Below are 72,089 nucleotides of genomic sequence, written 5' to 3' on the forward strand. Positions count from 1 at the left end.
CAGTGGCCTGGTTCCCTTCGTTCTTTGCCTTCTTCCAAACCTGGTTCTCTAGCCTTCCAGGCATTCACTGCGCCCACACCCCCAGCTGTCCCCCCACTGGGGACAGTGGCTTTCTGACACATTCCTTTTCTGCCCAGCTTGCTGAAGTTGGTTTTCACTCTTTGCAACCAAGATGTTTGACTAGTATAGTCACAAAGATTTTGAGTGATTGACCTGGTTTTCTGGCTTACATACTCTTCATCTGGATTTTTTTTCTTTTTTTACTCACCTATGCTTCATCGCTTTCCCATCAGAAGCAGAGTGATGAGGTTTTCTCTGTTTCTCGTCCTATTATATCCAAGCAGAATGTGGGGCTGTGGGCTGCTCTGGTCCTCACAGGCCACCTGAGAGCAATACATTCTTCATTCCAGCCAGGATATGGGGAGGTGTGCTTAGATGCCAAGTGCACATCCTAATCTTCAGCCCTAAATCAGGTATCCCATGTCGTGCCTTATAGCAATGGGTTATAGCAAAATGAACAGACAAACAGCAGTTTAGGCAAGCATCTCCAGAGCACAGCATGGCAGAGGGCTAAGGTATGGTGGTGTCTCAGACCAGGGTTAGAGCAATGGTGATGGTGAGCTATATTTCAGATGCACAGCCAACAAGATTTGCTGCTGAACTGTATGTGTATTTCAGCTTAGTTAGGATTAGGGTCTTCTGTATCCAAAATAATAGGACAGAAGTTTATTTTTCTCTGAAATCAAAGTCTGCATAGGAAATCCAGGGCCAGTGCACCACACACTGTGCCTGTTACCAAGGAAAGGAAGCCTTCCTTCTCTCCAATCTCTCCCTTTTAGAATGGAAATGTACATCCTGTGCCTGTCCCACCACTGTATTTTGGAAACACATAACTTCCCTGGTTTTACAGGTTTGTAATGGAGAGGAATTTTGTCTCAGAACAGATCATACCTTGGGTCTCACTTATGCCTGATTTAGATGCCGTTTAGAACAGACTGTGGATTTGGAGTCGGTGCTGAAATGCATTAAGACTTTTGGGGCTGTTAGGATGGGAATAATGTATTCTGATTGAGAGAAAGACATAAATTTGGGGGCCCAAAGGGTGGAGTCATTTGGACTGAACTGTGTTCTTCCCAGATTCACATGTCAAAGCTCTATTTGGAGGCTGTATGACTGTATTTGGAGACAAGACTTCTAAAGAGGTAATTATGGTTAAATGGGGTCATAAGTGTGGAGCTCTAATACAATAAGACTGGTGCATTCAGAAAAGAGGAGACACCAGGGAATACATGTGCACATGCAGAGAAAAAGGGCCGCATGAAGACATGCAGCAAGAAGGGGACCGTCTGCAAGCCACAGAGAAGCCTCAGGAGAAACCAATCTGCTAATTCCTTGATCTTGGAATTCTAGCCTTCAGTGTTGTGAGAGAATTAATGTTGTTTAAGCCTCCTGGTCTGTGTTATGGCAGCCTATCAAACTAATACAGGCTTTGCTTCTTAACTCCAAATCCATTCTTCATTGTGTTGTTTTGGCACTGGAGCTGGAATCTGTAAACATTTTTCCTTTGCTGGTTGTCATGATGTTAGCTTTGTCAGTAGATGGTACTATATGGATATGGCAGGAAGAAGGAGATTCTCTTCTTGGTTATGGTTCTCTTTCTCTTCCACTTGCTCCCATGAGGTTACTTCCAATGGCATGCATATGGGGCATCCCATGGCCATCACCGTCCAGCTTTGGCCCATTTTCCCACCCACCACCTTTAGTCCACTGACTGTGAATTTCCTCTAAGGTAACTGGCCTAAGGGAACCCAGCAAACTTCTCCACCTCTGGTGGGCTGCAGCCATACCCTTTTCAACAAGTTTTGAGCCTTTTCCCCCTTCAAATTTGTTTCTTCTTTGCCTACTCTTTCTCAGCCATCAGTCCTTTAGAGTTTTCTTTTAGTACCCAGTCCCCTATAAATAGTAATTCTTTATATTAAACTTTGCCTGTTTAAGTTCTACTTCCAGACTAGACCCTGAATGATAGACATACTAACAGCTCACTATTAGGGCATCTTGGGGTGTGACCCTCATCCTCATGGTTCAAGGCAGCCTCTGCATTCAAGATGTCAAGATAGAGAAAGTGATAAGGGAGACAAAAAGTGGTCCTTTGGTACTTCCATTAACATCCAATTGGCCAGAACCAAGTCATAGGGCCACAACTAGGTACAAGGAAACCTGAGAAATGCCATCTTTATTCTGGGGGCACATGTGCCTGGTAAAAGTTCTCTTACTATGGAAGAACAGAAAACACTGGAACCACAGAGCAGTCCCTACTACATGAATTAGAAGTAAAATCAAGAAATCAAGGATAACTGCCAGATTTCTGACTGAACAAAATATAGATGATAGTGTCACTTATTAGGATGGGTAAAGCTGGAAGTTGAGAAGGCTTGGGGCCAGGGGTGGGATAGAAAAAGAATCAAAGATGTTGTTTTGTCACACCAAAATTGATGTTCTCATTAGAAATTTAAGTTAAACCATTGACTACAGAAAACTGGAACTCAGGGGAGTCATAAACATATAGATGACATTCAAAGGTCTATGGTTGGATGAGATTGTCTAGGGAAGTGGAATAAAAGAGATTGTGGGGATTGAGATTGGATGAGGGAAGTGGAATAAAAAGAGAAGAGAACAGGGACACAGCCTGAGACTCAAACATTTAGAGGTCAGGTAGAGAAGGGAAGCCAGTAAAGGAAGCTAAAAGGAAGGAGCCATTGATATTTGATGATATCAAGGATAGTTAATTTTTTTAGGTGTGACAATGATGGAGTGGTTATGTTTTTTATAAAAAGAGTCCTTATTTAGAAAAACATACAGAAATATTTACAGATGAAATAATATGTCTGGGCCTTGCAAATAATTTGGGAGCAGGAAGTACATAGGAGATAAATGAAACCAGACTGGTCATGAATTGACACTGAGTGATAAGAGCATGGGAATTCATTATATTATCCTGTTGACTTTTGGACATATTTAAAACTTTCCATATTAGGAAAGAAAAAAAAAAAAAAAAGGAATGGCCACTCAAGTAGGACAACAACCAAGATATCATGGTGTCAAGAAACCTAGGAAAAAACATCCTTCATGAAAATAGTGGGCAATGGCCAGTGCTTCTGAGGACGGAGAAGATGTGGACAGAGAGCTGACCCCTCGAGCTGACAAAATAGCTGTTGTGGGAGTCTCATTAAGAATCATTCAGTGGGTGGGGCTTCTCGGTGGCTCAGTCAGTTAAACATCCAACTCTTTTTTTTTTAATTTTTAAAAATCTTTTCATTTATTTTTGAGAGAGAGAGAGAGACAGAGTGCAATTGGGGGAGGAATAGAGAGAGAGGGAGACACAGAATCTGAAGCTGTCAGCACAGAGCCTGATGCGGGGCTCAAACCCATGAACCACAAGATCATGACCTGAGGCAAAGTTGGATTTTCCACCGACTGAGCCACCCACGTGCCCCAAACGTCCAACTCTTGATTTCAACTCAGGTCATGATCTCATGATACATGAGTTCGAGCCCCACCCTGGCAGCGTGAAGCCTGCTTGGGATTCTCTCTCTCTCTCTGCCCCTCCCCCACTCACTCTCACTCTCTTTTTAAAATAAATAAACTTAAAAACAAAGAGTCATTCAGTGGGTTGATGAAGACGAGAGCCTGGCTGGGAGGAGAAGTTGTGTAGAGAATGGAGGATGAGGGAATAGAATGAAAAAGACAATTTCTTTGCTCTAAAGGAAAACAAAGAAATGGAAAAACAGCTAGAGGGGCATGGAACTGAGGAATCTATTTAAATGGGTCATATTGAGGCAAATCAATATGTTGATTGGAATGATCCAGCGAGGAAGAAATTTATGCCATAGGAGGCAAGAGCTTGAGTAGGGACAGATGATTGGCTGGAGAGCACAAGAGAGGGTCTGGCTTTGGAGAAGAGCAGGTTGAGAAGGCAAACTATCAGCTGTGGGTTTTCACACAGGTTCTGAATTCAGTGGTGGGAAGATGAGGTAGTTCTCATCTAATTGTATGTATTTTCTCAGTGAAGTATAAAATGAGGTCGCAAGCTGAAAGTGAAGAAAAAAGTTTCCTGTAGGTTTGAGGAGGGAGGAGAAGTTGCCACAAAGTCTCCTTGAGAAGAGGGGACTTGATTTACCAGGGAAATGTGACCATTTAAAAGCTATTGTTATGCCCAGAATTCGTGATCCCCAAAGACCACCAGGGAGCCGAGTCCGATGCAAAAGCAAAAGAGCCTTTATTCGAGCTAGCTCGAACTCAATCCCCTACCTGCACGGTGCACGCAGCGGTGAGATACTGGGGAGAGAGAGCGAGTTTCAAAAGCACAAAAGTTTTATAGGGGTCTAGGGGCAGTTGGTGAGGTAATGGCTGTGGCCTCAGCTGATTGGCTGGGGAAGGGTCGGAGTCCTGTTACGCAGGTCGCTGGGCATGTTTTCATCAGGAAGTTTGAACGGGTGAGCGGGAGGTTACTCAAGGGGAGGAGGCCTGGTCTAGGTGAAGGACACAGAACAAGATGGAGTCACCTGGCGTAGGCCTGCCTTTTCACTATCTTATACATTTTTTAAGAAAAAGAAAAACATGCAGCAGGATTGTTTGATTTTCTTCTCCCAGTTTCTGCTGCTGGAATGCAGCCATGTAGCAAGCAGACAGTTGGGTTTAATGAGGGTTGGTGTTTTGCCGGGTTAATTAAATGGCAGGAGAGATAGGAGGCCCAGGGTGTTTGTAGCAGTGAGGCTGATGTGCTGGACCATGGGCTCTGAGTCCAGGGAAGTGTATGGTGCATGTATGCATGCATGCGTGAGTGCATGCACACGTGTCCTGGGGATTTAGAGGGCCACGTGGTTTTGAAGCGTAGCTGGAGTGGGGAAACTCAAATGAGTGAATCAGGAGGTGAAGAGGTGGTGGCCAAGAATGGGCAGGGTGTCGAAATAGAGAATTTGGAGATGGTGTGCTTAACGGTGAAGACGGAGTCAAGGTATGCCAGAGGGGGCAGATGGTGGAGGTGGGGTGGAGAAAGTGGCCACTGGAGTTAGAGGCCAAGAAACCAGAGGCTAGAGTTCTCCTCTCCTTTCCCATCAGACATCAAGCACAGGCTTTGTGTCTCATTGGTCCATGGTAATTGTTGACTAAATGTTGGGCATGAGGCCAGGTACAAGTGAACAAGGAGCAGGATGGAGGGAGGGGAAGTAAGAGCGGTAAGAGTAGTCTCTACATGATCACCTATCCCCTTGGTTCTGCCTAGAATGCTGCCATTTATAGGTGTTTAATATATTCTAATGGAGTAATCTGAGGTCCATGGGAAGACATATTTGACTCAGTTCAATATGAGCAATGTTTATCGAGAACCTTATATCTTTAGAATGGCAGACTCTGTGCTGAGAGTACCTAGGAAAGGCTATAATCAAGTTGGAGAGAGGGCATAAACCATTCGTTAAACTGCCAGGCAGCTTCTGCTAAGTGCCAAACGGTGAATGAATACATTGCTTTGCCTCCTCTTTTCAGAGAAAGGAATTTCTTAAGATGTCTGTTTGAAATTGTAGGGTCTCAGGAAAGCCTGCTGTAATACATTGTGGAGCTGAGACTGAAAGGGCCCCAAAACAGACAACTTGCAAATAGATACATGCTTTGTTTGGTAGTTTTCACCTTTCCTCAAATGCCATGAATCTTTATTCCCGAAACAGAACTCTTACGAATGAAGTCTTTCCCCTTGTGTATAATCCTACTGATTCCTCATAAAATTGTCCTATTTCCCTCTATAGTAGGGTTTTCCAGAGAAACAGAACCAATAGGATACACAAACGCATGCACGTACACAAATTTATTTTAAGCAATTGGCTCCTGCAAATGAACCCCATGGGACGGACTGGTAGGCTAGAAATCCTGTTAAGAAGTGATGATGTCTGGAGTCCAAATTCCACAGGGCAGCAGGCCAGAAGTTCAGGCAGGGTTTCTATTTTGCAGTTTTGACAATTTCTTCTGCTTTGGGAAACCTTAGTTTTTCTCTTAAGGCCTTCATCTGACTGGATGAGGCCAACCTACATGACAGAGAACGCTGTGCTTTACTGAAAGTCTACTGATTTAGGTGTAAATCTCATCTAAAAAATACTTTACAGCAATCTCTAGATTGGTGTTTGACCAAACCACCATAGCGTAGTCAAGGCGACACATAAAATTGACCATCGCACTGGCCTAGAAGATAATCAATACTAAAGGAATTTAATTCATCTGGTTTTTTCTTTGGAATGTTTATAGTCTATCAAATATATAATTTTTGTGAAAGTCTTATCCGAGCTATTATTCTTTCAGCTTCTTGCTAATAGGTACTATTTTCCATTCCTCTTTCCATCATTTCCCCAAACTTAGCCACTATTGTATGTTGATGTATTATCAAGTCCTGTGCTGAGTGCTTTGCATGCATTAACTTAGTTATTCTGCAGAACAATCCCCATTGGACTGCTACATCATTGTTATCATTTCACAGGGAGCAAAGAGGCTCAGAGAGGGTAAGTTACATGCACACACACACACACACACAGCTGGAAGTAGTGAGGCAGAGTGGAGCTAAGGCTGGCTATTGTTCCCTGCAGAGTACCTGGTGTTTCTCCAAAATTCCCTCTGCCATGAAGGCCCTGCTTTCCATCTGGGGCAGCCACTTCTCTCCAGAGTCAGCTCCTGCCCCACAGCCTCTGAGAGGCCATTTCTGCCGTGCTCTTCCTTAGGAAGAAGAGCTGATGGGAGCCAGCTGATGGGAGCCAGATGAGAGGGTCTCTACTTCACCAGGACATCAGGGGGAACACCAGGGAGTTCTCACAGCAGGGAACTGATGAAGCTACACCTTATCCTAATCTTCAAAGCCAGAATGGCTGTCATTCACACAGAACTACCTATAGCAGAGGGGCACCTGGGTGGCTCAGTCGGTTAAGTGTCTGACCTTGGTTCAGGTTGTGATCTCACAGTTTGTGAGTTCAAACCCCGCTTCGGGCTCTGTGCTGACAGCTCAGAGCCTGGTTTGGATTTTGTGTCTCCCTCTGCAACCACACCCCATCTTGTGCTCTCTCTTTTTCTGTTTCAAAAATAAATAAATAAACTTATTTTTTAAAAAAGAGGTACCTGTAGTGTTCGCTGAGCCCTAGGACTGGCCCCCACTGGCACAAGTACTCAGAAATGTTCGTTTTCTGGCAGTGACCCTCTTGAGGGCAGGACCCACATCTTAGGTGTTATTGTATATCTTCATCCTATGTGGACTGACACAGCTCTGCTTAATGTTTTTGTTTGTTTTTTAGCAACAATGTATTTTTTTAATTTTATTTTTTATTTTTAAAATTTACATCCAAATTAGTTAGCATAGAGTGCAACAATGATTTCAGGAGTAGATTCCTTAATGCCCCTTACCCATTCAGCCCATCCCTCCTCCCACAACCCCTCCAGTAACCCACTGTTCGTTTTCCATATTTAAGTCTCTTATGTTTTGTCCCTCTCCCTGTGTTTATATTGTTTTTGCTTCCCTTCCCTTATGTTCATCTGTTTTGTCTCTTGAAGTCCTCATATGAATGAAGTCATATGATTTTTGTCTTTCTCTGACTGACAAATTTCACTTAGCATAATACCCTCCAATTCCATCCACGTAGTTGCAAATGACAAGATTTCATTCTTTTTGATTGCCGAGTAATACTCCAGTGTGTGTGTGTGTGTGTGTGTGTGTGTGTGTGTGTGTGTGTGTATATATATATATATATATATATATATATATATATATATCACATCTTCTTTATCCATTCATCCCTCAATGGACATTTGGTCTCTTTCCATACTTTGGCTATTGCTGATAGTGCTGCTATAAACATGGGGGTGCATGTGTCTCTTCGAAACAGCACACCTGTAGCCCCTGGATAAATGCTTAGTAGTGCAATTGCTGGGTCGTAGAGTAGTTCTATTTTAGTTTTTTGAGGAACCTCCATACTGTTTTCCAGAGTGGCTGCACTAGCTTGCATTCCCAACTCTGCTTAATGTTTGTTGGACAAATGGATTTAAAAAAAAAAAAGAATAAATGAAGATGTATTTTTTGAAGTTGGCAAGATTATTTCATTTCTTTCTTCATCCACACACATATATTTACTAAGTATCTACTATGTGTCAGTGGCCGTATAGACAGTGGTGCTACAAAGACATGTGAGATTTTTCTAATTCTGGCCCATAGGAGAAATTCATTTATTCTTTTCTACTCTTCTATACAGAGAGGAAAAACAACAGCCATACAGCAAGCTGGTTCCTTAATGTATCCTACTAGGTTTCCTGGGGTTTCATCCTTCCAGGCTCCTAATTACCTAACATGTTCAAAACAGAAGAGTCTTTTTATGTACGCCAGGGGAAGGAATTTATAAACACTGACATTCCTGGAGTGTGGAAAATTCAGATGTCAGAATGCCTTCTTCACTGCATGTTTCCCATCTGTTTGTTTTTCTACAGCATCTACTCCTTTGCCAAACCCACCTCTCTCTACTCCACCAGGACAGAGCCCAGGTTAGACTGCCAGCCAAAGCTCCTTTCCTCCCGGGGCATCTTTCCCTCCCCACTGGAGCAGAAAGTAGTGCTAATTGGGCCCTGGGAAGTCATCAACAGGAGTCTCATGGCCCATCTGTGAAACGCAAAGTGAATTGGTTCTTCTGGACAGTTCCTAAGTGGCTTGGTGCATGTGACCTCCCTAATGACTCAGATGTCCTGGGCTATGTGGAATTCTGAGGTCTCCCGCTATTAAAGCAATTGTAAAGTACTCTTTAGATACTTGGATGCATGATGCATTTTGTGTTACTGTTTTCTTGGGCCATCAGCTTGTGCTCATTCTACTGAGCATGCCCAATTGAAGAAGAACATTCTGCCCCCATTTTCAGGGCTGTTGAAATGGAGAGAAGCCTGAGAAACTAAGAAAACTACAGTGCCAAATAAATGGGAGTGCCGTGGAAAAGCTCAGTAATATTAAGAAGAGTCCATCATTTCTGTTGGTAAGTAGAAATCACTTAATATGGATAGATGGGTTTATCATGTCAAAGGGATCTATGGTTTGTATCCCAGACATTGCTAATGGTCGGAGGATGCATAATTACTCAGCATCTCTGAAATGTGCCCACCTCATTATTTAGGCTATGTGTCATCTGACAATATCTCAAAGGGTCATTGCAATGTACATGATACATGTGTGTGTGTGGCAGTGCCTGCATGTGCTGGGCCCACGGAGGATGCCTAGTGACTGATTGTGGGAGCATCTGAGTGTGATCAACACATGCCCCTCATAGAGTAAAGAGCTCATCAGAGAAGCCCATCCATCAGCTCACATGGGCTGGGGTGGTGTAGTTGCCAGAGTCCAATCGGGAACACAGAGCCCACTCTGAGTATTTACAACAGGGAAGGTTTATGCTGTGATGGAGGAGCTGACTGAGAGAGGCATGAGGTAACACAGAGATGACCCACAATGGGAGGTGATTACCATGGTGGCTGCAGGGACAAAGGGAGGACATGGCCTTCCCCAAGCCCAGGGGTCTCCTTGCAGGATCTGGGGCCATGGTGGGCCAGGAAGGCAGGAACTGGAGCCACAGAGGAGACATAGCCGCCATCAGAAGGAAGGGAGAATGAGAAGAAATACCCTGGCTCCTCACTGCCTTCTTCCACACTCCAAATCCAGCCAGAAGCTGGGCTGACCTGGGGGTCTGAGATATGCATCCTTTAGGGATGAACCTGCCACCCCACCCCAGAGAGAGCAGAGGAGAAGGTGGGGTGGTGGTGAGGAGTAGAACTGAGGGTAAGCAAGCCCAAGCCCCAGGCTTCCAGGTGGGCCTCAGATCCTGCCTCACTGGCAAAGGAACCAGATGAATGGTCTTGCTCGGAGGTCTTCATCTGGGGTGACAGTCCATTTCCAACTATCTCCCCCTGTCTTGTCCTTGTCCCCAGCCTCCCCATCTCTATTTCCCAAATGTCTCTGAGGTTTTCTGCTCAAGATGGGTCATCCTTCTGTGTACAGATGTGAAAGGAGGAGGCACAGGCCTTCAGCCTGTTGCCATTGTGATTGCTGTTTAAATGCCTGGGCACAAGCAGTGCCTGGGCTGACCAAGCGCAGAGGGAAATCAGGGTAACACCACCACTTCTGCCGCTCTGCCTGGAACTAGGTGGAAATTGCTCACAGGGTCTCTCGGGGAGCCCCAGGTGCTCTGGCACAGAGCCTGGCCATGAGCTGGGAGATCAGGAGAGTCCCCTGCCCCTTACCCCCTACGTTAATTCTTAAAGCTCCAGCTTCATACTCAGACTTGACCCAGGGAAAGCTGAGAACAGGACATTCCTTAGGGTTTTCTGGTAGCTCATTTGCTATTTTTCTCAAGAGTCCTTTTCCATCATCTGCCATGTTAAACTTCATGTTTATAAATTCTCCCCTTACCACCAAGTGATGGCTCAGCAGGAAGGAGGTCCTAGAGGGTGTAGGTGGATTTACCCCTTGCTAGCTGGCTGTGGCAGGATCCCCTCACCACACTTCCACTCCCAGTAAACCAGGCTGGCTTTGCCTTGTGTATAAACTGCTGTGTATCCACTATAAGTAAGGAATAAACATTAAAACTGCTTAACTGTGTTTATCAAGGATTATGATTTGTAAGGAATTGAGCCACAGTGAACACAATTTACTCTGATTCAGAATAAATTCATAACACCTTAAAAAATTCACAGACTCTGGGATTAGGACGTGGACATACATTTGATGCTACCATTCAGCCCACTACACTGGGTAATTCTTTTATCTGTTTGTCTTATCACAGAATGAGCCCTCCCATGCATAAACTTTGCTGCTTTCTAAATTCAAGGTTTCAAGTTTTGTTTCCACTCCTTCCCTTTGTTAATGACCTAAATAGAAACATGATTCATACTGACTTCTTCCTTGGTGTTTAATCTTGCATTATGAAAATAAACACTTTCCCTGATGCCCTTAACACTAGTTCTGACTTTTTAAGAATCCCAGGTTTGTGTTTACAAGAATATATCTGCTAGATTCAAATCAATGTCTCTAAAAGTCTGAGTAAAACTTCTGTGACTGGTGTATCAATAAAATCAGCAAGAAATTGGCCCTGATTTTCCTTAATTCACTTTGTTATCCAGGACCAACTGAGATCTCCTTCAAAATCAGAGCTGATTCTCATCTTTCCAGGAATTCTGCAGGCCTTTAAGAGTTTTAGAGAAGTCCTTGGGCCACCTGGGTGGCTCAGTCAGTTGAGCATTTGAGTCCTGATTTTGGCTCAGGTCATGCCTCACCCTCTCATGGTTCGTGGGATTGAGCCTCATGTGGGGCTCTGCGCTGACAGCATGGAGCCTACTTGGGCTTCTCTCTCTCTCCCTCTCTCTCACCCTCCCCCACTCACGCTCCCCCCACCTTCAAAATAAATCAATAAACTTAAAAAGAAAATCTATGAGTTCCAGAGAAGATTTCTGTGGCCTGAAACATGCTACACATAAAACAGGCTGACATTATTCCTGTTTTTTTCTCGAGGTTGTCAGGAAAAACAAATTAGAAAAATGTGTTGATTTATTTCTCTGCTCTTTTAGGGTTATATTTTTGTTTAAAGTCATGGATCTTTTCTGTTTCTACACTAAACAAATGCCTTCATTTGCCATCCTGGAAAGTTGGATTATAGTAAGATTTCATCTCTTTGTGTTATCAGGCCAAATTGTACCAAAAAAAGACTTTTTAGTGGATCCTTCTCAGTGAATGACTGCCTGCCTCTGGAATGCTTAGAAATTCCAGACTGTTCTAAAAATAAAAGAAAGTCTTAAGAGATTTCTCCTCTCCCTCCCTGAGGTTTACAGATTCAGAGGTAGAGGGGAAAAAGGGGAATTTTCCCTCCTCACTCATCTTTCTAACCATCAAAAGGAGTCTTATTCTGCTCCTTGAAAACCTGATAGGCAAGACTTAGTTCTGGGTGTGCAGGGTGAAATTTTTTCCACTGCTTTTATTTTAATGAGTTGGACATTAGCCAGTTTGCTGAACTTTTCGGGGAGGAGAAGGAACACCTATAATGATTGCCTGTAGACTTTGTTTCTCAAGCGTTTTTTTTTTCTTTTCTGAAGGTGAGAATAGTAATGTTGTGATATTTGTCCACTGTTAATTTCCACTTGGGTCAATCCAATATTAGAAACAGAGTTCCAGGCCCAGCAAGAACCTCGTTCTCTGAGCAGCAGCTTCGGCTCCAGCCCCTTCTCCACAGCCCCATGAAGAGCCAGTACAGCTAACCACCCGCCGTACCCCCGGTTCTGTGGTGTGAAGGTCACGTCACCACACTGTCCTGGCCACAGTCATTGTGGGAGAGCTGTGGGACATTTGTACAGTAGTTCCAGGAGCCCCTTTCCTCTTCATCTTCATAGCGGCAGCAGCCCAGAACTTTTGAGGAAGACATACTTTTTTATTTTTCTCCAAGTTTCAAGACTTTTGTCACTTGTGGAAACTACAGATGGGATAAGGAAGGATTTGTGGTTCTGGCTCCTATCATCCGGCCAGAGTCAAGGCTGGGAAGGGCTGGGGCAGGGGCAGAATCAGTGGTTTCCAGGGTTGTAGGAGACCTAGACCTGTCCAGACCCAGCATGTCTTTCCTGTGGTATTTGGGCTGGCAGAGGACCCTAGTGGAGTGGGGTCAGGTGCACAGGCCCTGGGGACTGTTAGCAGCTTTTCAGACCCCTGTCCCAGGTTCTAGGCCTGGTGTGGCACCAGCCGCGTAGCCGCCTGCCAGGACTGAGACCCTTTGCACGTCTGAGCCTGCACTTCTTCGGAAGAATCACGATGATTTTTAAGGTCTGTTCCAGGTCCAGTGAACAAATTCTAAACAAGCAAAACAAACAAAGCCTTCCTTGTTTATCTTCAAAGAAGCAACTGATGTTTTCTATCCAACACAACTTACCGTTTTGTGCTACTGTTAGGCCCTAAAATAGTGCCTTTTATTTTGGGAGATGAACAAACAGTTCAGTTTGACTGGAGCCTGGGAAAGGAGAAAGAGAGCCACCAACAGGAAACGTGACCTGAAAGGGAGGCTGAAATGGATCCATGAAGGCAGACTGCTCACGGATGTGGGCATGAGGAACCACTGGCCTTGGCACCATGCTTTGGAGGATCCCTCTCTGGTCCTCCTCCAGTACTTCCTGTCCCAAGCGCACAGGGAGGCTGTGGAACTAACCTCCTCCAACTTCACTGTCTATAGTGTGTTTAGGATACTTGAGAATTCAGCACCCAGATGTCCCCGGGGACTCCTTTGTGGCCGCCTCCTCAGATGTGTAAGAGCATACAATTTGTGGAGCTGTTCTGCCTAGCGGTGGTCAAGGGCAGCTGTTCTCAGGGGCAGGGAATGGACAAGAAAGCTGGAATATCCACAGGCCTAAGTGTGGGGCTCCTGATAACGTGTGAGGGAGCCAGGGGTGGGACAAGAACACCGGCAGCTGCCGATGTCTGTGGTGACCAGAACCCCAATGAGTTAGAGATGTCTACACAACATACTACAGGAGTCCAATGATTCACAAACAAATATATGATGTTATAAGAAATAGTGATGGTGATGAACACTGTAAAGCAAAATAAAGCAGGTTAAGGGGGTAGAGTGTGTGTGTGTGGGAGGGGCCTTTTAGAAAGGGAGGTCAAGAAAATCATGGTGGCATTTAAGCAGAGACCCAAATGAAGTGAGGAAGTAAGGGGACAGGGACATTATGGCAGGTGCCTGGAACAGCAGTAGGAAAGTCCTCAGGGATAGAGATGAAGTTGCACAGATACATAAGACGGACTGATAGGTCAGACCGTTGTGGACTATAAGGACTTTTTTGTTTGTTTTGTTTTGTTTTGCTTTGTTTTTGACTATAAGGATGTTTATTCTGAGAATATTGGGAAACCATTGCAGAGTTCTGGGCAGGAGACGATGTGATTTGATTTACTCTTGAAAAACAAGGGTAGAATAACAAGGGTGGAAACAGGAAGACAACTAGGTAGGATGTTATACAGCATTCTTTTTTTTTTTTTTGGACTTTTTCTAATTTATTTTAAAAATTACTTATTTTTAAAAATTGTGGTAAAATCTATGTAACATAAAATTGACCATTTTTAAGTTACAGTTCAGTGACATCAAGTACATTCACACTGTTATGCAATCACTATCCACCTCCAAAACTTTTCTCATCTTATAAGACCAAAAATCTATATGCATTAAACAATAACTCCTCATTTCCCCCTTCCTTCAGCCTCTGGCAACCACCCTTGTACTTTCTGTCTTTATGAATTTGACTTATTTTATTTTATTTAAGAATATGGAAGTATTTTTGTTTTTTCATTTAATGATGCAAAACACAAATGCTGATTTGACATACACTCACATATAACTTTTTCTCTCATATTTACAACTCAACAGATTGGTGAATCCAAAGAAACTGGTATAATCACTATATAGAGCATACTGTGTTAGTATTTCAGAAGTTTATTCCAGCCCATTTCTTCTCTGATACTCTAAAACACCTTCATTATGTTGTTTGATGAGATAGATTCACAAGAAGATGGAGGTGCCCAAGGTCAGTCCAACTTGCAGCCAGTCAGGTCTGTTATGTGGTGGCTCCCAAATGTACAACTTTGATTGCACTGCAGAGCTGCTTGGGAGACTTGGCTAGAGCCAGCAGCTTGGAGAAGGGGCACAAATATGTAGCTGGTGCCATCTTGCTGGGCCAGGCTCCTGAATTTGATTACTTTAGATACCTCATAAAAGTGCAATCACACAGTATTAGTCTTTTTGTGACTAGCTTAGTTCACTTAACATAGTATCCTCAAGGTTCATCCATGTTGTAGCATGTGTCAGAACTCCCCCCTCCCCTTTTTTAGGCTGAATAATATTTCATTGTATGTACATATTATATTTTGCATATCCATTCATCCATCAATGGATACTTTAGTTGCTTCCACATTTTGGTTATTGTGAATAATACTACTATGAACATGAGTGTACAAATGGCTCTTAAAATGTACCTCATTGTGCAATAGCTGCTTTCAACACTTTGGGGCATATACTCAGAAGTAGAATTGCCATATCATATGGAGGGTAATTCTATTTTTAATTTTTTGGGAGAAACCACACACATCCTACCAACAATGCACTAGAGTCTGTTTTCTTCACTTCCTTTTCACACTTGTTATTTTCTTTTTTATTTTTTGGGTAACGGTCATCTTAATGGGTGTGAAGTAGCACCTCATTGTGGTTTTGAGTTGCATTTCTATAATGGTTAGTAATGTTGAGTATCTTTTCATGTGCTCGTTGGCCATTTGTATATTTTCTATTTCTATATTCTTTTTTTTTAAATTTTTTTTAACGTTTATTTATTTTTGAGACAGAGAGAGACAGAGCATGAACGGGGGAGGGGCAGAGAGAGAGGGAGACACAGAATCTGAAACAGGCTCCAGGCTCTGAGCCATCAGCCCAGAGCCTGACATGGGGCTCGAACTCATGGACCGCGAGATCGTGACCTGAGCTGAAGTCAGAGGCTTAACTGACTGAGCCACCCAGGCGCCCCTCTATATTCTTTATATTCAAGTCCTTTGCCCATTTTTAAATTGGGTTGTTAGTTTTTGTTGCTGTTGAGTTATAGTTCCATTTTTATTCTGGATATTAATCCTTTATCAGATATGTGATTTGCAAATATTTTCTCCCATTTTGTGGATTGACTTATTACCCTTTGATGTGCCCTTTGATGCACAAAAGTTTTTAATTTTGATAAAGTCGAATTTGTCTATTTTTTCTTTTAAAATCTGTATTATATTCAAGAAATCATTGCAAAATCCATGAAGCTTTTCTCTATGTTTTCTTCTAAGAGTTTTACAGTTTTAGCTCCTTTGCTTAGATCTTTGAACCATTTTGAGTTAATTTTTTGTATATGGTGTTAGGTAAGGGTCCAACTTCATTCTTTCACACGTGAATATCCAATTTTCTCAGAACTACTTGTTGAAAACACTGTCTTTTCCTATAAATGGTCTTGGCACCCTTATTAAAAGTTACTAGACCCTATATGTGAGTTTGTTTCTGAGATCTCTATTCTACTTCATTAGGCTATTATCTATCTTTATGCCAAGACTATACTGTTTTTCACTACTGTAGTGCTGTAGTCAGTTTTGAAATCAGGAAGTATCGGTCTTCCAACTTTGTTCTTTTTCAAGATTGTTTTGGTTATTTGGGAGTCCTTTAGATTCCATATGAATTTTAGAATAGATTTTTCTACATCTGAGAAAAATATCATTGGGATTTTATTAGGGATTGTACTGAATCTGTAGATTGATTTGGATGTTATTGATGTCTTAATAATATTAAGTCTTTTAACCCATGAACATGGGATGTCTTTCCATTTATTTATGTCTTCTTTAATTTCTTTCAGCACTGTTTTGTAGTGTTCAGTGTATAAGTCTCCTTAATTAATACCTAAATACCTTATTTATTTATTCTTTTTTTAAAAAAGTTTATTTTTTTAAAGTTTATACACTTCCAGTGCAGAGCCTGATGTGGGGTTCGAACCCATGAGCCAAGGATGCTTAAGTCAGACTCTTAACCAACTGAGCCACCCAGGCACCCGTATTTATTCTTTTCAATGTTACTGTAATTGGAATTGTTCTTTAATTTCCTTTTGGGTTATTCATTTTTAACATATAGAAATGCAAGCTGATTTTTGTGTGTTAACTTTGTATCCTGCAACTTTGCTGAATTTGTTTATTCTAACAGATTTTATTTTGTATGTAGCATCTTTAGGGTTTTTTACATATAATTTTATATTATCTGCAAACAGACATAGTTTTACTTATTTCTTTCCAATTTGGGTGTCTGTTATTTCTTGTCTAATGTTACTGCAACATTCTATACAAAAAACTATGAGAATTTTAATGGGGGCTGGGAAAGTGAGAAATGGTTGGATTGAGGACACATTTTGCTGCTAGAACAAATAGAATTGTTTGGCTTGGATATGGTTGTGGGAGAAAGAGAGGAGTTAAGAATGACTTCTAGGTTTACAGACGTAATAACTGGTTGAACCATTGTGGTGCCATTTATTAGATGGGGTAGTTGGGGGAGTATATGCTTGGGAGAAGCCATATTAAATGTGGCCATGGATGTGGACAACATACATAAAAGCAAGAGAATATGGTAGGAAGAGGTCAGAAGACAGACTTTTGGGGCAAGCTCACATTTAGAAAAGGAGAAGAAAAGGAATCAGAAAGGAAGGCAATGAAGAAGCAACTGAAGGGGTAGAAAAAGAACAAGGAGAGTCAGAGAAACAAAAAGGAGAAAGTTGCAAGAAAATGGCTTTGGTTAACTGTGCAACAAATTGGGGAAGGAAGATGAGGACTGAGCAAGGACCTTTTACATGAGTGTCATTGGTGACCTCCAACACAGTATTTGCAGTAGAATGGGGAAGGCCTCCACCCATGTGCAAATAAATCGGAAAAGCAAGTGGGTAATGGGAAATGCTCTAAACAACTCTAAAGTGCTATACCTATAAGGCATATGAGGTGACATTGATGTTAGTGTTGTCATGGGAACAAAAACCATTTAGGAGAACCAATAGCTGCCTAATACGGGTGACTCTAACTCATCACATTCCCCGGATCTGTTGGGAAAGATGCTGATAAAAACAGTGTTAGAGAGACAGGGCTAATCCCTAAAAGGTTTCTTCCTTTTAGAGGTAGTCCCTAGCTGAAATATCTCCCCCTTCTTCCTGAGAAGGAAGCCAGACCAACACCCACACCAAGTCCTATAAGCACAGAAACACCAGCTGACCAAAGTTCCTTATCTTCTTGCTGTGAGCTGAAACTGTTTATAAACTAAATTTGCTCTTTCACTTTTCTTCTGAAAAAGCTGGATTACTTGGAGGAGGAAGGTGGGAGGAATAGAGAAGACCGAAGCAAAGCCAGCTGAAACACAGAAACCTTTGGGTGAGCATTTTCATCTTTGCTCTGTTAATTCATTACTGAGAATTAGACCTTGCTTATCACTTCATAGCCGGAAGAATGACTTTTGAAAAGTATGTTAATTTTGTTCTAGTGTAAACTTTTTTCCTACCATATACATGGCAGTTTAAAAGATGTTGGGAAAGTACGGAAAAGTAGAAGGAAGTAAAAACCACTACTGAGCTAGTCTCTATTGACATTTTGGGGGGTATTTCTTTTCATTCTTTTTTTGCATGTCTGCATATAGTTTTAGTTTGATCTCCACTGTTGTGTCCATACAGTGTGGATTACTTAATGATAATTTTTTTCCCGTTAGAGCATAAATTGTTTCTACATTGCTGTAAATTCTTCATAATGGTAATTTCAAATTGCTGGATATTGTTGCATTGAGGAGATTTGCTACATCTCACTCAAGCATTCCCTTGCTTTTGGTCATAGAGCATCTTTCTTATTTTTTATATACTGGGACATTTAATGTTTATTTTTTGAGAGAGCAAGAGGCAGAGAGAGAGGGAGACAGAGGACCCGAAGTGGGCTCTGCGCTGACAGCAGAGAGCCCACATGGGGCTTAAACTCACAAACCATGAAATCGTGACCTGAGCTGAAGTCAGACGCTTAACCAGCTGAGCCACCTAGGCACCCTGCAACTGGGTCATTTTATTATGTAAAATGTATCTTTTTCCCATTCAGGGGAGAGGCAATATATTGGGGGAGAGGAAGTTAAATTTGAGAATGTAGGTGTCAGTGGTTTTACGTGGAGGTAGAAAGAGAGAGAGTGTGTGTGTGTGTTTGAGAGCATATGTGTATAATCTGTTTATTGCCTCTTTGGGACCTGATTCAGTGGTTTAGCTGCACATTCAGCCAAAATCACCTGATTCTGAGGAAATTAAAAAGTATCCCTAAAATAACTAAAACCTAGATTTTAGAGGTAAGCCAGTCATGTGTAGTAGTCTTTTGTTTTGTTTTGGTTTGGTTTTCAAAAATTTCCCAGATTGTTCTAATGGGTGGCCAGCAAAATAATAGCTGACATAGGTCATTTGAAACATTTTCCTGTCTCTGACCCATGCCTGAGATCAATATGTATTAAGGGAAGGAGAGGTACAATTTCAGGCAAGCCACCCAGATCTTTCTTTTAATACTATATTAATAATGCAGAAGTAATTTGTGGGAAACATAAAATGAACAAAACCTCTAGAAATTTCTATCATCCACCTCACCCACATAAACTCTTGAGATGAGAATCTATTTATGAGTTTCAACTTACTAATGCTTTAAAGACATGGATTTGTTTCCAGTGCATTGGTTAAAAGTTAGGGAGGTTGGGGCTCCAGAATGTTCCAAATGAATCAAAATTAAGCCCAGCATCTGTTAGCATTCTGCCTTCCTACCCACCTGGGGTTATCAGGGTACAAGACAACATAAATAACACCTGTTCTGGAAGAAAAATAACATATTTTTGCAATGTTCTCATTGCTCTGTGTCAGGATCACCTTGGGCGTTTTTGGTATCTCATGTGTATTCCAGACTCAGAGACTCCCATTTTTCAAGTTTGTCTTACACACCAGACTTGGGAGGCACACTCGTCCTCCAAGGCTAAGCCTGGAAGATAAAAGCCTAACGAGAGCTTGTACAGTTACCCAGTGGGCTCTCCTTAACATAGCAGCCAAAGAGAGAAAGACAAACATTTGTCTGGATTGCTCAGCTTTGCCATTGCACCTTATCAAATTTATGTCAGAACCTCCAGCACCATATCTGTGATTTTCTGGGGGGCACTGACCACTGCCTTCTTTGTATTGGAGTTAGTTATGTGCAGGTCTCAACCCTTCTACTGACCAAGAATGCCCGAAGATGGAGTCCTTGCAGAAAACCTAGTACGTGAGCTCTGTTAAGAATAGATGAGAAGGTAGGGGAGCCTGGGTGGCTCAGTCAGTTGAGCATTTGACTTCGGCTCGGGTCATGATCTCACAGTTGGTGAGTTCCAGTCCCACATCGGGCTTTGCTCTAACAGTGCCAGGCCTGCTTCTGATTCTGTCTCCCTCTCTCTATCCCTCCCCACTCAAGCTCTCTGTCTCTCTCAAAAATAAATGAAATTAAAGACTAGATGGGAAGGCATAAATATATTAATTCATTAATGAATATGGAGTTTAGCTAATAGCTTATGTTTATCTCTGTTGAACCTATTGACCTCTTTATATCATTAACTGACCCATGGAGAAAACGGTACAAGGTTTGAGAGTATTTAAAGCAAAACTTCTTCCTATTGGATAGATGACTTAGTGGCAGTGTAGGCTGATGCCCTTGACAAGGGAACTAGTAGAAGCTGGAGCAGTGAGTGGGAACCAAAGCATTTCAAAAGTTGGAAGCGTCCTTGAGAAGAGCCAGGGTCAGGAAAGTAAACTTTTTGTTTCTCTGGTGTTTCGAAAAGAGGTTTCAAGGAAAAGGGGAAGGAGATTTGAAGAGAACTAGAAGGAAAAAGAGAGGGGAAGGGAGGGAGGACAGGACAGGGGTGGGGGTGGGGGATAGACAGAAGAATTAAGTGGAGGGAAAGCGGGGAGCACAGCCTCTTTGCTCCAGGGATTTAAAGATTAATTAAGCTGGAAGAATTTAAAAGGATCCAGTGTACATACCTTTATTGTACATTATAAAAACAAGAATTTTTTTATCATTAAAAAAAAAACAATTTCCCGTCTTTTCATGTTTAGTACAGAACACATGATGGTCTACAGAGTACCCACAGAGTACAGTGGGGGCATTGCCGATTCTTTAAAGGATGTTGGCTTCATTGTATTTTGAGTTTTACCTTAACGATAACTTTGTTCTCTTATAAATTCTCTGAGAGGATTAAAGTCCGTTTTCCTGGCAGACACAAATCCCTACGGGGAACTTGGCACAAAGTGAGAAAAACGACTGTCAGCCCTTAGAGATACAGTGTCCCTTTCTACAGTGTTTAGAACAGAGCACTATTTGGGTTCTTTCTGTCAATACCCCTCTACCCCCATGCCACTGATTCTGTATGCCTGTCCCCAGAGCCTAGATTGAATTTAAGAAGTGGAAAGTTGGTGAGGAAAAATGTGCAAACGTCATTTTGTTACAAAAGACCATCGGGATTCTTTTCCTTAGAAAATATTTATTGTGAGACATAAAATGAGGGAGGTGAATAATACCTTCACTAGCTCATTCAGTGGCCATTTATTTGAGCATGTTTATGTGCCACAAGCCATGCTAGGGCCTGAGGATACAGTGGTAGACAAGTGAGGCTTCCTCCTGCCGTTAGTGGTGACCAGTCTGGTGGGTGGGGTTAGACAGGAGCTATGGCTGGCCCATGGGGTAGGTGCTGGGACAGAAAGCCCATGGGGCAGCAGGGCCAGGTGGGGCAGTAGCCAGCCAAGAGCTCCAGGGGGCAGAGAAGGCTTTTGCTGGAAGAAATGATGTCATAAAGAAAACTGAGATTGGGTAAAAGATGGCCAGGTGATGAGCTGGAGCTCAGAGTAAATAGGCAACAGAAAGCCAGGTGTGTTGGTTCACGAGGCTGGAATGGACTTTACTGAGGGGAGTGGAATGGAGAGAATATCCCAGATGACAAGATCCATATTGTGATGTGCCTGGAGTTGAACTTGATTCTGATGTGATGGTGATAAACAGAAGAGTAATATGGTCAGATATGCCTTTTGGAAAGGTCACTCTGGCCACTGTGTAGAGAATGAACTGAGAACAGCAAGAGTGGGGGCAGGGAGCCATTCAGGAGACTGTGTCCTTTGTGCAGGTGAGAGATGACAACTTGTACTGGGACCGCCATCAGCTCCTCTGTAACGTCTATACCAGAGCATAGACAGGAGGGTAATGAGGCCAAGCCTCCCTTGGAGAAGACACTGGACAGCAGGACAGGCCAGGGGAGGAGGAAAGCCCGTGGTTTGCTCTTGTTCCGTGCCCTCTCCTCATTAGGCTACGGATGCCCACTGCCCCCGTGCCACTGGCAGCTTCCTAGGGCACCTTCCTGGGCCATTACCTTGGTTTTCCATTTTTCCATACATATCAAAACACACCTCCTTATCTATTTGTTATCAATGATCCCACATCCGGCATGCCAAAAAGTTCTCAGGCTTTTCTTCCCTTGGCAACAGGCAGAGTTGCATTAGGCATGACACTGCATTGACTGTGCCAGGCTCAGGGCAGCTTCGTGTCGGAGGCTTTCTTTCACCTGTGTTGCCTCCTGGTCTTCTGGATAACTCTGAGAGGTTGAGTACTCGCTAATGTTCACACAGTTAGCAAGGGGTAGAGCTGGGATTGGGATCCTGTTGCAATTTAAAGTTTTTCTATGACATCGCAATGCCTCGGTATCATTCCAGGAAACAAAGAACGTTTAACAAGCTCCCTTTGTAAATGATTTCTTGGCTCTAAAAAGTGAATTTGATGGTGAAATATGAGATGGCTCGGTAGGAGGGAAGAGAAAGAGAGGGAGTTTTAATTTTGAATGAGTGGGCTTTGAGGGAGCCTCTGAGTCATGGCTCTTAGGCACTTTCATTGCAGGCAAGGAAAGTCCCTAATGCTGACACAGTCATGAGGAAATTATTGGACTGAGTTGGGCAACGGCTTCTGAGATGACACTTGCTGGCTTCTGTCTTTCTTCTGTCTTTGCAACTCGAAGACTGGAGAATCAGAGACAGATGCAAAGTGGCCCTGCGGCCTTCCTGAGGCCAGGAACTGGGCAAATCACAGAGACCACCATTCTTCCTGCATACACTGGTGAAGGGCATTTGGGGACAAAAAATTGTCGAGGTATTTTTATAAAATTAAATCCATAATCCGTGTCATAGGATTATTACATTATTAACATTATTACTAACAAAGAGCTGAGAAAAGTTATAAGAGCCAGAGAAAAGATAGCACGTAGTCAAAATAATGCTTAAAAAATGAAGTTATATGTTTAAGGAGCCCAGAGTGGTCCCTGTGTGTTCGGGGTTCTTTGTGTTCAATTTGTCTTTGTTTGTTGTAGTGGCTGAGTGTTACTGGTTAGGGAGAACATGGAAGAAAAACTAGCTTTGGGAGAATAGTAGAGAATGAAACAAGGAAATTAAGCAAAGACAGAGGCAGAAGGAGGACGTCAGAGATAGTGCCACACATCTCACTCCTGGGGGCAGAGAGAGGCCCCTTCACATGCTCGGATGCCGACCTTCTGCTAGGCTTCAGCTCCTGCTGTGCCTCTGGGGATAATTTGCTCTCTGGAAGCATTTGTACCCTCCAAATACACAATAAAGAATGAAATTGTGAAGAAAGTCCAATTTGAAGGGGCAATTATCCACAAATGTGTCCAAAATTCATAGGCACCTTTTTGCACAGGAAAATTATCCAGAAAGGAACGTCACAGGAGAATGTATAAACGAGGAGAAAAGCAACCAAGCAAACAGAGGAGAAAAGCTTACCTGCAAGGGGTAGAAAAAAAGGCAACTGTTGTTCACCTCTAAGTCTGATGCTGACATCTGACCTCTGACATTTTGGCCACACTAGCGCTTTCCAAATGGTCACTTTTCATCCATACAGATCTTTGCCCTAGTGGCAACTCTAGCAATACACATTTTCTTACGGTGCTTCTTCCGTCTGTCCCTGTGCATTTGTGGCGGTGGATGTCATTTTACCACACATTTTGTGGTCTGAGCAAAGTTCCCCTTTCAGTGGGAACACAGCCAGTGTGTGCTACATATCCAGCCCCACTCCCAAACTGGACCTAACAGTCAACAGTTCAAGAGGGCCCAGCAGCTTTAGGAAGAGCCCGGGCCAGGAAAGCTCTGGCGGCTCCCTTAAGCTCACAGGAGTCGGGAAAGGTGCTAAAAGGAGAGGAAGGCCGATGCAAACTGAAGGGCACATGTGGATCAGCGGCTGGACAAAATCACTGAAAAGTTGGCAATCCAACTGCTACGATTTTATGAAAATATTCTGATTAGGAAACTTGATATCATAAGGTGCTTAGTCTTTAGAGCTAAAATAGGAAATCAAATTAATGAAATTCAAAATTTATTTTGGGGGTTTCTGAACTTTCTCTGAACATTCTGGAATTTAGTCAGCAGGCAGGTCAGGGAGACTGACCAATTCGCAGTATCCTCCTTCAGTATCCCGGTGGGTTCCTGAAGAATCTGAGGAGAGATGGCGATGGGGGGCTGGAGATTTTGGTTATAAAAGAAGCCACTTAGGGGGCATCTGGGTGGCCCAGTCAGATGAGAGACTAACTCTTGATTTTGGTTCAGATCATAATTCCAGGGTCGTGGGATTGAGCCCTGCATCAGACTCCATGATGGCATGGAGCCTGCTTGGGATTCTTTCTCCCTTTCCCTCTGCCCCTCTCCCCTGCTCACGTGCGCTCTCTCTCACTCTCTCAAATAAAAAAATAAAAATAAACCACTTAGTTTAGGCAATTACAAGGGAGAAAGTGTTCAGTGCACTTGGTCACCACAGAGATCCTCCGTCTGTTGTGACGACTGCTTGTGAAAGCCTCCCCGCCCTTGCTGCAAGGGCTCACCCAGGTCTTCTCTGTATGGAACACAGGCCAGATCCAAAGACCCTTCCTCAGAGGTTTCAAGCTACTCCAGAAACCCACAGCAAGCCTATGAACAACACACTGAATTTTCTGCCTGCTGAGTTCCAGGGTGAATCAGACACAGGTTGGTGGGACCTGGGAAGACAGGGCTCTGTGAGCTTTGCAACTTCCAAATGTGGAGTCCTAACTAGAGGACAAGAATTAGACAATAAAACTCTGCATAGGCCATGGGGCAGAAACTCCAATTATCCTTCAGGGTGAATTATCAGGCCCCGGGACTCTGGCTGAAAAGTCCCTCTGGCCCCAGAGCTGTTAAGGAGAATCCCTACAGTACAGAGAAAGTCAGTTAGAGAATTTCCTCCTCAGGGTACTTCCAGAGCCATAAATACTATTCAACATTTACTGCTTTACAGCAGATCTGGGTCAAGGTGCTGACTTGTCAGCTATGAGGCCTGGGGAGGTAAATGGCATTTGGAAGGCAAAAGGGCATTAGCCTGGTGGTTTGCAAAGTGACTTGCACTTTGAGGCACCTTGAGGCACTTTGCGGGGAGACAGGGAAAGGGAGGGATTGGAGCAGCAGAATGCTCCAGAGTGCTGACTCCAAGGAAAAGGGGCCTTCCTGCCCCCATTTATTCTGGAAATCTGGGACCAGCCCAGATCCTCAATCAAAAGATGTTGTCACCTCCATTCTTTTTGTCTGTATTTCTGTTTTGGTCTCCAAGAACTTAATTTATGTTATCCCTTTGGAAAAAATCTGAAAGTACAAAACTGTTCCCAGGAGGCCAGAAAGTATACGAAGCTTTACATGCCTTCCATGACATTTGGGGCCAGTTCCAACTATTAAGTTAGCAGTCTTGGATTTCAAGAACCAGGCACTCAATGATACTTCCCTGTTTGGGAGTCAGGGAGACGTATCTGGTCAGCACTCTGGGGCCTCTGGGATTTCAAGGGACAAACATTTTGCAGACTCTTCCAATCCAGAGGGTTGCATCCTCTCTTCACAACCTGGGGGGCTCAGTCTGCGGTCCTTTGCAGTAATAACAGCTCCCACGCCGTGCTTTCTCTCGTCCCAGCCCTGGCCTGGGTGCCATTTGTGCATCACCCCACTTCATGCTCACAGCAGCCCCGTGGCAGAATGACTAGTGCTATCACTGCCCCCATTTTACCAAGGAGGAATGGAGGCACAGGGAGATGAAGTTACTTGCCCAGGGTAACTCACAAAGCCAGTGAGTGAAAGAACCAGTGCTCAGTCACTGCTTCCTCCCTGCAGAGGCACCATTTCTTTTTATCCTTAAATCATCTCTCAGCCTTGCTTTTCCAGTGTGACTCATGCCCCCAGGGCCTTTTCACCTTTTAAATCATTTCTCTGGGCCCCCAGTTCGAAGTTTAATCATAATAGTCAACATCGTTGAGTGCTCACACTGCGTGAGATACTTCACCCTCCCTGTGCCATTTCCAGATGAGGAAACCGAGGCCCAGAGAAGATAAATCACTTGCACAAGATCCCCAGGCTTGTAAGTGGCAGATTTGGCTCCACGATCTTATACCAACTCCCTCCTCTGAACATTTCCATGAACTATAAAAAGAATGTCCTATTTGCTATTCCACAGTATGCAGTAGCTCTGGGAGCTAAAATCCAAATTATACTCTAAAGTTGACAGAGGAAACAAAGGGCATTATTGTCGGGGAGTAGTGAACCGCAGGGTGGCTATTAAAGCTGCATGCGGTGGAGAACTACAAACCCACGGCGACATAGTGTGAGGACGTACATGTATGAGAGGAGGAAAGGGAGAGGTCTGATGGGGCTGTGAATTCACCTGGACCATCAAATCCCACGGTTCTGTGATGGTTTAATCTCACGATGGTATACAGGTCAGGAGATGCTAACAGTTTCTAAGCATCGGCGAACAAAATCCAAGGACCGTGATGACTTTGTACGTGGAGAGTAAGACATGGAGAGAATTCAAGGCACGTCATACAAAAGTAGTAGAGCTAACTCTGTCAACTGATTGGATGTAAGATATACAAGAAAGAAAAATTAAAGAAAACATCCCCCAAATGGCCACCAGCTGTATTGGTCTGCTCAAGCTGCCATAACAAAATAACCACAGACCAGGAGGTTTAAATAACAAGAACTTATTTCACACAGTTCTAGGGGCTGGAAGTCCAAATCAAGGTGCTGACAAGGTAGGTTTTATTCTGAGGCCTTTCTTCTTGGCTTGTAGGTGGCCACCATCTGACTATGTCCTCCCATGGCAGAGAGTGTTTCTTCTCCTAAGGACACTAGTCCTATTGGATCAGAGCCCTACCCTGTGACTTTATTTAACATCAATTAACTCCATAAAAGCCCTGTCTCCAATACAGTCACATTTGAGGCTGGGGCTTCAACATAAAAATTTTGGGGGCACACAAACATTCAGCCCAATAACACCAGCTGAGTGGGATTGGTTTGAGAGGGAGGAGAAACCCAAGGAAGATGTGAGCAGAGACAGAGTCTCCAAATAAGTCTATCCTGTAGACAACTGGAAATGTAGGAATATGGCTTAGATTAGAAGTCAGGAAAAAACACTTAAAAATTTTCTAGTTCTCAGAGGTTTTTTCCTTTAGTTATAAAATTGAGATAATACTAACTCAGCCTATCACACAAGATAGGCCAAGTGAAGCAAATGACATAACTGAGAAAATTTTTTTTGCAAATTATAAGTTAAAAATATGATATTTTCATATGAAAAAGACATCTGGGAGTCAGAGGCAGAGAGATGGAGTCAAGTCTTCATTGTGGGTGAGTTCTTGGGGGATTAGAGAGAGGTGAGCTGAGGATGGCTGGTGGGGCTCCAGTGGTTGTCCACAATTGGTAAAGAAGAACTAACAGTGGATTACTGAACAATCAGGAAATGGAAAACCACAAGTACCCAGGACCACAGAAGTTAGAGAAGTGGATGTTTCATAGACAAGACATGAGGAACAAATTCTAGAGTGACTGAGAAGGAAGTTTGAGAGGCAGCAGTAGTACGCGCTGGTGAGCAGGAGCAGATGACCTTATCTTAGTCATGTATGATTCGGAGGGGACTCTCAGGAGGTGGTGGGGATGGGGCAGGGCAGCTCTTGTTGTAAATTAAAAAGAGGAAGATGAGAAAGAAATGACAACAGTGAGCTCAGTAGTACAGAGAGTTAAGGTGTAACAGGACAAGCAAAACAAAAACTTGAATAGGTCACAGAATTAGTAGGAGAAGAGAGAACTGGCATTTGGTTGACCACCTGCTAGGCATAGTGAACACATTCTTTCACTTGCAACTACAGGCAAGTCCTACAGGCTTTCTTAGCCTCATTTTGAAGGTGAGGAGGCTGAAGCTCAAAGGGTAAGAGTTCTACGACTAGAATGTGGGAGGGTGGGGAGTCAGAGCAGGTCTGCTACACTTCAGGCACAGTGTACATTCTAGTCTAGAGGTTCAGGTGGATGAAACGAAGAGAGGAAGAGACTGAAGTCACTGGAGGGAGGTTGGCTAAGAGTAACAATCAAGATGTCTCCAAAGAAAAGAAGACATGCATCTTCCCTCCCTGACTCAAAATCTTCCTCCGGCAATGCACCTCTTCATAACTACAGAGCTCAAGAGTGTCCTCTCCCATCTTAGCAGTAACTTTCTCGACTGCTGCACCTCTATCAGCTCCCTATCCTTGGACTTCCACCCCACCCCTCTGGTCACTGATAACCTTGAGACTTTATCCCCACTGACTACCTGGTTTTTCAACCAGTCTTTCTCTTGGCCTCCTTGATGTTGCATTCTTGATTGGTCTCTTACGGTTTGGCCAGCCTTTGTCAATCATCTTTCCAGCTCCTGTTCTCTGCCTGCCCCTTAATTGTGGATGTCCCTGCAAGGTCCCGTCTTTGACATTCTTTTCTTCTCTGTTCTCACACCCCTGTGAGGTCATCCACTTTTCTGGCTTCAGTTAGCATTAAGCACTGATGGCCCTGCTCTAGACTGCAAGGGGACAGTTCCATTTACATGTGTCACAAAAGCTTCAAACTCAAAACGTCCCAAATTGAACTCATTTTCCCCCAAACAACATCTTCCTCTTGTATTCTTTTTATTAGTGTAAGGCAACATTCTCCCTGCAAATACCTGAGAAGATCCCCCCTTCCCTTGATTGGTCCCCCCTTCTATAACTGGTCCATCTGCAACTCTGGCCATCTCTCATTTTTCTTTATATCTCTTGGTCCCATCCAAATATGTCCACCCCCTCTGCCCTGGACAATCACAGGAGTGTCCTTTGCAATCTCTCTGAACTTAAGCTTGCCTCCTTCCAAACTGCCCTCCCATCTGCTGCCAGAATCACTTGTCTAAAATACAGATCTGCTTTCCATAATTCAAGGGCTCTCATTGCCCTCAGAGTAAAACCCAAACTCCTTAGTGTGGATGTAGGTCACTCGCAAATCACCCTCTGTTCACCTCATTCTCCCTTTCATGCTTCTCCTATACTGTATCACTTGCTGTTCCCCAAACTTGCCATGTGCTCTTAGCAACCAGTCTTCATATATCCTGCTCCCCTGTCTGGAACCCCTGTCCCCTTTCCCTAGTCAATCTTTCCCCCTTAGTAACCTAAAAATTCCCTTGTTCCCCAAGGCTGTTCCTATGGCATTCATTTGGATGGCCCTTCTCACCTTGCTTTATCTATTAACTTATCTGATTTAGTCAGCACCATGGAGGTTCCTGTAGGTCCGAGACTGTATTTTCTTCTTTGTCAGATACACAGGACCCAGTATCTGTGGCTCAAGTAGAGACAGAACAGCTTTGTAACAGAGAGCTGGGAACTGGGTTTCAGCCCCATCCCACCACTAAATCACAAGTGACCTTGGGCACACACACTATTCTACGCCTTTGCCCTCTGGTTGTTCTCATCTGTGCAATAGCTGATGCAGAGTACCTCGGGCTGTTTGAGGACTAATTGCGTTAATATACATAAGGAGCTTTGCAGAGTGCCTACCACAGAGTAAACACAATACAGGTTGGCTGTTGCTTATTTTGAATGAACAAACATCTGTGGCTTGAGGTGGAGGTGGCTAACAGAGGATGTGTGCTTTCCCAGAGCCCTTAGGCAGGTTTGGCCAAGGTGGGTAGCTTGAAGTGAGGGCAGTGAGGTTGCCTGATGAAATCAGACAGCCAAGGGCCTGATGTTAACTTGCCAGAAGCATTCTCAGTGTGGGAGTTAGAAGTTCCAGAGACAGTGGCCAAACAGAGGACCCAGAACGTCACCTAGTGGCAATCTGGAAGGCTGCCGGCAGGCCGGTCTAGCTCTCCTGACATGGCGCTGACAGATTAGGTGCTGCTGAAAATCCCATCATGAGTTCCTTGTAAAGATGATGCAAGCAGACTGCACCGGTGTTTATTCTCCAGAAGATTCTCTGTTCTTTAGAAGTTTATCACAATCTCACAGCATCCCGTTGTGTAATGCACATCCCTTTGCTGCTCTGCCGGGTATACCTACAGTCAGTGTGTCTGAGTGCCTCAGGCTTCAGGTTCTGAGACAGGTCCCAGAATTGAAGGTGAGTGCAGCTGTGACACACAGTAATGCTGACTGGGGTGGGGGGGGGCACTCTGTGACAGGGTCTAATGATCACCTGTGAATGTGTCACAAATGTATTTTTCTTTAAAAATGTGTATTTTTCTAAGTATAGATGAAAATAATTTCTGTGATGTTTTGGACAGTTGCAGCTTTGCTACAACCATGAAAACATTCTAAGCATCAATGGAAGCTATTCATCCTGGTCAGATTTATCTGGTCATGCAGCACATTTGGTTTTCTTCGTAACTAAAATATGGAATCCCCATCTGCTGCTGCTTCTCACTGTTTCTTCTTTGTTGTTGGATCACCAGTAAAGCTGCAGGAGACAAAGCCCTAATTCTTTCCTTGTTTCAAGCCCCCTCTCAGTACAGGAAGCTGTACACATGCTCTTTCTCTTCTCCTGCCAAGGCGGTGGAAATTAGGCTGTCAGTTTATTTCCTAATTTTCCTTGAATTTACCTCTTCATGTATTTCTCAGCTTCCTGTCACGTACTTAATTGGTCTGGCTGATTTTACAGCCACAGATAGCAGGCAATTTTTTTTTTCGTTTTCCTTTTTTTTTTACACTCTAGTGAAAGGTTGAAGTGTGATGTGGTCAGGTATATTTTATGTGGGCAGAAAAGAACAATCAATGTTTTAAAGGATTCTCAAGAGAAAGTGTTGAGCTAAATGGAATTTTGGATTTGAGCTGGTCCTGCATTTAGCCTGTGGCTGTTAGGTAAATGAGGCTTCTAGGAAGGGTATTAGTGTATTCTCTTTCTTTAGCATTCCATGGATTAAGATGCTCTTGGACTCAAAGCTCCAGCTTCTGTAGGTATTGTCTCCCTGAAGCACAGGCTGTTTGCCAGCCATCAACCGCTCCCACTCCCCTCCAGGCCCCTATAGGGCCCAGAAACAATCCCAATCTCAGGCAGAGGAATGGAAACAATTCTGGAACTCGGTGTTACCTGCAATTCTGGAACTCGGCTTTACCCTTAGGCTGATCTGATCCTGACTTTGTGCCATGACTCTGAAGTTGGGCATCTTTCCTGTCCTAAAATTTTGTCTCCACCTCATTAGGGAAAATGGACCCCTGCCTCGGCATCTCTGGCCTAAGTCTCTGTGTCCAAGTCTTTGTACAGCCCTTGGGCTCTCTAAGACCCAAGATCTCCATGACGCAAGGCCTCCAGACTTAGGGCCTCCAGGACTCAAAGCCTCCAAAATCCAGGGCTTCTGGGACCCAAGGCTCTCAAGGACTCAGGGCCTCCAGGATTCAGGGCCTGCCTGCACTGGTCAGGCCTCCTCTCAGGCCCCAAACCCTCTCCTTGCACTGTGGCTTGGCTGTAAAGGGTCTTGCAGCTTACAGATGGACTTCCCCATGAATTCTGCCTTGCTTCCCAGTTGCTCAAGGAATCCCTGTTGCTAGAGTCTGGTTTTGGTCCCCCCAAACATCTCAAGTCCCTGATGGAACATTTATTACTATCTATTGAGACCTCTTGTCTGTGGTTGTACCTGCTGGCTTCCATGCTCTACCTATGAGATGGGACTTTTCTCAGCATCCATAGCTGACAGTGTCCCTGAAGGCTTGCCACACCCTAGTCAGGGAAGAGTGCAGGCTGCTTCCTAACCTTCCCAGGCTGCCCTTCTCATTGCAATTCACAAGCCATGTTAGTCTTGAGATGGGAGAAGTGGTAGTCTTCATGGTCAAAAAGTTTAAGGACTTGATTGCTTTCAAGTCCATTTTTCCTTTTTGAGATCCTTCCCTGGTCTGTTAGATATGAGATTTCCCTAAGATTCTCTCAGAATCTGGGCTCCAAAGTCAGGGTGTTTAAGACTAAAGTAGGTTCTGTATGGTCATATGGGTAGAATTCCATCCTTTCCAAAAAAAAAAAATGTCATTTGTAATGGAAGCCTTCCATAGGAATTCCTCTAGCTGGTCATACACCAGTCTTATTTACCATGTCTTGTATCTTTGTCCCCTAAGGCTCTGTTTGTTGACCCTGGTTCTAGTGCTGCACCCATCCAGAGCTGACATAATTGTGACATCTAATCGAACTTCATGCTTGCTTCATGGACTTGATTTGTGTTGACTGTACTACCTCTAGCATTTCCTGATTCAAAGTTCGATCCTTCTGTCCTGGCCTTGCAAACCAGTAGATACTTTAATTCTCTATAACATTGAATTAAGACACTATCTCCAGTTCCTCATTTTACTGTATTCCCTTTCCCAAGTCAGGCTTACAGACTTCTAGCCTCTGAGGGATGATCTTTCTGAACCATATGTACATCCTTGACCTGTCTCCTGAACTCTAGAGTGTGTGCTCCTCATCCTAGCTAATGGCCTCACCATTCTCCCTATAACCCGAGCTGGAAACCTCAGACTTGCTGTTGAGATGGATCAAAAGCAGAGAGCCATTATCCGTGTAATCATAACTAAGCCCCTACCATCTCTCAGAAATAAGATGTGGCCCTCAGCTCTGCGTATAAGAAATCTCATCTTGTCAAGAAATCAATTCACACAAGCCAAACTCACAGGGAATTCATTTTTAACCCAGAATTCTGGTTATTCTGGTTTGGACATTTATAATGGGGGGGCTATACTTTCCCTTTATTGTAATCTTCCAGTTCACCATTCAAAGTCCATCCTTTCAGAGAGGACTGATGAAGCAGATGGGTTATTAGAAGGTTCCCTGGTAGGAATAGACTGAAAGCAAAGGAGTGAAGTGGAATCAAGAGATTTTCATCGTAAACAGAATAAAGGTTATCAGTATTTCTGTACAGAATGCCTTTCTTGCAAATACCAACAGGAATCTACTTTTTACACTTCAAATGAATTTGAGAACTGAGGTCATCAACTCATCCTCATGGTCAGTGGGATGACAGATGTTGAAGCTAGGTCATTCCTACATTCATTCATGACAGTAAAGCAGCTAGGGAGCACTTACCCAGTGCCAACTACTCTATGAAGCTCTCTCTTTCTCTTTCTCTCTCGCTCTCTCTCTCTCTAATTTAATGTTTACAACAACCCCATGAAATTGATGTTATATATCCTTGTTGTGAGTTGAATTATGCCCCCCCCCAAATATATCCAAGTACTAACCCCAGGTACCTGTGAATGTGACCTTATTTGGAAATAGAATCTTTGTAGATGTAATTAGTTAAGATGAGGTCCTACTGGATTAAGATGGGCCCTAAGCCAAATAACTTGTTCTTGTAAAAAGGTCATTCCTCCCTTCCTCCCTCGCTCCTTCTTTCTTCCTTCCTTCCTTCCTTCCTTCCTTCCTTCCTTCCTTCCTTCTTTCCTTCCTTCCTTTCTCTCTCTTTCTTTCTTTCTTTCTTTCTTTCTTTCTTTCTTTCTTTCTTTCTTTCTTTCTTTCTTTCTTTCTTTTCTTTCTTCAGAGCCCCATAGAGCCTTTAATTCCATTATGAATCTCCAAAAGAGGAATACTAGAGCTTGCAGTGTTTCTCTAACTGATTTAAACATAGAAGCCTTGTCTTTTACAGAACATCTCATGGAATTCATATTCTGTGGAAGATACTTTGGGAAGTGCTGAATTAAAGAAAAAAAGGTTTTCGTTTTTTGAAATCATTTATGTGATTTCTGAGTTACACTTTCATGTAAGTGTCTGAAGGAGAATTGAAAAACATCTTTGCTGCTTCAGAAATATATTTACAAACCATCTCTTTGGATATGTTAATTTAACTAATATTTTGCCATACCTTTAGATCATTATATGGATTCTCAGAGTCAGTGTCTTCTAGTCAAAGGCAATTGGGAACACACCTACAGTTGAACAAGGTTGGGTTTATTGACTGGTTGTGTTAAAGGAGAATGCACATAAAGGGAAACTGGGGAATCTCAGAAAGAAGATGTTAGGAATTATAATAGGATTTATGCTTGCATCAGATAATTTGGGAGTAAGATTCAAGGAAGCAGACTTTGTAGGAACAAAAATGGTTATTAGTTCTTATAAAAGACTGAAAAACAGAAACCCATACCATCATACTCAGACAGTGAAAACATGTCCCCCCTACCCAAATCCAGCTGTTCTTTTCTAGACTTCCAGGAAGGTTCTCTCCACACACACCTCCAGTCATAGGTTGTTATGTAATATTTACAGGTGCAGTAATAAGTGTTTGTTTATTCTAGCATAAATTTCTCTTTGGCTAGTTAAGAAGAAATTAAGGACTATGTTATTATCTGTGACAACTCTGCCTCATGAATTTACATTTAAACCTAGGATTTGTCAAAGATAAAGCAAAGCCAGACACTAAAATAAGGACAGATTTTATACTGTTGCAGTAGAGAAAAGACTCCAACATGAACTGAACTCAACTTAAATTTTTACAGAGATGACTGGATGTTTTTAAGGAAGAATGAAGGAATGGGGGGGGGGGGCGGCGGTAAACAGGAGCTCAGCAGAGTCAGGGAAGTAAAAAACTGCAAATAGTGGAAACTGCATCTGGATTTGCTAACTGACACTTATGAAGTTTAGGATTCTACCCTCCCACAGAGCCTGGGGGCCAGGAGCCCTATCTTCAGGTTGGCTGGAACAAATAGTAAATTCTTTTGACATCCTTGAGTTTTTTCAGGCTCTATAATAAGGGAAGGTTATGGTCATCCTAGAGATATGACCCTGAGCTGTTAAAAAAAAAACTGTTAGACCTTTATTCAAGTCCTTACAGACCGAGGTAGAAGCCCAGTCAGGAAGAGGGCTCAGAGGAGTCTGGCTAGAGTTTGATCAAGGAGAGAGTTTTTGTCAGCTTCCAGAGAAGAAGCTGGACCCTTTAAGATTTTTGCCAAGGTCAGAGATAAGTTATGAGTAACTCTTTCCAGTTAGATTGTTCCAACTCTGGTAGTTGTTGCTTGCACAGTATGCATGCCGGGGACTTAGTAATCTTTCCTGACAGTTCTCTCGTAAGCCTGTGCCTGCCTCTTTCAGATGTCTCTGTGTACTCTTTTTAGGGAAACATGATTCCTGGAGGGGTGGTAGTTTTAAACATCTGATGTTCTCTAACGATGATCTTGAATACATAGGGCAGTGGGTACATATGGCAGGTGGGTGTAAGCCTGATGTCCACATAAGAAGTAACCTGGTGGTACTGGGAATTTAAGAATCATTTATCAAAACAGGAATGAGCCTTTTTCTTTATTTGAGAATCTGTGGTGGAAAGTCACTTGAGGCAGACAGATTCTCCTTCAGTGGAGTCAAACAGGTCCTGCACAGCAAGCTGGAAGGTTGTGAAAGAAAATAAAGTAGCAATTTCTATCCAAGTTAGACCAAATCTTTGTTCTTACTCCCAAAGTGTCAGCTTTTGCTGATAGGGTTGTAAGGAATTCAGCAGAAGTATTTTGTTGATATGGGGCCAATGTACAATTTAATAAGCCTGAAATTGGTTAATTATGCAAGGGAAATTTAAATATCAGAAGGGATATATAGAAGAAAATTTACCTCTTGAAGTGTTTTTTTTTTTTTGTTTTTTGTTTGCTTGTTTTTTTTTATTTTTTAAGTTTATTTATTTATTTTGAGAAAGAGAAAGTGCACATCACAAGAGCTCGCATTAGCCAAGGAGAGACAGAGAGAGAGGGAGAGGGAGAGGGAGAGAGAGAGAGAGAGAGAGTGAGAGTGAGAGAGAGAGAGAATCCCAAGCAGGTTCTCCATTGTCAACACAGACACTGACGTGGGACTCCATCTCACGAACTGTGAGATCATGACCTGAGCCAACACCAAGAGTCAGAAGCCTAATGGACTGAGCCACCCAGCCACCCGTTTGCTAGTTTTTAGTTGTTAAATTTTGCCAGTAATCAGTTAAATTCAGAACAGTGGCTATGGTCTAAGAAAAAACAACCCAGAGAATTTTGTTTTCTCTTAAGTGGTAAAGACTATAATAGGTCACAGGATGAAGATAAGGGAGATTATATTAGTTAATATGGTAAAAGTACAATGATGAACAAGATGACTAGTAAAGGGAAAGAAGAGGGTGCTAAAGAATTAGAAAATTTGTTCTGTCTTGTGTGAAAGCCATCTGCTTCTGCAGTCAATATTTGTTTCACTGCTTTGGGCAGAAGTTTCCCACTTCTGTAAATCAACAACTTCTGGAGAATTTCTAAAAATCTTCAGTTTGAGGTCTTTCAAAGGAATGGACTTCCAGTAGTTGGGTGGGGGGAGTTCTGAATGTCTTTTTAGTTGGGAGACATGAGTCCAAAAATTAAAATATTGGAATGTTAATACAATGTCAGTTGTTAAAGATAGCAATAGGGTATTTTCCATCTGGGATCAAGAGAAGTTTTTCTCTGAGGTCTTTTCCAGAAGACCAAATATCTAGGTTTCTGATCAGACAGAGACTGCTTTGGAGAATACTTTGGAAATGCAGCTTTCCTATAGTCATCATGTTAGATGGCAATAGGATAGGATCAAAGATTGGAAGTAATTCCCAAATGCGCAAGGCAGCTTGTTATATACTCAGGAGGAGATACTTTGTTGGTTCTAGAGGGGACTGATCTCATTGCCTGCAATCAAGGCCAATGGATATACTTCAACCATTAGAAGTTTGAAGATTTTAGAATTCCATTAGTTGTTACTTTCCCTGTTGTCCGTGGATAAGGAGTATCATTTCTAAGTAAAAGGTAAAGCTTTACAGTTCTTTGATGACTATGTCAGTGAAATGTGTGTCTCTTACTGAAGAGACAGGTTGGGATTCCCAAACTAAGCAATTTTTTTTTTCTACCATACAGCCAGAGCTCTCTAGCAAAGAAAAGCCTTAACACACTCTGAGAATAAACAATAACCAGAACACATTCACAGATCTTCTGGGGATGTTCAAAGGAGCCTTGGGGCTGTTGTTGTCCATGTTCTACCTTTACAGACTTGCTAGAATTGTGCTGATGGCAGGTAGGGCACGCATTAGAATGTCCTTAGCAATAGCCTTCAAATTCCCTGCCAGTGTTGGTTCAATATCATTGCCAGTTTATCTCTGCCATTGTAGATAAATCATGAAATGGGCTTGCTAAACTCTACTTTTATTATGGCTTTCTCTTTGGGTAATAGCAAGACATCTCAAGGTTCTTTGATTCATTGTCTACTTTATAGGGAGTCTTGTAGTGTCAGGAAATCTCTATTTCTAAACTATTTTGAATTCATGGATGGATCCAAAATCATATTCCATGTATAAGTATAAATATTGGTTCTTTTATCCTTTTGTCAGCAAGTCTGAGTAAAGGCAATTAATTTAGTCATCTGAATTGATTTTATTTCAAGGTAAAACTCCTATTTCAAGGGTAAATTCAAGCATAGCCTGCTTGGAAATTTTAGTTTTTCTTCCAAAGTAGGAACCAACCAACAAACAAAATTAAATCAGGGATATCCAAGGGAGAATCTAAAAGGTCCATGCAAAGTATGGATAACTCCATTACTGAGGTAACCAATCATGGGCTTTTTTTTAATAGATGAGGAAAGGAGGGTAGCTAGTTTAGTGTTAAAGCAACAGATGATGATGTTTTAAGGGAAACCAGCAAAATTATATAGGAAGTTATGTGATTGACTGAAAAGTCCCAGGTTATTTCTATCAAAAGGAGAGTCTGTATAACAGGAAAACTATTTCTTTTAAGTAATCTCTACACCTAATGTGGGGCTTGAACTCATGACCCAGAGATCAAGAGTCACATATTCTTCTGACTGAGTCAGCCAGACACCACCGACAGGGAGACTGTTAAAAGGTTAGTGGAGACCATAGAACTAAGTTGACTAAGTGGATGTAAGGCCTCTATAAGCCTGCTGGAGTTGCTATCAGTCTTAAACAAGATGGCTTAATGAGATCTAATGAAAGACTGAAATCAACAGTTGGTCTCTGATGATTCCCATGTGATTGACTCAGAAAGTCTAGTGCTTATTGAGATTTGTCATGCCAAAAAAGGAAAAAGTGTTTGTGAGCTTAGAACCCTGGAAAAAATCTTTTTATACTCAGCTATAGAAATCTTGGTATTTAAACATAAGCATGCTTCTTTTAACTTAAAAAGTATGCAATCCCTCAAAGATATTTATATTAGCATATTTTACCTAAGTGTAATTAACTTAGGGACTTCAACCTTTTTTATGGTAATTTATGAGCTTTTTTATTACTAAGTTTGGTTAATAAATACACTCTTATAATAGCTTTATATTAATCAAAATTCAAAGGATTTTTAGAAATCTAATTATTCTCATTTTTTCTTTCTTTCATAGGATGAAAGAACAAATCTTGTGTTACCCCTTGGCCATTGTAGTAAAACCCAAAGATGGTTTAGGCACAAATGGCATATTAATAGCTTTATCCTAAATTGGGGGCCTGGATTTGGGAAAGAATCAGGAATAACGGTTTGACAAGAGAAGATATAACTCAGAGTCAAGAAATAACTATAGGCAACATTATAAAAATACTCAACAATAATTATTAGAAACTTTATTTTGAAAGCAAGGAATCTTTTTAAAAATGATTTAAAATTATATCAGAAGCACTGAAATTTAACAGAATATTTTATTTACAAAAATATTTATTAATGAGTATAAAATAACCTAATTATTTTATATTAAAAAGACTAATTCTAATATTACTTTTTTGTACATTATTCCTAAAACAGTCTATAATAAAGGATTTATTAATATGCCCTCATATGTATGCATTTAGGCATTCACAAATGTATAAATACACAAATAGTAATGAATTTAAAGTATTGAACTATAGCTTTAAAATTAAATCTATTAAATAAAACAAAGGGTGTATCAAATTAAATTTACCCTCTGAATAAACTATTTTAGTTTTCTTAATAAACAAACAGAAAATCATATCATTATCTTCTATGCATATTTGTATTTCTCTGTATTAATTATTTATATTAATTATCATCTTTAACCAAAATAAACAACCTTCTTTTTCATCAAGCATAAGAAAATTTAGAGGAGAGAAAATAAAGAATAATTCAGATATTTTTCTATCTACTAGCATTTATGTCATGCAATTTAAATAATTTTAAAGTATAATATAATTAAAAAGTATAATTCAAAGGCATTTACAAATTTTGTTCATCTACTGCCCTTGTAAACACTAAGGAAAAAATTACATGTAATGATCACTGTTTTGTATCTGTTTCTTATTTAGAAACTGTTTAGGCATCTAAAGATTATTTATTAATTATTTGTCTGAGGTCCTAAAGTTAGTTAAGGATTTATAATTATAATTATAAATTATAATCATAATTTTAGGAAATTATAATTTTAGTTAAAATATTAAATTCTTATGCTTTGTCCCAAAGTTAGAATGTCATAAAATTAAACCTTTAAAAAGGCATTCATTGTTATCGGTCATTTTAGTTAAATACAATTTTATATGTATAATTTTGAATTTTAAACAAGTTATGGAAGTAGTGGAATATTGCTTAATTCATAAACAATGCAGGAAATTCAGTTTAATCAAAAGAAATTTAATCCTGGCCTTGTACAAACCAAAATATTGTGCTGACACTAGTTTTTATATATTAAACTAATTTTTAAAGACTCTGAATCATGCTAAAAATGTTATCTTCTTTTAACTTAGAAGTAATGCCCTTTCTTTTCTCACAAGTGTAATAACAAAGCTATTATGTAAATATACTTTTAGGGTCCACAAATGAAATACATCTTAATAACTTTGTCTTTTTTTACATTTCATACATTTCACCTATTTATCTGGACTATACATTCCTCAAATGTACACATAAAGAGTGAAGGACTCTTAATCAAGTAATCATTATTTCTTAAGAGAAGGAAAATGAGAAAGAGGAAATGAAAAACAAAAAGGAAGAGGAAACTCCTTTAGATGAATATGACATTAACACTAAAAAAAGACAATTATGTTCCCTCTGAGAAGAAAGGTTGTATATAGAAAAACAATTTTTGGGGGGTGTCTGGCTGTCTCAGTCGGAGGAGCATGCAACTCTTGACTTCAGGGTTGTGAGTTCAAGCCCCACATTGGGTATAGAGATTACTTAAAAATAAAATCTAAAAAAAAAAACAAACAACATATTTCAAAATATATACATGAAAAGGAGTGACATCAAAATTGGCTTACATCCTTGCCAATTTTGTCAATGACTTATTTAAAAAGAACAAAAAACAAAAAACAAAAAAACCCCACCATTTATTAGTCCCCAACAGAAGGAAGTAAAGGAAGGGGTATCACCAACATTAAATAAAAGAATCTTTCTTTTAGACAACTTCCTCTTGAAGGAAACTCTTTGTTTCTAGAGTGGCTCTCAAGTAAACGATCTTGTTTATGTCAAAACTTCCCCAAAGCGGCCATTACAATTCTGAATTGTCCCTGGTGATACTGTGCCAGTTGCACGAGTGCTTTACAGGGAGGAAAAGCTGAAGGAAACCTCTTGGCCCTGGGAGATGTGCAGTTTGAAGTTGAGTGGGCCCCAGGAGACCTGCGGTGGTGTAAGGATGGTGCTTGTCTGCACTTCTGCCTCTGAAATTTGGGCAAAGGTCACCTGTCTCAAGTTAGGGCTGAATAAACAACAAAGCAGATCTCAGGGTCACAAAGATATGACAGAGGAAGTCATTCCAATTTTTGAAATGATGACCTTACACCAAGTTGATCCAAAGGACAAAATTTATGCAAAGAATGCCAGTCCTTCTGAACACTCAGTCCCTGGGGCAGCTGGAAGATGGACTAGTGGGGTCTTTCCTTGTCTTTTCCTTAGAAACTTTTCCTCTGAGAGGCAAACAACACTCAGGACAATAGACAGACTATACAATGGGTATTAGAAGTTTAGGAAACAATTATCACAATTTACTACATTTGCAAGTCTGATTGGTAACTAGAATGTCTTGGGGTTATCACTATTTTTTTTTTTTTAGCCATTCTAATAGATGTGTAGTTCTATCCCATGGTAGTTATAGTTGGCATCTCCTTAATGGCTAATGCTATTAGACAAACTTTTATGTACCTATATGTCATCTACACACCTGAAATATCTCTTCATGTCTTTTGCCTATTTTCTAATCGGATTGTTTGTTTTGTTTGGTTGGTTTGGTTTTTACTGTTGAGTTTTGAGAGTTCTTTATATATTGTAGACACTGGTCCTTTGTTGAATCTGTGTTTTGCAAATATTGTCTCTTAGTCTGTAGCTTATCTTTTCATCCTCTTAACAGAACTTTTTGCAGTACAAAAGTTTTCCATCTTGATGAATTCCAATTTATCAATTTTTCCTTTCATGGATCATGTTTTTGATGTTATGTCCAAGAACTCTCTGTCTAGCCTTAAATCCCAAAGATCTTATCATATGCCTTTTTTCCTAAAAAAGTTATAGTTTCACATTTGACTAATTTGGTCTATGATCCATTTTTGTTAATTTTTGTATAAGGTACGAGGTTTAAGTCATGGTTCATTCTTTTGCCTATGGATGTCCACTTGCTCCAGCACTACAAAAATACCATCTTTCTTCTGTTGAATCTCTTTTGCCCTTTGTCAAAAATTAGTTAAGCATATTTGTGTAACTCTTTTTTTAGGTACTCTGTTTTGTTCCACTAATTTATGTGTCTATCCCTTCAATATCACACAGTCTTGAGCACTTCCAATTCCTTTCCCTTTCCACATAAATTTTAGAATAATCTTATCTATTTCAACAACAAAAAAAGTATTGCCTGAATTTTATTACGAATTTCATTAATCCTATAAACCAATTTGGGAAAGATTGACATCTTTATTCTGTTGAGCCTTCCAATCCATGAACATGGTGTGTGTCTCCATTTACTTCGAACTTCGATTTCTTTCATCAGCATCTTGTAGTTTTCAACATATAAATTCTGGAATGTCTTGTTAGATTTACACTTAAGTATTTCATTTTATTTTTGAATGATTGCAAATGGTACTGTATTTCTTATTCCAATGTGTTCATATGTTCATTGCTAGTATATAAAAATACAATTGATTTTTATGTGTTGTGTCCTGTGACTTGGTTGAATTTACTTGTTACTTCTATGACTTTTTGGTGTAGATTCCTTGGGATTTTCTGTGTAAACAGTCAGGTCATCTGCAAATGGGGAGTGTTTTCTTTCTTCCTTTCTGATCAGTAAGATGTTGATTTCCTTTCTTGCCTTATTTCACTGGCTAGAATTTACAGCATTATGTTAAATAAGAGTAGTAAGAGTAGACATCCTTGCATTGGTCCCAATTTTAAGGAGAAGGCATGCAGTCTTTCACCCTTAACTATGTTAGCTATGAGCGGGGTTTTTTTGTTGATAATTATCAAGTTGAGGAAGTTCCCCTGTATGCCTCTGTTTCTAAGAGTTTTGATCAAGAGTTGGTATTGGATTTTGTTCATATGCTTTTTCTGCATTCATTGATATGATCACATGATTTTTGTCATTTAGCCTCTTAACATGAATTACATTGACTGTTTTCTAAATATTGAACCAGGCTTGAATGCATGAAATAAACCATACTTGGTCATGATATATAATTCTTCTTGTAATATTGCTAAAATTTACTTGCTAATATTTTGCTAAGAGATTTTGTGTCTATATTCATAAGGAATATTGGTCTGTAGTCTTTTGTTTTATACTGTGTCTGGTTTTGATATCAAGGTAATACTAGCTTTGTAAAATAAACTGGGATATGTATCCTCCTCTTCTGTCTTCTGGAAGAGATTGCATGGAATTGGTGTTAATTCTTATTTAAATATGGTAGATTTGGGTAGAAGTCTCCAGGGATACCACCTGGACTTGGAGATTCCTTTTACAGCTTTAAATTAAGAATTTAATTTTCTCAGTAGTTAAACTTATCATTTTGTATTTGGTGAGTTGGGGTAGTTTTTTTTTTAAAGAAATTAATCCATTTCCTTTAGGTTATCAAATTTATTCTTGTAGAGGTAATCATGGTATTCCTTTATTATATTTTTGATGTATCTATCACGATGTTCCCTGTTTCACATTCTTGATAATGGTAATTTGTGTCTGCTCTATTTTTACTTTTGTCTGTCTTGCTAGAGGTTTGTCAATTGTATTGATCTTTCCAAATAACCAGTTCTTTCTTTCATCGATTCTCCTTGATTTTTGTTTTGTTTTGTTTTCAATTTCCTTGATTTCTGCTTTTACCTTTATTACTTGCCCCCTTTTTCTTGATTTGGGTTTATCTCATTTAAAAAATTTTTAGTTTCTTGAGATTGGAGCTTAGATGATTGATTTAAAACTATTTTGTAGTGTATGCATTTAGTGTTTTACAGTTCTCTCTTAGCAATGCTTTTGATATACCCCACAAATTTTGATATGATACATTTTCATTTTTATTGAGTTCAATATTATCATTTGGTTTCCCTTGAGACTTCCTCTTTGACCCATGGAATATTTAGAAGAGTGTTGTTTAGTGCCCAAGCATTTGGAGATTTTCCCATTATCTTTCTGCTGTTGATATCTACTTTGATTCCATTGTAGTTATAGAGCACACTCTGTACGGTTTCAAATTTTTTTTTAATCTGTTGAGGTTTTCTTTTTATGGCCCAGGATGTGGTTTATTTGGGTATATGTTTTGTGGGCACTTGAAAAGAATGTGTATTCTGCTTTGGTTGAATGGATTTTTTTATAAATGTCAATTGGTTCCTGTTGGTTGATGTTATATTTGAGTTTTTCTGTATTCTTGTGGATTTTTGTCTAGCTGCTCTATCACTTACTGAGAGAGGGTTTTGAAATTACCAAATATACCTATGAACTTGTCAATTTCTCCTTTCAGTTCTATCGGTTTTTGCTTCACATAGTTTGTAACTGTTGTTAGGTGTATACACATTTAGAATTGATGTGTCTTTTTGGTAGATAAACTCTTTTATCATTATATATTGTCCCTTGCATAATTTTCTCTGTTCTAAAGTTTACTTTATCTGGTCTTAAGAGCCACTCCTGATTTCCTTTCATTAATGTTTGCATGACATATATGTTTTTCACCCTTTTACTTTCAACATGTCAATACTGTGAATTTCTTATATACAGCATATAATTTACATATATATATATATATATATATATATATATATATAGACAGATATAGATATATCGGTCTGTCAATCTATATTTTAATTGGTATATTTACACTATTTATATTTATTGTAATTATTTATTTTTTAGGGATAAGTGTGCCATTTTATTTTATTTTTCTATTTGTATTATCTATTTTCTTTTTCCTATCTTCTTGTTGGCTACTTGAACACTCTTAAGTATTCTGGTTTGATTTATCTCTAGTGTTTTGAGCTTATCTCTTTGTATAGCTTTTTAATGGCTGCTCTAGGTGTTACATTACACATACATCACTTACCACAGTCTATTGGCATCATCATGTTACCAACTCAAGTGAAGTGTGGAAATCTTACCTCCTTTGTATCATTTTACCTTTCCCCATTTATAATATAGTTATAATTATCTTTAAAAATTCCCCTACATTAAAGCTCATCACACCAGACAATGTTTCAATCATCAAACATAACTTAGAATCAAAAAAGAGAAGAAAATCCTATTGTACTTACCCATATTTTTGCTTATCATGTTCTTACTTTCTGATGTTCCTAGGTTCCTTCTTTTACTGATTCCTTTATGATATGAGAACTTCTTTTAGTCATTCTTTTAGGGTAGGTCTGCTGCCAACAAATTCTCTTAGTTTTCCATCATTTGAGAATGCCTTGACTTCTCCTTTATATTTGAAGGATATTTTTGCTGGCTATAGAACTCTGAATTGTAGACTTTTCTTCCTCAACATATTGGCCAACCAGATCCAATAATACATTAAAAAAATTATTCACCATGACCAAGTGGGATTTATACCTGGGATGCAGGGCTGGTTCAGTATCCACAAAACAATCAATGTGATTCATCACATCAATAAAAGAAAGGACAAGAACCACATGATCCTCTCAATAGATGCAAAGAAAGCATTTGACAAAATACAGCATCCTTTCTCAATAAAAACCCTTAAGAAAGTGGGGATAGAAGGATCATACCTCGAGATCATAAAAGCCATATATGAAAGGCCCCATGCCAATATCATCAATAGGGAAAAACTGAGAGCCTTCCCCCTAAAGTCAGGAACAAGATAAGGATGTCCACTCTTGCCACTGTTATTCAACATAGTAGAATGTTGGTAGACTTCTCTTTCAGCACTTGAAAATGTTGTGCCACTTCCTTTTGTCTTCCATACATTTTGTTGTAACATCTGCTGTCTGGTAGATTTGGACTGCAGTATGAACATAAGCACTGGACCAGAGGTCTCCCAAGTTTGAGGCTTCTGTTTCAACAAAGTAAATGAATGTTTATTTTGTATTCTAGAAATGTATCATGAAATATAATGGAGCATATGGTAAAAACTTTGCTGATATTTTTGACTCAAGTTTCAAAGAAAAGCTAGTATTTCTCCCTGTTTCATTAAAACCTGGAAAGATGTAAGTAGTGAGCAGGAAGTAACTTTTTGTGTCTGTTTTTTTTTTTTTTTTAATCCAGCGTGGAGAGAAAACTTATGCCCTTGCCTCTATACATCTCCACATCATAAATGGAACCCAATGGCATCTTCAGCAGTAATGACAACAACACGGACTGTTCAATCGAAAACTTCAAAAGGGGATTTTACCCCATCGTGTACCTGATAATATTTGTCTGGGGAACCTTGGGAAATGGATTTTCCATATATGTTTTCCTGCAGCCTTATAAGAAGTCCACGTCTGTGAATGTTTTCATGCTAAACCTGGCCATTTCAGATTTTTTGTTCACAAGTACACTGCCCTTCAGAGTTGACTATTACATCAGAGGCTCCAATTGGATATTTGGGGACCTGAGCTGCAGGATTATGTCTTATTCTATGTATGTCAACATGTACAGCAGCATTTATTTCCTGACTGTGCTGAGCATTGTGCGTTTTCTGGCAACTGTTCATCCCTTCCGGCTCCTCCATGTGGCTAGTATCAGGAGTGCCTGGATTCTGTGTGTGGTCATATGGGTCCTTATCATGGCTTCCTCAGTAGTGCTTCTGAACAATGGCTCTGAGCAGAATGGCAATACCACATTATGCTTAGAGTTGAATATGAATAAAATTGTTAAACTGAAGACGATGAACTACATTGCCTTGGTGATAGGCTTCATGCTACCATTCTGCTTGCTCAGCATCTGTTATCTGCTAATCATTCGAGTCCTGTTAAAGGTAAAGGTCCCAGAATCTGGGCTGCGGGTTTCTCACAAGAAAGCACTTATCACCATCATCATTGCCTTGATCATCTTCCTTCTGTGTTTCCTGCCTTATCACATACTGAGAACCCTCCACCTGGTCGTGTGGAAAGTGGATACATGCGAAGACAATCTTCATAAAGCTGTGGTCATCACACTGACCTTGGCAGCAACCAATAGCTGCCTCAATCCTTTGCTCTATTATTTTGCTGGGGAAAATTTTAAGGACAGACTAAGGTCTGCACTCAGAAAAGATCAACCCTGGAAGACAAAGTACAGCATTCCTGTCTGCATGTGGTTGAAAGAGGAAACACAAGTTTAAGGGGTTATTAAATGAGGCCTGTTCTTGTATACTTGTGTCCACCTTCATTCACACATAGTCCCAGTCACATGACCATGTATTTACATTATTTCCAACAAAGATCAATTCCTAACATTTAAATTGACCATGACTTCTGTTAATAAGTCCTACTTCAAACATTTTATTAGGTGTGTTTTCAGTGGTTGAGTCTAAATGAGAATGTAGCAGGCAAAATCTCTACTAGTCTTGCAACCTAAAATGTTAGACTGGGAAAAAATGCTGAGCACACTGGGTGCTTATTTTCTTCAGATTCTGTACCAGATCTCTGTTCTACCAGCCAATCTAAATTAACTTTAAGACAACTTCAACTTCCCCAGCTTCTCCAGCTCCTCTTCCATCTTCAGTCCCCTAAGATATAGCCAGGTTCCAGAGCTAAAGGAGATTCCAGAGCAGATAAGAAAAGTATCCTAAGGAATCAGTGAAAAGACTTTGTGAAGAAGGCTGCCCTTTAACAAGGCAGTCAGGGTCCCAAAAAAGAACGGTGAGAGAAAAAGGGAGAGAAGGACTAGGGCAAGAAAGAGCTGGTTAGAAGTAGGGAGAAAGACAAATTTTATTTTGCACTGGGAGAGAGGCTCTAGCACACTGAAGGCAAGAAGGTTCTCTTTGTCTCTCTCGCCAGGGGGCTAGAAAGGATAAGAAGACTAGGAGGAGGAACTGGGGCATTACCCTAGGGGGTGGAGGGATTATGTGTGAAATAGCAGAATAGAGGGGATCAATATTACTCTTAGGATTTGGGTTTGGACTGCACTGCAGTTCTCAGTCCTGCTCATTAATCCATTTGGATGGGAGCCAGAATGGAGGAGGTTGCTTTAAGGGTTTGGTTGGGCACTGAAAGAGAGAGTGGGGTAGAGGGTAAGTTGTAAAGGTGGCTGTACCCCTGAAATTCTATTAATATCTTGGCAGAACATGCGTAGGGTGGCTTTCCTTTTGAGGGAGTATAGAAAAGAACTGGATAGTGGGAAGGGATCCTTTCTGTCCACTGAAAAAAGCTAGGGAGACTACCAACTACTACCTCCCTGAACATTGTACCACCAACAATTGAATGCCCTCTCCACGCTGGGCAGACTTGTGCCAGGCACTTGACATTCAGGAACCCCGTTTAACCCTCACACTAAAGCCATTCACTCTATGAATGAAGAAATGGAAGCTCAGAGAAATTAAGAAACTTGTTCAAGTTCACACAGTAAGAGTTTAAAAAATCTCCATGCAGAAGGGTTGGCCAGGTGCTTACTTTACCGCTCTTCCTACAAATCTTCAGGCAAATTGGTTGAAAATCTGAATAAGAGTTCCCTCCCCCCACCAGGCACCTACCCCTCCTCACTGTCATGAGATTTCCTCTTTAGAGTTGTTGATCCCAGGCAGAGTAGAGTGTGGGAGAGAGGTAGTGCTCTAAAGTCAGGGAAGAAGTGAATGTTTTCATTGTAAACAAGAGTCCCAGAACCCTTCCCTTACTCCTCTGTCTGGATGCTGACAGAATATCCTGTCAAAACAATAGACGAGAATTCACCTATGGGGAAATGCAAGAAAAAGACTAACAGATAGAGACTGTTGAGAATTCCCCAACATAAAAGCCAGCATCTGCCTTATTACCTACTGACAGGGAGGCCCACACTGCAACTAATCTATTTAGAGAGCATCTAGTCAACCTGTTAGAGCCTCATTATTAATTATGAATAGTCAATGACCACTACACATGGGCAGGGGGGAAAGGTCCAAACATAAAAAATACCAACAAACAAATCAGGATAGAGACAATTTTCAATATGAAAGGTCTCAACACTTTTATTACCCATGTACTTTTTATCAGAAACCTACTGTGAGGATGTGCTCCTCCAAAATAAGTGATTAAGCCAAGATAGAGGAAAACATGACATCTAGGACACAAGGAATCCAGTACAGGGGAAAGGTGAACAACACAGGATGTTGGTGGTAGCAGAAAAACAAGAAACTAACTGATTTGAACAATCAATTTGGAGAGATTTATATTTTTCTTGAAGAAGTTGGGATGAACTAGTGAAAGTACATAGAAAAGTAAGCAAGGGAAAAGACACTGTGATCATTGAATGCTAGCAAAAAGAAACTGTTGTTTAAGAAAGGAAATATAATCATAGTACACTACATGGCTCAGCTGTGACTAAAGTTTACACAATATAATGTAAATAACAAAATGCTGTGATATAACTTTTTTTGGGAAATGAGAGGAGAGGATATGTATGTGGGGGAGGGGTATAAGAAATCTAGGTCCCCATCTTCAATCACAGAAAATGCACAATAACTAAAGCTAAAGAATGATAAAAGCTGTATAAAAATGTTATTTAGCAATAGGGGCTACAGCCCAGAAGAAACAATGAAAAGAACGGACAAGGTTGGCCTCTGGGGAGTTTGGAGTGGGAAAAAGGGTGGCGATTTCTCTTTCCCTTTTAAGAACTAATCATCTAACTTGTAAATATGTATTGCTGAAATAAAAATTAAGTTAAAATTAAATTTAAAAACTTAAATTAATTCTTCGGGTTTTGTTGGTTTGTTGGTTTGTTTGTTTAAAAAAAAAAAAAAGACAGGGGCACCTGGGTAATTCAGTCAGTTGAGCGATGACTTTGGCTCAGGTCATGATCTCAAGATTCATGGGTTCGAGCCCCACATCTGGCTCTGTGCTGACAGCATGGAGCCTCCTTGGAATTCTCTCTCTCCCCCTCTGTCTTTGCCCCTTCCCTGCTTGAGCTCTCTCTCTCTCTCAAAAATAAACATTAAAAAAATTGAAAAATATATATTAAAAAAGAAACAAGACAGAAAAGAAAGGCCACCAGAAATGGGCACTAAATGAACACTGACAGATGAAAGGAAAGCAGGCGGGGTGCCTGGATGGTTCAGTTGGTTAAGTGTCCATCTCTTGATCTTGGCTCAGGTCATGATCTCACATTTGGTGAGTTTGAGTCCCATGTCTGGCTCTGCACTGTCAGCAAGGAGTCTGCTTGGGATTCTGTCTGTCTGTCTCTCTCTGCCCCTACCCCACTTGCACTCTCTCTTTCTCTCTCTAAATAAATGCATAAATAAACTTTATTTAAAAAAGAAGGAAAGAAAGGAAAGCAGGAAATGGTTAGACTTGGATTTGGGCCCCTGAGGGAGGCCTGCCCAGCCCTGCCACGGGAGGGGAGACCCCTCTTGGGATGAATGGAGTCACTTCCTGGGGTCAGAGGTACATCAGGATATTTTTTAGTCACATGTAACAGAAAACCCAACTCCAAGTGAGTTAAACAGTCACTGTCTCATATAACTGTAATATCCAAAGAAAAGTTAAACTTCAGACCTATTCACCTGGGGCTTCTGTGAGCCTTATTCTCCAGTTATCGGCTTGGTCCCATGGCTGAATCCCCTCATGGGAATAAGCTGATTGCAAACAGCCTGAGGCTACGTTTCCTTACTTATTATTTCCAGGAGAAGAAACAGAGTATCTCCTGCTCAAAGCATTTAATAAAGTTATAGGGCTTCCCTTTGATCAGACCTACTCAGATTACACACTAGCTCTAGTTTACTAGACCAAAGAAGGGATTGCTCTGATGGAAAGAGGATGATCAGAGTCTACACCTGCAGTAGGGTTAAACCCACTGAAACCTCAGCTGGGAGAAAACTGAAATGGAATTTGCAGAGGCCACATATTCTGCATTGCAAGTGAAGTGGAAAAGAACTGCCAGCCAGACAGCCAACCAAGCTCAGCGTGGCCAGCACCTAGGCAGCAGCCCCAGCAGCTGAGGAGGGTGAGGGAATGATGTGCTGGTGGAAGAAGGATCAAAGCTAAAATAGGAGTTTATGTTGTAAAGTCACAGGGATTTTTGAAGGGTGATTAGAAATCTCAACAACTCTCCAAGGTTAAGCTAGCCCAGATAAAGCTGTGATAACTGAGAGCACCCAAGGTCCTTGGGATGAACGGTCATGGAGGGTTGTGAGTTCTTTGTGTCTTTAAATCTCTGGTGGGTGTACATGTGTGTGCATGAGAGGAGAGAGAGAGAGAGACAGAGACAGAGACAGAGACAGGGAGCATGCTTAATGACTTTTTCTTTTTCCAAGACTTTTCCTTTCTCTAGTCAGGATGAAACATCTCATCTGGTAAAGAATGTTGTCCTCCAGGAAGAAAACAAAATGGAAGTCTTTATTTACCAAAGCTAAAGCCAAGAAGGTCCTGAGGTTTTAGATATAGTTCTTTTTTTGTTTGAGAGATTAGATATCCCCTCAAGCAAGTGCATAAATTGTTCAACTGGGAGAAAGGATTTTTGTTGTGTCAACTTTAGTGGACACCATGCTATTTCAGTAAAGACCTAAGAACAAATGCCATTATATTTCATAACTATTTTAAATGACCAATTCTATGTTTTAAATTTAATTAGGATGACTTACAATTTATTCTGAAGCAGAGATTATGTCAAACTGGCCAAAAACAGGTGGGGGGGGAGCTTTCTATAGAGAATTCATTTTTATTCCTGGAAAAGAGCTTGAAAATAGAGGCCCTGTCCAGGGAGAATGGGGGTGAGGTGGGGAGGGGGTAATTCAGGGAATATGGTGATACAGATCCTTCCTCTGAAACATTTTGTCTCCAAGTACATAGAGGCAGCTATTTAGTGCTAATAAAAGCCACAAGGAGAATTATAATGAAATAGAACTTGTTCTAAAAAAATTAGTGTGTATTTTAAAGCTCTAGTAAATAAAGAGTATGGCACTGACATAAGAATCCAGAGTTCAAAGATACACAGCTTAGAATGGAGACTAGTTTACATGGAAGTTGGAAATGTCTTAGCAGGGTTAGCTGTATGATGTTCTGAGGAAGCTATTTTTTTAAGGTTATTTAATTTTGAAAGAGAGTGAGAGCATGAGTGGAGAAGGGGAGGGGCAGAGAGAGAGAGAGAGAGAGAGAGAGAGAGAGAGAGAGATTGAGGATCCCAAGCAGATAGTGCAGAATCTGACATGGGGCTTGAACCCACAAATGATGAGATCATGACCTGAGCAAAAATCAAGAGTTGGATGCATAACCAATTGAGTCACCCAGGCACCCCCTGAGGAGGCTAAATTATAAGCCCAGGGATCCCTGGCCCCTCCCTGCTCCCCTGCTCTTGTCCCCAAAGATTCCTGCATTCCAAGTGCAGAGTGGACATAGCAGGGCCCGTGTGACATAAATGGAAGCTACAGCCTGGGTCAGTGGACCAGAAGGGCCTCCCTGATGTGTTGGCTCATGTAGAACATCAGGACCTTTGCATAACCCTCAAGTTAGGGAAAAACAAACTCTTGTATAACTCTCAAAATGGATAACCCTTATAATGGCCAAGACTGAATTTCCTATTAGCCTTGTGCGATGGATGCTTAGAGTCTGATGTAAATTAATTTTCTTAAAACTAAGCATGACACTTTCTTTATTCACAAGACTTTCATACAAATAAAAATGTCTGAATTAAAGAGTAAAACTGTTGCCTCTGTTCTTACTCCCTAATCAGCCTAAGAAATAGAATCTTATTAGTACCACCACACATATTTATGTACCCCTGATGTTGAAGGTAACCATTATTCTGAATTTTGTGTTAGTAACTCTTTTTACCATATAAATATATCTCCAAGCAAAATATTATAGTCGACTCTTGAACAACACAGGTTTGAATCCCGTGGGTCCACTTATATGCAGATTTTTTTTCTATCTACAGTATAGTACCGTAAATGTATTTTCTCTTCCTTACAATTTTCTTAATAAGATTTTCTTTTTTCTGCCTTACTTTATTGTGAGAATATAGTATGTAATACATGTAACATACAAAATATGTATTAATCAACTGTTTAATTTTATCAGTAAGACTTCTGGTCAACAGTAGGCTATTAGTAAAGTTCTGAGGGAGTCAAAAATTATACATAGATTTTCAGCAGTGTAAGAGGTTAGCACCCCCAATACTCAACACTGTTTAAGGGTCAACTGTATTTAGTTTTGCATGTTTTTGTACTTTTTATAAATGGAATAATCTAGTAACTATTTTTTTTCCATTTAGCTTTATCTTTTTGAACTTCAGTCATGATACTGCTGCTCATATGAATGTAACATTTAATTATCCATACTTCTGTTAATGAAGAGTTAGATTAATGTCAGATTTTGGCTATTTGGAACAACGCTTCTACAGATATTCTCATAATGTGCCTTTCAGTTACACACATGTCAAAGCTTGTCTGATAATATACTTAGGAATGTGTTCATGATCAACCATTCTACGTAATACCCAACTCTCTTCCAAATTGGCTTTACTAGTTCAACCTCCTGACAGCAGTGTATGAGAACCTCCATACATCTACCTCCTTGGAAGCATTTGAGATAGTGAGACTTTTAACCTGTTGAAACCTGGTGAGTTTCAAGTGACTTCCACTGTGGTGTTCATATTTCACTGTGGTTTTCATATATTATTTACCCTTAAGGAGTTAACAAGCAATAAGCCCTCACAAAAGGAAACTTAAAGATTTTACTTTTGGCAAAAGAAAAATGATAACAGATGGACACTCTGAAATGCAAGAAGGAATAGTAAAGATGTAGATAAATATATGGGTAAATCAGGAGTTCTTGGCTGATAGCTAGGTTGACTATCCTCTGCTTTTTGTTGTTTCTAATGAGAAGTCAGCTGTCCAATTCCTTTAATAACAGTTAGCAGGGGCACCAGGGTGGCTCAGTCATTTAAGTGTCTGACTCTTGGTTTTGGCTCAGGTCATGATCTCACAGTTCATGAGTTTGAGCCCCGAATCAGGCTCTGCACTAATAGGACAGAGCCTGCTTGAGATTCTCTCTCTCCCTCTCTCTCTCTCTGCCCCTCTCCCACTTGTACTATCAAAATAAATAAACTTAAAAAAAATTTATTAATGCTAGATACTCTTCTAGGAAATATGTGTGCATTTTTTCATGAAATACAAGAAACTGAAAATGTTATTAATCATATTTTACAGATGAAAAAGTTAAGTCACAGAGAGGTAAAGTCACTTGCCAAAATGTACTTACAAATGATAGAACCACCAGTCAATGTGTTTTCAGAGCTCATGCTCTTAGCTACTACACTTGCCACTTATACCTTATTTTCTTGTGTACTATACACTAAACTGGAGTGTGATACTGCTTCATAAGTGAGTTGACTTTTTCCTGGTTGGTCTTGAGATCTCCTATCTTTTGTATTCTGAAATATTACTATGATTTATATCATCTTTGCTGCCTCTCATCCATGGTGATTTGGTATGTTTTGTGATTTTTGACTCCGGGCCCCTGTTCTTTGGAACTTTATCAGTGGGAATATTTTGAAGCTTATGTTGGCTCTCCTCCAGAGAGGTTTTATGTTTATTTCTGCCAGGTTCTTGGATGAATTCCAACCCTGGGACTACATTAAATTAAATTTACTACTTGATTTTTTTTTTATGCCACATAACACGAAGACATAAGTCAGAAACTGATGGATGTTACAAACAAGGAACAGACAGATGAACCACCAACAGAACACAGAGTATAAAGAATTCTAGTTCAAATGACGGTTTTATGGAAAATGGTCCAGAGCTTAAGAAAGAGCAGAGTTTAGCAGACAGACAATGAGGAAGGAAGAAGGGAAGGGTATTGCAGTTGAGGGACTTAAAGACCCAAACAAATCTAGTGCTTTTTGAAAATTGTGACACTCTGATGTGGACTGGTAGGCAATGGTAGTGCATAAAGGCTGGGGAAGCAGGTTGGGTGGGATCATGGAGGATTGTGAACATGATTCAAGAGGCACTGGGAAGTCATGGGAGACTTCTGAGGAAGACTACATAATGACTGGAGTCATTCGTATCTGAGGAACATTACTCTAGAAGGAACATGAAGAGTAGATCTTCAGTATAAATATAGAACAATGTCCTGCAGCCAAACGGAATTTACTCTTGATTATCTTCAACTGTACTTGATTCATTCTATATTCTTCTCTGCTTGAGGAGATAAGTACAAATTAATTTTATTAGGTTTGCCTGCAAGGAAATGGCGTAAGTCTTTGAGCACAGGAGCCATTCACTTTGAAAATTGATGACCCTTTTCACCAGTCCTCAGATTGCCTCGTGTGGGCCACATTTGAGTTTGTGCTTTTTAATTAGGGCTGAATCAACTCTTTAGCTTTTAAAACAAACAAGCAAACAAACAAACAAACCCAGGCCTGGAAATTTTTATTGAATATATTTGTAGTCAGACCTGATTATCTGTGTTTTTTAAAAGATTTGCTAGTGCTTCTTGATGGTATATATCTTCAGAGACTCTTTTCAGAATATTTCAGACCTCCCACTACCCTCTTTGGAAAAAGTCAGGTCATTTTTTACAAACTGTTCTCCATTTCAAATTTGAATACATGTCAAAATAGCTCTGAGTATCTGAGTTCTATTGCAAGGGAAAATATAAATCTGAAAAAGCACGCTTATAAAGGAAAGAGTGTTTTAACACTGAGTCAAATGAGCTGAGACCTAGCCTCAGCTCTTAACACTTTCCAGCTATGTGACCTTGGGCAAAGGACTTGGCTGTCTTTGCCCTGGTTTTTCTTCTCGGTAACATGAGAATTGACATACTTGCCCCATCTTGCAAAGTAGTCATGAGGACAAAAAAAAATATGAAAACATATGCCAATCCTTTTGGAACCTATAAAACTCTACAGAAATGCAAACTATCATGTGCTACTAGATATTTTGTCTCAATTGAGTTTTTATTAATTATTTAGTTTTAATTAATTATGAGTTGGTCCCTAATTTGTTCTTCACGTTTGGATTTTGTTATTTTGAGTGTTCTGAAAATGGTATACTCCTATTCCTACTTATAAGAATGCAGTGGGGCACCTGGGTGGCTCAGTAGGTTGAGGGCCCCACTTCAGCTCAGGTCATGATCTCGTTGTCCATGGGTTCAAGCCCACGATGGGCTCTGTGCTGCCAGCTCAGAGCCTGGAGTCTGCTTCAGATTCTGTGTCTCCCTCTCTCCATGCCCCTCCCCAACTCGCTCGCGCGCAAGCACTCTCTCTCTTTTTCTCTCTCCCTTTCAAAAATAAATAAACATTTAAAAAATTAAAAGATTGCAGTGATTATGCTGAGCATAACGTAGCACTTCTGCCAGAAGTCAGAATTCACCCTTGAGATGAGGGAGAAGCAAGCATCTGGGAACTGCTCCAAGGTGACCCCCCCAGGGGCTGTTGGAACAAAGGACTTTAATCCTCTGCTTAAGACACTAGTGATGTCATGGAAGGCAAATTCATCATGACTCAAAGCAACTCTGGGTCTCCTTAACCTCTCAAATGCAGACATCTATAAAAAGCTTTTTACATAAATAAATTTCGTTATATCCAGAAATATGGGAACAAAGCCATAATCTCAAAAGTTAAATGTTAGACCATCAAAAATGTGTACTAGAAATCAAGAATATCCCAAATCTGGTTGAGCTCAGTCCTGACCACCTGTTTTTTAGGGATGGTTGAAATTCACAAGCTTAAACTAAAAGTTAGGGGTTTTATTTTGTGTTGGTTTGTTTTCATTTTGCCGCAAGGCTACAAGAAAGAGAAAATCACAGATCGGTGAGGACTGGACTATGGGTAACATACAAGACTCAAGACTAAGGTCCTGGGAAGAAGTTCAGTGCAACAGGGAGGCTGTGGGTTCACAGTCTGGGAGTCCTGTGTGAACTCTGGCTCTGGAGTTCCCAGGCAAGGGAAGCAATCTCTCAAAATTTCAATTTTCTAATCAGTAAACCTGAAACTATTAAGATCTATCTCATAGTGTTGTGAAAATTACATAAGACAACATATGTAAAAGCAACTAGCAAAGTACTGGGTACAGAGTAGACCTCTCCAAGATGCTTTCACCGAAAACACACCATCCTTCATCTGTAAGCCAACTTGGACAAGTCACTTTGCAGAAAGTTTAAGCATAGGCTGTTTGGACTTCCCAGGAGGGAAGGCTTTGGCTCTATTTGAATGATACTGCAGAGAAAACTGCTTCGTTTTAATAATTCTGTGCATTTACCTTGCACGTTTGCTCCTGTAACCTGTGTGAAGTCAGGTAGTTGTGTGGTCCAGTTATAGCATGGAGGTACATTCAAAGAAACACAGCCTGGCAACTAAGGAGTAATTAAGCAATTAGAATCTTTAATACATCCCTTCAAGAAAATGCCCAAGAGGATTTGTTTTCTTAGCATACAGAAACCCATCCCACCCCATCCCCACCTTCAATCTTTCTCCTCTTTGTATCTCTCAAACATCTGGCAGCAGCTCCCGAGTCTTTCTACATCACCCTGCTCTGCATTCTTAACAGCCCCTACTTCCCTCCATTTTTTTGTTACCTTGGAGGGGTGCATAATGCTGTAATCTTATGTATACATTTATTAAATAATTAGCAATTCTTTGAACATTAAATAGTCAATGACCCTCCAAATATTCTTAGACTAGGTATATAATAAATCAAAATATATACATTTAATAAAGTAATTTTTTTCTAAATATTTAAATATTGCAAACCTAATCCACTACTTCTAAATGTTTAATTAAATTCACAAATACATTAATCTTATAAATATTTTAATACCTTAAGAGATAATACTTAGAAGATTATAATGATTACAAAAATCAGTGCACTTACATTAAACAAGTAACAAGATTATCAACATGATAAGAAAAAACCCCTCCTTACGTAAAAATGTGACACTGGGTGGCTCAGTTGGTTTAAACCTTCGATTTCAGCTCAGGTGATGATGTCACGTGGGTTCGAGCCCCACATTGGGCTCTGTGCTGATGGCTCAGTGCCTGGAGCCTGCTTTGGATTCTGTGTCTCCCTTTCTCTCTGCCCCTCCCCTGCTCATGCTCTGTCTTTCTCTCTCTCTCTCTCTCTCAAAAATAAATAAGCATTAAATTAAAAAAAAATAATAAAAATGTGACACTCCCAAAATGCTTTCACAACTGATTTATACATGTACATTATTATGAAGAAAAATTTCCCATAAGGGTCATACACATGTGCCCTTATATCCTTGCCAGTACAACAGCCCTTATATCCTTGCCAGTACAACACCTTATGCATAACGAATGTCAGCAACTATTTATTACATTGAACTTTATACCTAAGACTTCCCCCAGAGCAATGATATGATGATCTCCATTTTACAGATGAAGAAATAGAGTCATAAACAAGTTAAGACATCTTGGATTCTGAATTATCCCTTCCTGGCCCTTCTGTAAGCAAAACTGTGCTTCCCAGAAGTCAGAGGCAATGCTCCTCTCCAATTTGATGGTGACATAGGCCCTGGTCAGGACTGCTAGAGGCCCAGTGATGCAATAAAGAACAGAAAACAGAAGGAACTCATTAGAGTGTATATTAGTCTGCTCAGACTGCCATAACACAATACCACAGACTGTGCGGCTTAAAACAAAGATATTTATTTTCTTACAGTTTTGGAGGCTACAAGTCCAAGATCAAGGTGCCATCAGGGTTGGTTACTAATGAGGTCCCTTCCAGACTTGTAGAGAGAGCTACCATCTCACTGTGCCCTCACATGGCCTTTTCTCTGTGTGCACAAAGAGAGAGACAAAGAGACAGAAACAGAGACAGAGAACTCTCTTTGGTGCCTCTTCTTATAAGGCACCAGTCCTATCATATTAGGACCCTACCCTTATCACCTTAATTACCTTCCTAAAGGCCCCATCTCCAAATATTGTCACATTGGGCGTTAGGGCCTCAACATAAATTTTGGGGGTGACACAGTTGGGTTCATAGAAGAATACAATGCACCTGAGACAACATGACCCTCCTCGGCCCAATGCTTCTGGCCTCCTCCTCATGGCAGATTCTTCTCTCCTCACAGGCTATATGAACTCAGAACTTAGGGTACACCTCTGGGGAAAATAAGAGAGGTGTTAGGAAGATTTGACCTTTGTATTCTTGATCTTGTACATGACCTTGCCTCTGATTGTTAGCTGGCTTGTGAGTAAACCGAAGGAAAGTAAATGGCAACAGAGTCCAAACCATCACTTTTGCTGACCTTTAAAACTAGACTATCTCTTAGGAAAACCCTTCAAGAGGCAGTGTGGTACAACATAAAGGCGCTATAGCTGGAATCAGAAGTCCTGGGTTCAAATCCCAACAGCTTATCATGGCCTATAAGCTCCCTCATGACTGAAGCTCTGGCTCTCCCCATTCACCCCTTATCCCCTTCTCTCTTACTCCCTCCAGCAATGCTGGCTTCCTGCTTCTGCTCAAAACCAACAAGCATGCTTCCTACCTCAGGGCCTTTGCAACAGCCGTTTCCTCAGCCTGGAAATGTCTCCCTCAGGTATTCACTTGGCCCATTCTCTTACTTCATTTATTACTTTACTTAAATGCTGCCCCTCCCAGAAAGTTCTTCTCTGATCATACTATCTGAAACGGCCCCCACTCCTCTCTTCCATCAGGTCTATCCCTAGATCCTACTTTATTCCTCTTTGTAATATTTATTACCGTCTGACATTATTGTATATATTTATCTGTTTGTGGCTTGTCTTTCCCGGTGTATTGCAAACTCCACTGGGGTAGGTTCATTAGTTTCATTCATTGCTACAGCTCATGCCAAGATCAGTCCCTGAAACAAAGAAGTGACTCAATACAGATTTTGAATGAATGACTTGAATGAGCACTGCTTCCCAACTTGGCTCTTCCTTTCTCAGGCCCGGCCCTCAGGGGTCTTTGTCCTGCCCTTGACCTCATGGGTACTGGTGTCTCAGTGGACCCCAAGGTGCCATCAACCCTGCAGCTTCTATAGCCATGCCAGCTTTCAGCAGACAGTGGTGGGGCGGGGGGGGGGGGGGGGGGGGGTAGGCTGCCATGAGTACATGAGAGGTTCCAGAAAAGACATCTACCCTGAAATGGTATGGAGGGCATGGGTGAGGAAGAGAAGAGTGGCTCAGGGCCAGCTAACATCTTCAAGGCTGGAAACAAAACGGGAAATTGCATGACAGTGACCTTGCAAGAAGAAAAGTTGGGAGGGGTTTGCCAAAGACAAAGCACAAAGCAAAATTTTGTGCCCAATATAAAAGTGTTTCTGGGCTAAAGACAGAAGAAGCAAAAAAAACCTCAACAGGCCCAACTGTCGGTGCAGAAAGGAAGAGAGTGAAAGTGCCTGAGATAAGGCCCGCTCACTGCCCTCTCCCTGCAGACTAGAGCAGCTCCCGGTACATCACAGGTACCCGGTGAATTTGTAGTTTATTTGAAGACGCATCCAGAGGGCACATTGTAGGGGTGTGTGTGGTGAGATGTAGCAAAAGTGGCACGTGAGAAAGACAGCCAACACAGACAGCTTCAAATGAAGAAGCTACTTTAAAAATTCATCAATGATGAGATGGAAAGCCAGGCAGCCACAGGGTAGCTCTCTGATTTGAGCAGTAACTAGCTATGGGAACCTGGGTAAGCCACTTAATTCTTTTGTATCTTATTATTTCTCATCTGGGAAAGTGAGTACAAATGCTATTTACTTTGTAGATTGGATCTGAATTACATGCAAGAGAGCCCAGCATGGCCCCAGCACATGAAGGTGTTCTATTGCAATGCATGGAGAAGAGGGGAGGGAAGAGGAAGGGGCTAAATGCAGAGGTGGCACTGGACAGGGAGAGAGCAGTGGGTCAGGAGGGAGGACTCGGGCAGGGCGGACAGAGGAAACTTCCACCTCAATGCTGAAGCGTTGACCCCTCTGGCTGGCGTGACCCCCACCCCCACCCCTGCAGAAGGCGCCTGGGGAAGCCCCGTGCCCACCTGGGCAGAGGCAGGGCAATTAAGGCCCATGGAAGTCTCACAGGTCTCTGCAGGAAGCAGAAGTTCGTTAACAAGGATTCATCAGACTTGGATGCCTGCTGGGGAGGAGATGGAAACACAGTAAATGCATCTCATCATCAAAAGCAGGAAGGAAACGAAACATTTTGGAAGTCACTGAAAGGCAGATTTTATGTAAGTTTGAAGTAAAGCGTCTAGTTAACCAGTTGCTTTCCGAGTGACTTCTCGATTTTGTATATTCAGTATAGACTTCACCTTGGCATACACTGGAAGGTTTGTGAGCTCAGTCAGGAGTTGCTACATAGAAATTTGTAATGAACTCACTCAGCAAACAATGTAATCACCATCCCTTATTGATTGCCTGGATCAAAACTATTTTCGTAGAACACTAAGATGTTATTTGCATTTTTCACTCTCTTCAATGACAGTATAGAACAGTTTTCTAGATGGGCACCTCAGTGGCTCAGTTGGTTAAGTGTCTGACTTTGGCTCAGGTCATGATCTCATGGTTCATGGGTTCGAGCCCTGCACCAGGCTCTGTTTTGACAGCTCAGAGCCTGAAGCCTGCGTCGAATTCTGTCTCTCTCTCTCTCTCTCTGTCTCCCACTTGTGCTCTGTCTTTCAAAAATAAATAAATATTTTAAAAATTAAAAAAAAGAAGAGTTTTCTAGAGACTACATAATGTGTGATATCATAATCTGAGAACATATATGCAAATGACAGGTCTTAAAGAGATTTACAAAAATGGAGAACACTGTCACTCTTCCAGTTTTTTTTTTATCTTGAAAATATAGTTATTTCTCATAAAAACTTTAAAAGAAAGTGAGCATGTGATGGGTTCACTATTATTATTTTTTCTACTGAAATAAATATTTTAATAAGAAATTTAATTGAAAAGTAAATTTCAGTTTTTAATGTGGAAAATACTGATTGGTAGAATGTGCATAAACAAAAGCTTTTTGAGTCTTCAATAACTTGCAAGAACGTAAAGGGATTGTAAGACCGAAATGATTGCAAAGTGCATAAGATCATGTACTTATCTTTTCTGTACATTATCTTCAGCCTACAGAACAGACCCCCCAGATAAAGCCTTTGATTTCCAGCATACAGAGAACAAAATGGAGGGGGAGCCTGGGTGGCTCAGTCAGTTAAGCATCCGACTCTTGGTTTCATTTTGGCTCAGGTCATGATCTCACAGTTCATGGGTTCAAGCCCCGCGTCCAGCTTTGTGCTGACAGCACCCAGCTTGTTTGAGATTCTCTCTCCCTCTCTCTGCCCCCCTTCTGCTCATTCACACACAGAAACACATACACACACACACACACACACACTCTCTCTCTCTCTCTCTCTCAAAATAAACATTTCTATTTTTTTTATTTAAAAAAAAATTTTTATAATGTTTATTTATTTTGAGGGAGAGACAGACAGAGTGTGAGCAGAGGAGGGGCAGAGAGAGAAGGAAACACAGAATCCAAAGAAGGCTCCAGGCTCTGAGCTCTCAGCAAAGAGCCCCACACGGAACTCAAACTCACAAACTGTGATATCATGACCTAAGCCGAAGTCAGATGCTTAACCAACTGAGCCACCCAGGCGCCCTAATAAACATTTTTAAAGAAGAAAACAAAAAGGAGCCTCAGAGAAAACAAAACCCACACCTCTAATAAGAGACAGATCTAGGTTTGCACATGCTCACTCTCTGCTATACTCACTTTTCTGCACTGCCTCCTGACATCTACTGTAGCAAAAGGACATTTTATGTCAGAGAAAGAAAACCACAATTGCTATCTGCAAGAGGCAAACTTCACTCTCCAATGCTTTCTGAAAAATATTCTCTGCATGACTTTGTCTCAAGGGAAGGAAACCGACTTAGTTTTAAAAGACATTTCTCTACCCCTGGCTTAGCTCTGGGGACGTGCTCCAGGCCAGGCCTTGGAAAGACCTGCGCCACCACATATGCACAGCGCCCTCTGCTGGCCCCTCTCTGCTCCAGCACTGCTTGCTCTGGTCTGGAGGCCTTAGCCTGGTTCCTGCTGACGGGGAGGGCCCACAGGCACTGCCGGCATCTTAAAAGTGTTGGGAATTACTCCAGTGGCAACTAGTCTTTTACGTGACTGCATGAAGCTGACTTCAACAGTGAATCCTCCCTGGGAACCTCTCCTGGTTTCAAGTCCATTTTGCTGCATCATTCCCCTGCATCCGAGCTCAAAACACTCAAACTGCTCTTCTCTACACTTGTCTCTTGAGGAGGAAGCCTGGCATGAGCTTTGGACCCACACAAACCTAGATTTTAATCCAAGCCCTTCAACCTGTAGCTCAGCAAGTTACTTAACCTGTATGAGCCCCACTCTTTTAATTTCAAAAGTAGAAACATTAATATTTAGCTTGTAGGTTTATTTTGAGCCTGAGGTGGGACAATCAGAAGTACTTGGCCCAGGGCTGAATGATCAGTGCTGGTTTCTGGTTTCCCACTTCCACTCTGGGCTGCAGGAAGAGCCCTCACAATGCAAAATGAGTCGCTGTCACTGAGGGTGGCCGTGGGCTGCATGCAACTTCACCACACCCTGGTCACCCTCTGGTCTTCTCTCATGGATTTAGCTGCCACCATGGGCAGGCATTCATGCAGCTCTCAGGATATAAAGTTGAAATTTTCGGTCTCCTGTCTCAAGGAGCTTACATTCTAGTGCCTTAAACCCTTACAAGAACATTGTTCACATCATTCTTTCCTTAAAAGACTTAATTTTTTTTAAAGTATCTTTAGGTTCACAACAAAATTGAGCAGAAAGTACAGGGATTTCCCATGCATTCCCTTCCCTCAGATTCGTGTGGCTTCCCCCACTATCAACATCCTGCACCAGAGTGGCACAATTGTTATCACTGACGAGCCTACATGGGCACATCATAACCACCCGAAGTCCACAGTTCACCTTAAGACTCACTTTTACTGTTGTACTTTCTATAGGTTTTGACAAATGTGTGCACGCTAGATGCATGTATACTAAACTGGAAGAGGGGTCAGAGTGAGATAGAAATTTGAAGCTATTATATTGCTGGCTTTGAGGAAGGAGGAGGATGCCATGAGCCAGAAATATAGATGGCTTCTAAAGCCTGGAAAAGGCAAAGAAATGATTCCCCCCCTAGTGTCTCCAAAAGGAACACGACTTTGCCTTCATTTTAGCCCAGTGAGACCCACATCAGGACTTCTGATCTATAGAACCAAAAGAGAGCAAAAATCTGTATTTGTTCAAACCACTAGGTTTATGGTAATTTTTTACAGCAGCAACAGGAATTGAATACTCAGAGGAGTATTTACCTCTGGGGATCGAAACACCCCAGCTGGCCGGAATGTGAGAACAAACCGAGTATCGAGAAGCAGAAATCTCACTGGTGGGGCCTACAGGGCAGCATTTTACTATAATAAGTACCATTTACATCATAAGCTCATATTTTTTTGCATTTCAGCCATCCTCGAAACAAGGCATCTGTAGCACTAAAATGATTCCTTTCTGTATGGAAGGGGTTATTTATCACATTATCCTATTTGAAGCGATTATTGTCATTCATCAAATTGAATTTAATTAATTTTCATATTTCAAGGGCCTGATAGCTGCTAACTATATCACTCGGCCAATAGCTCCATAAAACAATCTGTGTTTTTCCCTCTTGCGTTTATTTGCATCCTTAAAAGGCTATATTTACTTCTCTGGAGCAAAACTGCTCTGGTGTGCCAGGCCGTATTGGCAAATTGTCCGGTGGGAAGAGAATCCTCTGGTAAAACACAGATCTAGAACCAGTGGCAAGCAGATGAACAGTAAGAACACTGTTTCAGCTGATGGAAAAGGGTGGAGGAGTGAAGGAATTCTGGGGCGGCGGGGGGGGGGGGGGGGGGGCGGGGGAACAGGGTCTTCCCCTTTAGACTCTGCGAGCTTCCTGCAGATGAGCTGGGCTGCCCGATGGCAGAGCAGAAACAGTTCCAAGGTGCTTTCCACTCTGCAGGGGAGCTTATTCCTGACCTCATTTGTCTGGGAAAGTTGCAAATGGCTTTTTCATATTTGTTTTCCAGTTACCTCGGAGGAAGCTCATGTCTGTGCATGCTTTCATACCAATCCTGGCCATTTTAGATCTCCTGTTCAGGGGCACACTGCCTTTGAGGCTAGCTCTGACCTCGGAGCTCCACCTGGGTGTCTGGTCACCCCGCCTGCAGTATCATGCTTTATTTTTGTGAATCAGCATAGACAGCAGGACTTATTCCCAGATTGGCCTGAGGGTAGCGCTAGAAAGTGCTTCAAAACAAAAGGACAAGGCTATCGCTGGATTTATGTGATGTATAATTAGGCTGATATCATCATATAGCATATTATTACACTTATCTATAAAATATATGTCTCTTTACATATATACTAAGAGATATACAGAGAATTTAAGGCGAAATTTCTTTACAGCTCCAGCAAGGTTCTGCCACCTACATTGTATAACCTGTGATTACTACTCTGACCAATAGTGTTCTAACTGTAAACTGATGTGACCTCTGGACTCACCCTGCACTTTCAAATATCCTCCACAGCTGCATATTGACGCAGGCTTTCCCACATTACAAGGCATTTTCACATGCATTATTTCATTTAATCCTCACAACAGTCTGGTTTTAAAGTGAGGAACCTAAGGGTAAGAGGGTAAGTAATGTGCCCGAGATTATAGACCTACCAGCCGGTGGAGGTGAGGTCGGCAAATAACATTTGCTATTTCTTCTGTTTGGTTACACCTTTTGGAAACTTAAAACTATCAAGAAGTTATGATGGTCATGAAAAGAATGATTATCACTGACTTAGCACATACTGTCCACCAGGTTCTGCACTGGGTGCTTCTGTGCACTTCGCAAATGATCTTTATGGATGCTCACTTTATGGATGAGGCATCTCAGGCTCAGAGAGGTGAACCAACAAGCCTGAGGCCACACAGCTCATATCTGGTAGAGCCAAGTTTGAATTCTGTTCTGACTCCAAAGCTCATGCTCTTCCCTTTTGACTATGTAAACTATCTGCATGTCAGTGCAAATTTAAATCAGTGTTGCTACCTTTTGTGCCAGTATTTGCATTTTGCAGCATGTCTAGTTATGGAATGAAAGGACATGTTCCTTATTAAAACAAACAAAAGAAGAGAAAACAAAACAAAACAAAAAACACCCAAAACTCCAAGCCTCAGGAAATAGGTAGGATGGAGAATCTAGGGGTCAGTGGACAGTTACGTTAGTGCCTCTGAATCACACCAGATTGCCGGCCAGCCTGAGGCTGCTGGGGGCACAATTTCAGCTCTGGGAGGAGGAAGAGGCTCTTCTGGAAAGTGTTACATCTTCCCTGTAGCGGGGGAAGCCATGAGTTCTAGAAGCAGAACACCGGAGGCTGGGCGGCCCTGCTCATTAGGAGCTGTGTGGCCTTGACACCTCCTTACCCTCTTGGGGACTCTGCTTCCTTCCTTGGAAAGCAGGGATTAAATTAGATAATGCTGGGGGTGGGGGGTAGTTGCAAGGGAAACTATTCTTATGACTCCCTTCAGTGAGTCAAGTCTCCCTTTGCCGGCTCTGAGTGAGCACTCTGGGGGACACAGTGGTGACAGCCTGGCAGCCACACAAGGAGCAGCTTTCTCATGCTGCCTTCTGGATGGCTTTGTGCGGTGAAGATACATGCATCATTTCCTGCCCGAGGTTCCAAAGCTCTTCACCAAGAGGCCACCTTACATGAAATAACTGTTGTTTGTGTTAAGAAATGACTTTGCTAGTTTCAAGGACAGTTCTGGTTCTACAGGCCCCAATGACAGGGAGAACGAAGGCTGCCTGCAGATTTTCAGGACCCCGGGGACAGGCAGCCACACAGTGTGAGCTTCAGAGGTGGGTGGAGTTTCCCAGCTGGAATATCAGCCCTGTTGGCCTCACCTCTGGAAGCCTCAGTGTCCTTCTTTACATAATGAAGTTAACAGTTGCCACCTTTCAGGACCCCCGTAGGAACTGCAGGTAATGTGAATGAACTGCCTAACAAAAAGCCCGGTATATAGTAGGTATTCAGTAAACGTTGTCTAATTTCCCTTTCCACCCTTTCTTCCTAATACCCACGTTTACAGGTGGGCGTCTATAACAGACTCAAGGGCAAAAGTGCAGCGGATGAAGAAAGGCTGTGGGAGAGGCTCCTTACTGGGCTCTGTCCACTCTGGAAGAGTCACTTGAGCCCACCACGTTCAGATATTTCACCCAGACTGGACAATTTATGAAGATGACAAAGGGATTTGCCAAAGATGGCCGAATCTCTCTGTACTAATTAGAACAATATTCAGACACTGTTGTGTGGCGACCCCTACTGGGTTCTGGCATCTAACTCCTGTTTATCCTTAGGACTGGGGGACTTCCCTGGTGTGTCAGAGGCCATATAGAGGCCCCCACTGTAGTGTGTGAAATGTCTACTTCCCCCTCCAGCGCTGGTAATATCGACTTTGTTTACACAATTGCTGAAAGTATAGTTTTTAAGTCCTACATGTTCATCGAACGGATTTCTGTAAAAGGCTTTGCTTCCCCTTGCCAGTGCTGTGTGAATGCTGGCTGCCATTTCTCAGGCTGGATGGACATAGACCCCATTTGGCAGAATCATGGCACTTTTTGAGAAACAGTGTTTAAATCATTTCTGGGAAGCAGCGTGAGTGTTAATCACTTCATATCCAATTTTCTGTGGTTTCATTACAGTCTGTATGACTTTGGCCTCAAGGTTAAGGAAAAATGAAACAGGATGAAGCAATTTGCCCTGAGATAATGTCTATCATTCAGGCACATAAGTGAGCCAGAGCTATGTCCTGAGCTCTGGTTACATGCAGAGGGCTGTGCTAAGCAAGCTGGTGAGTATGTATCTTTTTGGTGTGGTCCCTGCCCTTAGGAATCTATAATAGGTTGTGGAAGCAGACATAAGGCGCTGAAATAGAGAAGGTAAACCTGATCAGTGTTTGCAATGTGGCAAGTGAGAGATAAATCAATGCAGGTACAGGTTCAGGGACAGTATCTAGAAACTAAGAATTAAGTGAGGGGTATTCAAGGATCTACAGGAACTGAGAAAACCAACGTCAACGTGGAGAAGCATTCTGGGTGGAAGCAACAGCCACATGAAGGCACATAAGTGAGAATTTGCCCAGTGTGTTTAGGACATGGAGAGTGTACCAGTGTATTTGCTTCGTTTCTTTTAGAATAGTGGAAATCAAGTTGGTAAAGATGAATTAGGGTCAACGAAACAGAAGTTGAGTTCTAAGCTGGGGGGTTGGGGCTTATTTCTTTAAGTAGTGAAGTCATTGTAAATCTTCAAGCAGACAAGTGGAATACTAAAATTAGTGTTTTGGGAAAGTGATATTGGCGGTGGTATGTGGAGGGAGTGTCATCAAGGAGCAAAGAGGAGACCTGTGGGGGGAGTAATGTGAGGACTATTGCCAAGAGCTGACATGAAATCGTAAGAACCTGAGCTAGGATACATGGAGGGAAAGAGGAATAAAAGACATGTTATATGTAACTTGTAAGGCAAGGAGATATGGACTTAAAGAGACAACAGGAGAAGCAATGGCATCACAGGGTAAAGGTGGAAAGTTGGAGATTCTTTGTGGGCACTGTATTGTCTCCTGGGTAAATTTGAGGTCTGGTGACATAACTAGCAACTGAAAGGTGAAAACGGCCAGCAAGTTACTGGAGATATGAGACAGGGATTGAGAATCAACTCCGGGCTGCAAACATGATTTGGGTGGCCCTTGCATGAGTGAATGGCAGAGTTATGTCAGCTTTTCTCTCCCGTGTGAGATTTAAGGCAGAGGAGAAGACTGAGGAGACACTGACAATCTCCAGAGAGGTCAGGACAATTGAAGAAGCAGGGAGGAAAAACAAGGAGTCTGGGATGAAGAGAACAGGCCAGGGTGATAACCCTGAAAAGAAGGGCCCCACCACAAGGCACGCTAGGCCCTTCACAGCAGGATGGGGTACAGGTGGGGAGAGAGAAGGCAGGAATTCAGGAAAAGAAAGGCAAGCTATAGAACTATTTTGGCTGTGAGGCTGGACTCCTCAGAAGGGCTGCCCAAGAGTCGTGGCAAATGGAAGACTGGCTTGGCTGACAATGATATGAAGGTGTCCAAGCAGGTTGGGTAGAGGTAGGACCCATGGAGTCAGAAGGCTGGACCTGAAGAATCTGGGCATCATAGGGTCTGTCCAAGAAAATAGGACCCCAGAAAGAAGTGGAGGATGTGGACAGGATCAGAATTCAAGTAAGAGAAGAGCCGGCCACAGCCCAGGAATCATAAGGTGTAAGACTATCGTTTTGTTTCCTAAACCCTAATGGTTCAGAGGTGCTTCAGGGTCTGCTAAAGGGGCAGAGAGGTTCTACACTCCAAACTTCCATTCAACCTGAGCAGGTCTCTGTGTCTTATTTGTTGAGTTTTATGATAGGATTTAATTGGAAAAAAAGGTTCCACTACTAAAATAAAGTTTGAAAATCACTGGTGGCGGATGTGGTCTACCAGAAATAAAAGCAGAGGCATTATTATTGGCAGTGACAAAACAACAACAACAACAACAACAACAAAAACAAAAACAACTCAAAATGACATGAAAGTTCATCAAGAAAAGAACAATTGAATAAATGGTGGCATAGCTGCTGTGCCGAAACACTGTAGCCATTAAATATCATCAGCTAGACCTATGTGTATAAATTGACCTAACATCGAAGTGATGTCCGAGGTATATTGTTTAGAAACAAGTTTCAGAATAATGCATGTGGTATGTATATTTGTAAACAAATAAAAAGAAGAAAAAGCCACCTACCCCCTCAAATCCAAAGAAACAGAAACCCATATGTTTTTGTTTGTGTTGATATGAAAGATAACAAAGTTTACACAGTAGATTTTGGCTTCTTCAGAGGCTGGAATTGAAAGGAGGTAGTAAATTATCACATTTTAAAGAGCTACTTTTATATTCTGTAAGCAGTTACTCTGAGCCAGTATTTTTCCTTTTATACTTACTTGAAAATAACTATAGATTCACCAGAAATTGCAAAAATAGTACAGAGAATCCTGTGTTCCCTTCATCTACTTTCCCCTATAGTAACATCTTATGTAATGATCGTACAATACCAAAGCCAGGAAACTGACGTTGGTATAATCCATCAACAATATTCAGTTCTCACTAGTTTTATATATACTGTGTATGTGTGTGTGCATATATATAGTTCTATGTAATTTTCTTACATGTGTAGATTTGTGTAATCACCAATTACAATCAAGATATACCAGGGCCACATGGGTAACTCAGTCGGTTAAGTTTCCAACTCTTGATTTTGGCTCAGGTCATGATCTCCTGGTTGATGAGTTTAGGTCTTATGTTGGGCTCTGTGACGACAGTGCTGAGCCTGCTTGGGATTCTCTCTCTCTCTTCTCTCTCTGCCCCTGCCCACTCAAGTGCTCATGCACATGCGTGCTGTCTCCCTCAAAATAAATAAATTTATGCTATGATCCCATCACCACAAAGATCCCTCATGCTACCGATTTATGGCCACACCCATTTCCTGCCCCTCCTCCCACAGCCTGATACCTGGCAATCAGTAATCTGTTCTCCACTTTTTATAATTATGTCATTTCAAGAATGTTATACAAATGGAACCATACGGCATACAATCTCTTGAGATTGGCTTTTTTTTCCTTCAGCATAACTTCCTTGAGATTCATTCAAGTTGTTGCATGTACCGGTAGTTCATTCCTTTTTATGGCTGAGTAGTGTTCCTTGGCATGGATGAGCCACGGTTTGTTTAACCATTTGCCCACTGAAGGATAAATGGATTGTTTCCAACTTGGGGCTATCACAAATAAAGTTTCTGTGGACATTTGTGTACACATTTTTGTGTGGACATAATTTTTCATTTCTTTGGGATAAATGCCCAGGTTTGTGATTGCTGGTTTATAAGATTAGTATATCTTTAGTTTTACAAGAAACTGTCAAACTATTTTCTAGAATGACTGCACCGTTTGCATTCCTACCAGCAAGGCACAAGTAATCCAACTACTTGGCATCCTTGCCGACATTTGATATTGTCACTTTTTTTTTTCTTTTTAGCTGTTCTAACAGGTGTGTAGTGATATTCAATTTGCATTACCCTGTGGTTAATTATGGTGAGCAGATTTTCATGTTCTTGTTTGCCATCTGTATAGCTTCTCTGGTGAAATGTCTGTTCATGTCTTTTGCTCATTTTCTAATTGGATTTTTTTGTATTTGTTTTAATTCTTGAGTTTTGAGATTATTTATTCTACATGTAAATCTTTTGTCAGATATGTGGTGTGCAAATATGTCCTTCCAGTCTGGTTCTTCTGTTTTCATCACTTTAGCAGAGCCTTTTGCAGAGTAAAAGTTTTTCATTTTGATTTTTTTCTTTTATGAATTGTGCTTTGTGGTATCACATCTAAGAGCTTCACATCTCACAAGCAGGAGGCACGTGAGCCCTTTTGCTGAGGCGGCCCTATATGAGTTTCCCTAGTTTCCCATCCACTGATGGAAAAGATAGTATTATGAACTTGAAATCACCCAATGACTAGGGGACTCAATTCTAGAAAGTACATTTATGGCAGCCTGCTCAGATGTCATATCCACCGGGTTAATGGACTCTTCTTAACAGCTCAGTGTTTCTCCTTGTTGCCAAACAGATGTGGCAGTGAACAAAGATGCCATTACTTACTCTTATCATTTCTCAGCTGCAAAGTTACTAGAACATGAATTCCAGCTAAGTCTATTGTGGTCCCTTCTACAGGGCAGAGGAACTAGCATCAGAAAAAGCCATTTTATCTCTTACACTTTTGCAAAGATAAAAGGAAAGCTGAGCTCAAGTATTGTGAGTTTTTGCCTTAAATTCTCATCTTCTCCACGGTAAACAGAGAGAAGCAGAATATTAGAATTCAGAAAAACAAAGATGAAAATGTAATATCCATTAAAAAATGACAAATCAAACTATATTATAACTGAAAGAAATAGAATTTTGTTTTTAAAGGCAAATATGTTTCTCCAGCAGGATATAATTTGGGGCTCTTTGGTCACAAATAAATCACTAAGAAACAATGGCATTTTATTATTGCACGGAGCCATTCCTGAAGAGAAGGAAATGATGGGTATACAGAGCCATGCCAGGCTTTTGTTCAGCTTTATGGAATATATTGAAAGCACCAACAGAGACATCTACCCCCATTGCATTCAGAAACCCACAAATGAATGCAGCAGACTGCAAGACCCAAAAGTGTAAAATAGCACACAATAGAATATTGGTCTCCATGAGAATAAATTACACATTTTAATAGAAAGCTATCTAATATAAATTAGTTACACCTACTTCTCGAGATTACTCGGGAGGGCTCAGAACTAACAGTAAAGAGGAAAAGGACACAATAACCAGAATAGTCTTCAGTGGGGCCTTTGGAAGGCAGTCCCAGAGAAAGCTAGAGAATAATTTTGTCAGGTAGGAGGAGTGAGTTGGGAGCTGGCACACACAGTCTTTCCTACTGTCCTATGGACTTTCTGGAGTCTTGGCAAAATCACCGTGAAGGAATGCCACTTCCCAAATGAACCTCGCGAACCCCTTGGCAATCATTTCTATATGCAAATTTTATCTAAGTA

At 41.2% G+C, this 72,089-nt stretch overlaps 1 protein-coding gene and 1 pseudogene across 2 annotated transcripts; one reads left to right on the forward strand and one right to left on the reverse strand.

Moving 5' to 3' along the window:
* Positions 1-14,417: 14,417 nt before the first annotated feature.
* Positions 14,418-14,792, reverse strand: LOC109265837 (NADH dehydrogenase [ubiquinone] 1 subunit C1, mitochondrial-like; annotated as a pseudogene).
* A 2,911-nt stretch (positions 14,793-17,703) lies between these two features.
* Positions 17,704-49,156, forward strand: CYSLTR2 (cysteinyl leukotriene receptor 2). 2 transcript variants are annotated; one of them, XM_019447593.2, is made up of 2 exons: positions 17,704-17,998; positions 45,577-49,156. In XM_019447593.2, the coding sequence occupies exon 2, from the start codon at positions 45,626-45,628 to the stop codon at positions 46,613-46,615; it is 990 nt and encodes a 329-aa protein (XP_019303138.1). In that variant the 5' UTR covers positions 17,704-17,998; positions 45,577-45,625; the 3' UTR covers positions 46,616-49,156. The 2 variants fall into 2 exon arrangements, with proteins under 2 accessions (XP_019303138.1, XP_019303139.1); XM_019447594.2 differs by lacking the exon at positions 17,704-17,998 and adding an exon at positions 39,422-39,968.
* The last annotated feature ends 22,933 nt before the right edge of the window (positions 49,157-72,089 follow it).

This window comes from Panthera pardus, unplaced genomic scaffold, assembly GCF_024362965.1.
Source record: "Panthera pardus isolate Hobbes unplaced genomic scaffold, ASM2436296v1 HiC_scaffold_1, whole genome shotgun sequence".
NCBI lineage: Eukaryota > Metazoa > Chordata > Mammalia > Carnivora > Felidae > Panthera > Panthera pardus.

What these genes read in the sequence shown, in the direction of transcription:
- CYSLTR2 (XM_019447593.2), top strand. Translation starts at nt 45,626, where the DNA reads ATGGAACCCAATGGCATCTTCAGCAGTAATGACAACAACACGGACTGT.